At 35.2% G+C, this 72,089-nt stretch overlaps 3 protein-coding genes and 1 non-coding gene across 5 annotated transcripts; 2 read left to right on the top strand and 2 right to left on the bottom strand.

Moving 5' to 3' along the window:
- Positions 1-14,066: 14,066 nt before the first annotated feature.
- LOC140811553 (uncharacterized) lies at positions 14,067-17,037 on the top strand. 2 transcript variants are annotated; one of them, XM_073169503.1, is made up of 4 exons: positions 14,067-14,752; positions 14,844-15,069; positions 15,858-16,249; positions 16,324-17,037. In XM_073169503.1, exons 3-4 carry the CDS (start codon positions 15,992-15,994, stop codon positions 16,849-16,851), a joined length of 786 nt encoding a protein of 261 aa, XP_073025604.1. In that variant the 5' UTR covers positions 14,067-14,752; positions 14,844-15,069; positions 15,858-15,991; the 3' UTR covers positions 16,852-17,037. The 2 variants fall into 2 exon arrangements, 1 of the variants encoding a protein (XP_073025604.1); XR_012113490.1 differs by lacking the exons at positions 15,858-16,249; positions 16,324-17,037 and adding an exon at positions 15,190-15,551.
- A 16,923-nt stretch (positions 17,038-33,960) lies between these two features.
- TRNAE-CUC (transfer RNA glutamic acid (anticodon CUC)) lies at positions 33,961-34,033 on the bottom strand. The gene has a single exon. It is a non-coding gene; the product is annotated as a tRNA-Glu (tRNA).
- A 2,971-nt stretch (positions 34,034-37,004) lies between these two features.
- Positions 37,005-40,032, bottom strand: LOC140828106 (endoglucanase 24-like). The gene is made up of 4 exons (XM_073191091.1): positions 39,358-40,032; positions 38,281-38,580; positions 37,913-38,074; positions 37,005-37,833 (listed from the first exon to the last, which is right to left on the bottom strand). The coding sequence occupies exons 1-4, from the start codon at positions 39,778-39,780 to the stop codon at positions 37,225-37,227; spliced, it is 1,494 nt and encodes a 497-aa protein (XP_073047192.1). The 5' UTR covers positions 39,781-40,032; the 3' UTR covers positions 37,005-37,224.
- An 11,912-nt stretch (positions 40,033-51,944) lies between these two features.
- LOC140828099 (zinc finger CCCH domain-containing protein 19-like) lies at positions 51,945-63,808 on the top strand. Its single transcript, XM_073191082.1, has 10 exons — positions 51,945-53,651; positions 53,780-53,859; positions 55,402-55,586; positions 58,029-58,953; positions 59,158-59,285; positions 59,596-59,655; positions 59,731-59,781; positions 60,971-61,041; positions 61,547-61,701; positions 61,786-63,808. Exons 1-10 carry the CDS (start codon positions 52,117-52,119, stop codon positions 63,630-63,632), a joined length of 5,037 nt encoding a protein of 1,678 aa, XP_073047183.1. The 5' UTR covers positions 51,945-52,116; the 3' UTR covers positions 63,633-63,808.
- Positions 63,809-72,089: the final 8,281 nt, after the last annotated feature.

Here is a 72,089-nt window from a genome sequence, read left to right as displayed (position 1 = left end):
CTGTACAGAATGAAACAAGCTGATTTGGTTAGTCTGTCGATAACGACCCAAATCGCATCACAGCCTCGGGAAGATCGGGGTAACTTCGTCACAAAATCCATGGAAATGTGATCCCATTTCCATTCTGGAATAGCTAAACTCTGAAGGAGACCTCCGGGCTTCTTTCTTTCCGCTTTTACCTGTTGGCAATTCAAGCATTTTGACACAAATTCTGCGATATCTGACTTCATTTGCTTCCACCAGAACTGTGTCTTCAAGTCATTGTACATCTTGCGGCCACCAGGGTGAATGCTAAACCGACTACAATGTGCTTCAGACATAATCTGATGTCTCAAGTTTGATACATCTGGCACTACAAGGCGGTTATTCACATACAGCACATGATCACGTACCTGATATTCTGATAAATGTCCTGCTTTAACCATCTGAATCGATCTTTGCACATTCTGATCTGTTCTTTGTGCTTCTTTTATCCTCCTGATCAAGTCTGGCTCAACTTGAATAGTAGCAAGTCGTAGTGGCCTCTTATCTGTATCAAATTCTAATCCGGAGAAACAGCAATTTTCAACAAGTTTTGTAACACCCATGGTTGATAAGGATAATGAGCAAACCTTTCGACTTAAGGCATCTGCTGCTGCATTTGACTTCCCTGGATAATATTTGATTTCGCAATCGAAATCTTTCAACAGATCAAGCCATCTACGCTGTCGCATATTCAGTTCTGATTGAGAAAACAAGTATTTTAGGCTTTTATGGTCTGAATAGATCTCAAATTTCTCGCCATAAAGATAATGACGCCAGATTTTTAAGGCAAATACGATAGCCGCCAATTCAAGATCATGAATGGGGTATCGAGTCTCGTGAGTCTTCAACTGTCTTGAGGCATAAGCGATCACATGACCTCGCTGCATAAGAACACATCTCAAACCTCTATGAGAGGCATCACAATATACAACGAAATCACCCGTACCTGAAGGAATCATCAAGACAGGTGCACTGGTCAGCCTCTTCTTCAATTCTTGAAAGCTCGACTCACACTCTTCAGACCATAGGAATGGCGCATTCTTCTGTGTCAATTGTGTAATTGGCTTCGCAATACGGGAGAAATCTTGAATGAATCGTCTACAGTATCCTGCTAGACCCATGAAACTGCGTATCTCTGGCACAGAAGTCGGTCTCGGCCAACTGATCACAGCTTCCACTTTACTCGGATCTACCGAAATACCATCTCCAGATATGATATGTCCCAAAAAGACAACTCGATTCAACCAAAATTCACACTTTGACAATTTGGCATACAATCTTTCATTTCTCAGTGTCTGCAACACAATTCTGAGATGTTCTGCATGCTCATTCCTGTTCTTAGAATACACCAGAATGTCGTCGATAAAGACAATAACAAAATCATCCAAATACCTCTGAAAGATTTGATTCATCAAGCCCATAAATACCGCCGGAGCATTTGTTAAACCAAAAGGCATAACAATAAATTCGTAATGCCCATACCTGGTTCGAAATGTTGTTTTCGGTATGTCTACATCTCGAACTCGAAGCTGATGATACCCGGATCGCAAATCAATCTTAGAATACACAGAGGATCCCTGCAACTGATCAAATAAATTATCAATTCTGGGCAAAGGATATTTATTCTTTATCGTTGCCTTATTCAGTTGCCGGTAATCGATACACAGCCGCATCGATCCATCTTTCTTCCGCACAAATAGCACCGGAGCGCCCCAAGGAGATACACTAGGTCTGATATATCCCTTGGCTAGAAGATCTTCCAACTGTGCCTTTAGTTCTTTCAACTCTATCGGTGCCATCCTATACGGAGCTCTCGAAATAGGAGTGGTACCTGGAACCAAATCAATACTAAAATCTACCTCTCGCACCGGAGGTAACCCTGGAATCTCCTCTGGAAACACATCTGCAAATTCCCGTACTACTGGCAAATCTGCCAAGGTAGGGCTAGATTTCTGAACATCTACAGCATACACAAGGAACCCATCTGCTCCTTTCTGCAGCAACTTATTCATAGACAAAGCCGAAATCAAGGGAATCCGAGATCTGGAACCCTTTCCGTAGAATTTCCACTCCTCTGCCATTTCTGGTCTGAATCTGACAATCTTGTGGAAACAATCCACGGTGGCTCTGTACTTTGTTAACATGTCGATTCCAACAATACAATCAAAATCATCTAACCCGAGTACTATGCAATCTAGATCAATTTCATGACCCTCAAACCGTAAGATGCAAGGTCTAACCGTAGTCACCGCTATCAAACCACTTCCCAACGGAGAAGTAATAGACACAACATCTAACAAAGACTCAACAGGCAGAGAATGCAATAATGCAAATCGTTCTGATATGAATGTATGCGATGCACCCGTATCTATCAATATATAAGCAGGATAACCGCAAAGGGAACAGTTACCTGCAATGACATCATCTGGGGCATCCTGTGCTTGCTCCTCTGTCAATGCAAACACCTGAGCCTGTTGTCTCTGAGGCTGACTCCCTGGCTGGCCACCTCTGGCTCGAGGCTGGGTCTGTGCTGGTGGCGGCTGAAAGGAATGGACCGATGAAGCTTGCCTCTCAGGCTGAGTCACGGAGGCAAACGATCCTGCAGCCTGGAATCTCGATGCACCACTTCTCTGAGGACAGACCTTGGCATAATGCCCCGGTTGCTTGCATACGTTACACCTGCCCACTACACCTTGACACTGTTCTGTGGCATGCTTACTTCCACAAGTACTGCAATATCCACTTGCCACCTCTAGACTCTGGCCAAAATCTCTCTGTCTTGACCCGCTGGAGCTCGAAGAACTGCTCCCTGCCCTCTTAAACTGTTTGCCCTTTGCTTTCAACTGATCCTTGCGTCCTCTACTGCTACCACCACTTTCGAATCGAGGAGGAGGTTGTACTGGAGGTAGTGGCGGTCTTGGACTCGGAGCAACATACGGAACACTCCGTTGTCTCAGCAACCCTGCTTCAGCTCCTTTGGCACGATTCAATGCATCCGAGAAGTTGTTGGGTCTCCCCGTATTTACCAACGTAAAGATATCTGGATTCAGGCCATTTATAAAATGATCTGCCATGGCCTCATCATTACCTGAAACGTGAGGTGCAAAGCGAAGCAAAGAAGAAAATTTAGCAACGTACTCTTCAATGTTCAATTGCCCTTGCCTCAGGTTTGCAAATTCAGCGCCTTTATCTTTACGATAGGATACAGGAAAGAATCGCTGATAAAACTCTGTCTTGAAGGCTTTCCATGTAATCTCGGTGCCACGCTGTTCTAGTGCTCTCCTTATATTCAACCACCAGTACTTAGCCACGTCTTGCAGTTGATGGCCAATGAGTTTCACTCGCTTCTCGTCACTATATTCCAGAGACTCGAATAACATTTCGATATCCTCCAACCAGCTTTCACATTCGATTGCATTTTCTGTACCCTTGAGGGTCGGTGGTCGGAATGACTGGAATCGCTTTAATAGAGTCTCCATGGGCGTAGCAGTGACATCCATCGCCTCACCAGATGTGCTACCCTGTTCTGGTGCGGGTGGTCGTAAAGGAACGGCTGCTCTTCTAGGAGGCATGAATCTGCTATACAAACAGTTTAGTATACAAGCTATACCAACTGTCTCAGCCCTCCTCTGATCATTTACCTCTGATCCAGAATTGGTTCTGATTCAGTCTTAACCAATACATGCTGTAATACAAATCAGGTAACCATACAACATGCAACAATGAAAGCAATAAACCATGCTATCATATCAAAAGCAAGGAAGATGACTCGATCTACCCCGCTCATGCTATTCTATCTCAATCTACAGAACCTAAGGCTCTGATACCACCTGTTGTGGGGACCCGGGCACTAACTCTTTTCTTTGGGATTAAATGGATCGTTATTATAAAAAGTGTGTCAAATTTTTCGCTTTTCAACCTTAAATCTAATGTATATAAACAAGCATAAATTCTTTATTTAAATTATAAACATAAGGTACAACATGTCTTGTTCCAACCATTATTAACAACTAGTAAGTAAATACAGTACATGTCAAAAGTACAACTACTAGTTCTGCTGCTAAGCCCGAGATCACCACGCTATGTCCATCTCTCATCCTCTGCGTGACCCAGATCCTGCCCCACCTGTTGTTATGCACACATACAGACATAACAACAGCCGGAAACTCCGGTGAGAACAAATCCCAGTATAAACATGTATACATGCATATAATCAATCTAAACATGACACATGCTATCATGAATGACAATCATATAAACATGCAATGCGAATCAAACCATGTCTGGACTCGACTCGACTAGAACTCTAGGGATCCCGTGTGAATAAGACGTCAATGGCTGTCACCTACCCTCCCACTCGGGGTGACTGTACGTCTTATTCCTAGATTTCGGTCAGAACTGTATCAACGGCTGCAATAAGAGTAATGGCTACTCCTAAGCTGAGATACACCGAACATCTAGATAGTTGACAATGACTGTCAACGACTCTCCTATCATAAATGCAATGAATATCCATCTGTAAACAAAGCATGCTTATATTCATATCTGAATATCACAATGATCATATATATGTGAATACAATGCTAAAATCAAAGCATAATCATGTTACAAGATTTGAATATAATTCTATAAACAATTCATAACATGATACCATATATACAATAATTCTAGTATGTGGTTTTGGTTTGGGAACTCAAATAATATCTTATTTGAGTTATGGCTTCCCAAACAAACATAGCTTATACCTTTCTTGTTGAATAGTCGATGTCAAAGGCTCGAGATCAGTATGTCAACTCTGTCAAGTTTAGTCTGAAACGACAATGTGTAGATATATTCTATCAAAACACAACTCAAATCAACTCATATGCAAATAATATTCAATCTTGGTACCACATTGACGGCATAACGGCGTATATTTCGGTACCGATATCTCCACAACACTATACTAAATCCAAATCAACTCATGATCTTCAACAATAACAATTCAACACACCACACTTCTGCATAATTCTCATATCACATAAGCTGGAATTTCGAATATTGGCATGCGGTGTCCGAAAATCAATCCGATCACGAATATATCAAGCTCAACATACCAAGAACATATATTCTAAGTCACATCTGAAATTCCCCAACACATATATTTCAAAACATGTTGGAATTGCAAGAAACTTACATCCTTATGAAGCTTATGGCATGAGGAACACGAATCTATTCTTGGATATAACTTTGGATGGTTAGATTCTTCACAAACTAACATCTAAGCTTGGAGGAATTTTGAAGGATGTCTTGGAGAGTTCTCTCGGTTCTCTTGTTCTGGATGAATGCTGAATGGAGTGAAATGGAGACACATGTGATATATTTGCATGGCCAAGACAAGTGTTTTATTTTTCAAAATCCACGTCTCTCGCTCGGGCGGTCAAAAGTTGCCGCCCGGGCGAGTAATTCTCGGCCCTCGCCCATTCCAGCAGCCTCGCTCGGGCGGTCAAAAACATCCGCCCGGGCGAGTGACTCTCGGCCCTCTTCTCCTAGGCACTCTCGCTCGGGCGGTCAAAAACGTCCGCCCGGGCGAGTCACTTTCGCCCAACAGTTTACATATTTAAATTTTAAATCTCAAAATGATCTGGTTGCATTCATATCTACTCAACATCGATAATCTCAAACTAACGTGTTATAAAATCTTGGGCATTACACTTCGCTTCTAGTCCATCTCACCCTTCGCCCCTACAACTCTTTCCCCCTCGCCCACGCCCATTGTCTTCTTGCTTTCTCTCCCTCGCTTATAGCCCCTCTCTTTATCACGATCACCCTCATGCCCTTGCACCTTCACAACCTCTCCCTCTCATGATCGTCCTTCTCTCCTCGACCCTCACTCCCTCTTTTCCTCGCCCAGCCAAGCTCCTCACTCATCCCACCTACGAACCACCTAGATTTCTTCTCTCCGCCGATTTTACTTATGCACCACACAACCTTTTTCTCCTCATTCAGCAATGCTCCTCGCCCAGCCCACCTATGCACCGGCCAGATTTAACCCCCCTGCCTCGCTCTTACCCTCTAACTAAGTAATAAGTCGACTTAGTTGTTCCCTAGTAATGTTTTTAACATTCTCCTCCATGCGAGCTATTCATTCCTTGTCCCAGGCTTAATAATATTGTGTGGGTTCTTCTATTCTCCTCTACCCATTATCTCTACGTCTTAGCTCAATTTTCCGTAGACGAAGCCAAATGATACTCACTGAAATATGGTGATTCTTTTTCAAAGATCCGAACCGACCATGCCAATGCTTCCGACCCAAAGCAAACCTGAAATCACGAGCGAAGTGTTAGAAGGGGGGCAGAGAGGTTGTCTTGACATAGCATGTCTGACGCTCAAGTCAGACACCTAGGATATATGAGAAAGCATGAAATGCCCGAAAACCAGTATATGTAAGCCACATGCATAATTTAATAAGTTATTTAATTTAAATTATTAAAATGAATTAAATGATGCATTCAACATGTTTAATTTATTTTAAATATTTATATGTTTATTTTATGGGATTTAATTGTATTTCTTGAGTTTAGTTTTTTAGGCGAATATTCAATGCTTGGCTGGGGATAGGAGACTAGAGACGATTAAGGTGCTAACATTAAATGTTATATTTTTATTTTAAGACGAGAAATTAGTTAATATAAATGGTTTATGAATTTTATCATTTTAAAGTCAAATTTAAATTATTAGATGAATTAAAAGATTTTAAACATCTTATTAGAAAATTTCAAAAATTAGGAGATTTATTTCTTGAGCATGATGTTTAATATATTTATAATTATTTTATGCCTTAATTAATTTGTTTAGTTAATATTTAATTAATTTACGAAGTTTTTTTTTTAAAAAAGGGTTAAAACTCATGAACGCGTGCACACAACAACAACAACAACAACAATACACACACACACACACATAAAAGAATGCTAGGGTTCTTGGCTTCCAAGTAACCACCACCCTTTCTCCATGTCTACCTGCATATTTTGGTGAGTTTTTGCAAGTTTTTGACAAGGAAAATATTTAGCAATCATTCCACGTTCTTCCTCCGCGTTCCTTCGTGCCGGTATTCGTTTATTTGAGCATTTATACACAAAGGCATGTTCTAAACCCTTCTTGGTGCATCAATATTGTCATATACTATTATTTGATGATAAATATGCATGGAAAATGCTTTTATACATGAAGGATTTGAATCAAAACATTTATTTGTGTGCTATAATTTTTCTGCACATGATTCTTCAAGTTTTCATGAGTTCTTGATGCGTAGGCTTCGTGTGGATCGTCTGAGTTGTTTCTGCTGCATATGGGCATGTACTAGGATGTGTTTAGATGTTAAGTATCAGCCTTTGAAAGGTCATAAGTGGTCTGGTTCTGGATAGAACAGGTGGAGCGCAAGCTGCAGTATTCACGAGCATGGGAGCTGTTTTGGGTTCGGTCGGGTGCTTCAGGGTTTGGGTTAGGTCAAGGCTCGTGACTAGGATCTAGACCGTGTTTTTAGGTTGAGCCTAGTATTGGTATTTTATAGGCTGGTAGAGTAGGAAAGTCGCGGGAAACAAGAATGTGACAGCCATCCATGGAGCTCACGCATGGTGCTGTCACTGCCGGCTTGATCCATGACTTATGTGTGAGACCTGAATTGGAAAATACTAAATCAACAGCTTTGTTATGGTCTAAGGTCAAGGTCTATGGCTTTGTTAAGGCCTGGTTTGAGCCGTGGTATGTTTGAAGCAGTTTAGAATCCGGACGTGTCAAAATGAGACCGAATAGAGCCTATAATGGTCTATAGTGGCATATTTTGTTTTGGGATGATTCGGACATGTTCCAGAGGTGGTCCTAAGGGTCCGAACAATGAGTTAGGATGTTAGTTAAAGGTGAGTCGAGTCTCGACTCGTAGGGTCAGCCGTAAATCATTTTCTTTAATTCGGGAGTCGTACGGGTAAGATGCTAGTTCATAGGCTATTTTAAGTTGTGGCACGAGATCTAGGGGTCGATCCAACGAGTTACACGACGTTCGTAAGTAAATATAACGTGAAAAAATATTATGTTTGAGGTATGTAAGTTGTCTTATGGACAAATTATGCATGTACGAGTCTGAAAGTCAGAGAACGTGTCATAGGACCTTTCCAACTTATCTTATGGTTGGTAGTGGATATCCAGTCCAAGGGTTGTGGTGATCCTTGCCAGCCAACTGCTATGATGTTAGTTTGATCAAACTAGTTAAGTTATGGTGCCACATTTCAACGAGCAGAACTTTATGTAAAATGATCAAGTTTATGTTATGTAAAGCACGAAGCACGTTCTATGGAAATATTTATGCAGGTAAGTCACTTCGTATTTATTTATGCTTATGTTATTTTACGTATCAATTATGTCTAATTTGCACGATTTTATTTTATTATGTAGTATTTTCTACTCACGATTTATGCATGCTGAATATTTATACTCACTAAACTTGATTGATGCAGATGAAATTGTTGAGGAGGTTGGAGGTGATGACCGGTGAACAAGCACGGATGGCCTTGCAATTTATGAGTTTTAATGCACATTAAAACTTATTTGTTACTCTGATTTATTTTATTTTATTTTATTTATGGTTGGTATACAAATTATTATAAGGTTTATTTTGAAATATTTTACGGATGTTTGAGATGAATCGTTTTTATACTTTAAAATAGTCAGTGTTTGAATTTATTTATTTTTAAGCTTCGAATTTCTTAGATTTATTAATTGAAATTTTTGAAAAAAATAATTAGGTATTTATTAAGTTTAAAAGGTAAGAATTATTGATTTAAATAAAAAGAAAAAAAATTATTTTCCGCATATTTAAATAGTAAAGTTAGTGAAGGTCATTACAAAGCAGCTAGGGCGCCGCTTAAAATCAATATATTGTCTGCCAAATGAAACCCTCAAACCTCGTATTTATAAAAAAAAAAAAAAAAAACATAATGTGAGAACTACATGTATGAGGTGGTGAACCATATGCATATAGCTCATGCGTCCTCTAAACAAAGAGCTCGCCCTCTTGGGGGCAAGCTAATTATATAAGAGCTCACTCATGGGACGAGACTACAGTTAGGAGCTCATCAGTTAAGGGCGAGCCTCCACCTTGTTAGTTCCATTGGCCATATACTTTACACTTCTAACTCTTCAGCACATCCACAGCTCATCCACTCATCCCTAGCTCCTTAGCATATCATCAACTTCCCAACTACCCAGTTCATCCATAACTCCTTATCACAGCCTAAGCTCATTTTCTCATCCTTGGCTCCTTAGCTCACCCAACACTCCTTAGAACAACCCCACACACCTCAACTCATCACTAGCTGCTTAGCTCATCTTCACACTCCTTAGTTCACATCCCGACTCCCTTCGTCACTCTCCATACCTCGTAGCTGGCATCCACACCTGCCACACATAACAGCTCAATTCCACACATGCCATGACTCATAACTCATCTCCACCCTTGTAACATCCCTTGGCCACAATTGGCACAGCTCCAACTCCAACTCCAACTAATTCATCCAACCTCTATATCATAACTCTTTGGCACAATCTTAGCATCTTAGCCTCTAGCCCCTCTACCATGGCTCGCCTCAACTACCTATCCTCGTGGGCCGACCTTACAACTTAGAGATGTGCCCAAGCCTTGGTTCTTGCTTGTGGACTCATGTTAGGCTCAAGCATGTGATAGACCCACTTGTGGGATAGGGTATCACTCCAACTCGCTTAAAAATTAATTAATTTCTCGATTATATGATATGTTTCCCTCTCATTTTTTTACGAGCTTACAACTTAATGGTTTATTTTACAAAAAACTAAGTAAATAAATAAACTACTGATACAACTGGAAGGTGCTGATCAACAAGCCAATGTGTCTGTCTAATCGATCATAGGTTAATGATAATCTCAATTCTCAACTAATAGAAAACAACTTGGTTTGTATCCTAAGCATCACATTTAATGATGGAATGGATCTTTATATGATACATAATTAATTTTCACAAATTATCCAATTACATGTTGAACCAAATGAAAGTATGTTGAATTAAACTTGATTTGGATTAAGTGCTCTGAAGATCGTGGTATATTATTCTAATTTGAAACATGAGATATGGGTGTTTCTAAATGGATTTTATCTTAGTATGTGTAGGCTATGTTTGGTAGGAGTGTTTATAGGAGGACTAAGGAAGAAATAATGAATTATCCGTTGTTTGACTGGTTTTTTAGGTGACAAGTGATAACTTCCAGCCCGTGATATTTACACCGTATGGCCATGAAAAGAAGAGAAAGTAGTCCCAACTTTTTGATGGTATACCCAATCCTGACACGAACAGTATTACATATTTATGCTTCCCCTCCCCAATTTACCCTTTATCCCACCAACATAAAATACCAACCTCTTCTCATCTCTCTTCAATGGCTGGCTCTCGTATTTCTCGAGGCATCGATACTGTTGAAGTGTGAAGTAATTTTCTGTCGTCTGCAGACGTCTTGGAAGCTTCCGTTTCTGGAGGTAAATGTTGTAACGTACCGTACTTTTTACCATTCAAAATTTGCGGAAAAATTAAAAATTTTCTTAAACATAAAATTCATACAGTCGTTACTTATCATTCAACATAATAATATTTAAAATCAACATCCCATACTCAAATTTTCCAACAAAGTACTTATTCCAAATTATCTCACAACCAACATAAAAACATAATATTTTAAAGTTTTCATAAAACATAAACATAGTGGTCTTCGGGTTTAGCCTTCCGCTCAGTCCAAGCCTGCCCCTTGGTCGCCACCTCCTGTCTCCTCATCAATATACTCACCTACATCGATCAAGTCTAGTGAGTCTAAAGACTCAACACGTATAAACTGGGAATAACGAGTATTACATAATAAAATCGCATACAACTTCAAAATAGATCGTACATACTTCAAACTTGAACTTTGCATAATAAACTTAAACTTTCATAAACTTGCTCTTTGCATAAACTTTGAACATATTTGCATACATAATATGACGTGCCATCACATAAACTTTTCTTTAACATGCTTTCATACTTCAACATACTTAACTTCATCATTTTGTGTAGAGGATGTTTCAAAGCAAGTGACCCATAACATAATAAATATCTGATCAGACAAACCACAGTACTGGGCTGACAGGGACGTATCCACTGCCACATACATAAGATCCCCGTTCATAATTTAACGGGCTGGTTGGTCCCCGTTCATAATTTAACTCTTTTCAACCACGATCTAGCCCGTTCATAATTTAACGGGGTGGAGAGGTCCTCGGCCACGTTCACCGACTTCCAAACCCATTCACTTTTTAGTCACAAGACATTTAGCATACCTCAAAAACTTCAAATATTTTCTTTGCACGTCATACATACTTACTTGGCGCTGAGGGATTCGTTGGATGTCAATCGTGTCGTTGCTGCAACATACTAACATGAATTCATAAGCTTAACGTGTACAACTTAAACGTAAAAGTCATGCTTAATCTCAAGCTAAATAAATTCTTAGAACATTCTATAATTTCTCACCACTTGACCTTGTAAAACATCAATGTTAAATCATAGCATAAAACCTCAAACCAAACCTTAAGTGATAAAATATTTATCCCAAAAACTGAAGCTACACGGACCCCGTACCCAGGTCAGGCCCCAGGTCCGTGTAGGTACTGCCTCATATGTGTCATGTAAAAGAAGGGGCACGGACCCCGTCCCTAGGTCCGTGTAGGGGTCCGTGTCTGTTCGTTTAAATATGTGTCGAAGAAATGAGAAGGCACGAACCCCGTGCTAACCTCCGTCTCCGGGTCCGTGTCCGTCTGCCCAACGAATTATTTGATGAAAATTTTATGACATGTCTATTCTCCCAATTAACACATAATGCATCAAGATTCAACACTATGAGACCATTCTAGGACACCATAACAATGAACTAAACTTTTATAATCACCCTACAATTTATACGACCCAAAAATACTGTCATTTATATTAAAGTTTATTTCTTACGACTTCTTAATAATTCAAACTCTTAACGACATGAATCGAAACCTCAAAAATACTCTAAACATCATTACTAACTTTCTTATATGCAGCGACGATCACCCATCGATCCCCAACAAAGCCTGCAACATAAAAACTTCAAGAACACACTAAAATTCATAACTTTCTTGAAACACGATTTGAGCAGTCATACGAAAAACATCATAACTCACTCGTTTTTAATCTAAATAACTCGAATTTTATATCAAATCGAACGTATCGAAAATATCTACGTTTTTGTAGTTGAAAGTTTTCTCAAAATATATACCGAAAAATTGCAGTTTTCGAAAGAACATCAAAACATGAGTTTTCGGATTTAATTTGAGCAGTCATACTAAAAACACCATAACTCACTCGTTTTTAATCCAAATAACTCTAATTTTATATCAAATCGAACGTATCAAAAATATATACGTTTTTGTAGTTGAAAGTTTTCTTAAAATACGTACCAAAATATTGCAGTTTTCGAAAGAACATCAAAACAGGAATTTTCGGATCTAAAATTTGTTCAAAACATATTCAATACATTTCTTGCTCAAACTTCTACATCATATATACATTTTTATGCTTAAAAACAACTCAACACATAATATGACATGATCGATGCAGCAAGAACATATTATACGTGCTTTTTGATATTTAAAAATATCGTAACGACGATGCCGAAGCGGAGACGATACGGGAGACGATCCGGGACGAACTTGGCTCAGTTTTCTTCAAAGAAAACTTACTAAATATATGCTGGAAATTTCAGAAAATATCAGCTCGATGAAGGGGAAAGGGAAGAGGAGGAAAATGGAGAGAAGAATTGATATGTAGGAGTTTTAAAAACATTTCATTCCTATAGTCAAAAGAGACAATATATGAAATGTCTTTTGTGTGTATATGATGTACGTGTGTGAGTGTATATATATATAATTGAATATATGTGTGAGTGATATGGAGATTATTGACACAAGAGTTTAAAACAAAATTCTCTTCTCCTTTAGTGAAATAAAATAATAGAATTGTGTGGGTGTGTGTGTATATATGACATGCGTGTATATGTGTGTGTAAATGTGTGAGTGTGTGTGTGAGTCAAAGTGTGTGTTTTAGATATATATATATATATATATATATATATATATATATATATATATATATATATATATATAGACACACACACACACATATAAACAATTGTAACATGTGTATATTAGTGAATCAATTAAGGCTATTTAACATGAATAAAATATATTTAAAATATTTAACATACTAATTTAAAATAAAACTCATATTTACCTTACTATAAATTTTTAATTTAAATAAGATACACAAATACTACAAATTCTAAAATTTTAAAATCAATTAATCATTTAAATAATTTAATTAGACTCTTAAATTTCTAAAATTAATTAAATTATTTAAAATACTTCATTCTTATCTTAAATAATATACTGCATAAAAATTTACTAAAAATCGTCCCGGTCTCCTTCCCTCGATCTCGCCTCGAATAATCGCCTGAAACATAAAACTCAAGAAAACATTTTAACGTACATTAAATAAACATAAATAATTAAAATAATAAATTTCATAAATTAAATAAATGCATGGATTTTACGTATACTGATTTTTGGGCTTTACAAATGTTGTAGTTCTTGAAATGGGTTTTTTTGGTCGAAGAATTCATTTTCCCGCTTCTTATTCGTGACAATAATGATTTCTGCTGAATTTTCGTCTCATTTATTTCTAATTGCGAGCCTATGGAAGCTTGTGCTATGCTATGGAAGTGAGGTTGTGTTAGTTGTGAAGTTCCCCAAAAATTTTTGAAACAATGTTTTTTGCATTTTGTTTATGACAGTGGACAAAAAGTAATTTCCTTTCTTTTCTTTAGCAATATCTACGTAATTGATAGTGCGTAAGTCTTATTTTTTCTTACATACAATTTAATTTTGAAATATACATTTTGTAACAGAAAATGTGTGGATTTTTGAGAACTGAAAATTCAAATACAATTTTGCATTGTGCATTTTGGTTAACATCCATTCCCGTTAATCGCGTATCCATTAAATCACATGTGTTAGTTTTTAATGTTCCTGTCATTTGTTTGGTAATCACACATAAATTTTCAGTTTTCGGTTGAGTTTACTGACAACATGGAGCAACGTAGAAAAATTGTAATCCTTCTACTGGTCAACCATATGTTATGTCAATCTTTTTTTATGTTATGTCTCCTAATATGAGAGCATACACGAATGGTCTCAATTACCCGTTGTGTCCGTCGAAGAGAAACTGCTTCGTACAGAATGATCGAATGAGTAAATGATGAATTGAGCAATTTGCATAGGATTATTGAAGTCGGAGATATCCAATGTGTGACTAACTTAAGGATGAATCAAAGCGTGTTTGCACGAATCTATTATTTTTTAACAAACTTAGGAGGGTTAGGTGATTCAAGATACGTACGAGTCAAAGAGAAAGTGGCTATGTTCTTGTCTATATTGGCGCATCATAAAAATAATCGGGTAGCTAGGCATGATTACATACGTAGTGGACAGACAGTTAGTGCTCATTTTCATGATGTTTTTAAAGCGTTGCTAAAGTTACATCCACTACTCCTTGTCAAGCCGTATCTTGTCGATGAAGATTGTAGAAACGAAACATGGAGGTGTTGTAAGGTAATACCTCATTTGGGTCGTTTATTTCTGAAGTTCAGTTTCCTTAATCTGTGGTTCGACGATATATATGTTATTTAAACATTGCTTACAGGGTTGCCTCGGCACATTGGATGGAACCCATATCGATGTACATGTCCTTTGCCGAGATAAAGCAAGATATAGAAATCGAAAAGGTACTATTGCGGTGAATGTATTTGGGGTATGTGACGGCAATATGAATTTCATCTACGCTCTGACGGGCTAGGATGGATCCGCGGCAGATGCTCGAGTTTTAAGAGATGCGCTAAACAGGGATGATTCATTGAGAGTTCCACGAGGTTATATCTATATTTGTGAAGATTCGATTTCTTTTTTCGTTTTTGTAGCAAGAGTTTCAACTAATGATTTGGTTACAAAGATTTTTCAACTTCTTAATTATTGACGTTACCAAAACGCAGGTTGTTATTATCTATGTGATAATGGATATGAAAATTTTGAGGGTTTCTTGACGCTGTATCGTCGTGTTAGGTATCATCGCGATGCTTGGGTCAATCGTGCTTGCGGTCCACAAGATTACAAGGAGTTGTTCAATTGGAGACACTCTCAAGCTCGGAACGTAATTGAAAGAGCATTTGGTTTGTTGAAAAAAGATGGTCCATCCTTCGAAGTCCTTCGTTTTACCCACTAAAAATTCAGAACCATATAATTTTGGCTTGCATTCTATTACATAATTTCATACGAACTCAAATGGATGAAGATCCAATGGACAATGTTGAAGAGTATGTTGGTAGCCCCGTTAATGACACATAAAATGCCTACATTAACAGTTTGGAGTCTTCAATTGAGTGAGATGCTTGGAGAGACGAGTTTGCAATGATGTGGAACATGAACAATTAAATTGCTTGTATTTCATTTCAAGTATTTGCTATTGTAATTTCAATTTCTTTGTATTAGTTTTTTTATTGTCAATTTACCAAGGTCCTGACATTATTCACTTATGTTCTGCAATTTTGTTTTTAAAAAATTGTTCAATATAGCTTAGGCACTATAGTTTGCTTCATATTTCCGTAGGTCTTTACTTCGTGAAGCATTATGACACAGTTGAAGTATGTTGTGTTTTGTACAGAGGCAGAGAAACAACTCAATTAACTGTATATGGATAGTGGAGCATAGTCTGCGAGCATTGTCGGTAGGAGCAAAAAACAAGACAAGACACGACGTAGTTGGAATGCTCGAGAAGAAGGAGTTCTAATATAAGCAATGAAAGATGTCATAACAAAGGGATGGAAAAGTGAGAATGGATTTAAGGCTGGTTATTTAAATCTGCTGGAGAATGCAATGCAGGAATCTATCCCCGGGAATAGCTTACGTGGAAATCCACATATCAATTCCAAGATCCACATGTGGAAGAAAACATATAGTACTACAGTTACATTATTAAGCAAAAGTGGTGTGGGCTGGAATGATTCTAATAACACAATCGATGTCACGGACGAGACATGGGAGGCAATCGTCAAGGTATTGTTTTCAATGTTTAGTTAATATTTGTTACGTAGTTGAAATTTCTTGTTTAATTTTTTGATTTGTCGTAGACCGACCCAACGTTACATTCAATGAGACAAAAGCAGTGGACACATTACCATGACTGTTGTGAGATATTTGGAAATGATCGTGCTACAAGTGAGCGCGCAACCAATTTTGAGAATGCACTTCATGAGGTCCTAAACATAGATAATGAACTACGTACTGTTGTGTGGCTTGCCGAGACACCTGCATTTAGCACAGTTGATGCTGCTGAAGACTCTAAATCTGAGACTAATACGCCATCATCAAAACCTAAGGAATGTGTAACTTCGAAGATTAAGAAAAATAAGAAAGCCACTGATGACGAACAGACAATTGTTGAAGCCATCAAAAATCTCGCCGACATAACGAAAACCACAATGAAAGATTTGATCAAGAAGCTTGCTGCAGAGGACAAGCTTTTAGATGCACAAGATCGGGTGTTGAATGCATTGGACGAGATAACTCATCTTTCGGAGGACGAGCAAGTGCTTGCTGCTAAGTTTTTGTTTAACAACCACAACGAATTGGCTCTGTTTCAACGATTAGGTCATTGAGGAAAGATTTTTTTGGTGAATAGGCTTTTGGCCGGACAATAATGGGTGAAGAAGATATGTATTTTGTGAAGATAAATCATTTTGAATCGTACATGTATCACCTCTATGCTTCCGGTCTTTTTGAAGGTCATTGAACCAGTACTTGTTTTGGTTATGTGTTTTGTTCATTTTGAGTATGTTTCATGGATAAGCACCTTCTCCTTGTGTAAAAAGTAGTATATGTAGGTGTACGATTTCAAAAAAATTATGCATTTGTGGTAACTTTTGTTCATCACAGTGGTACTTAATGAAAATGTGATAGCTTTTTATTATCATCAACATGAATACATTCGTGTACACAACATAGAATGAAGGAAAATGCACATGTTGTGTGTTGACTGTGCAATTATGACGTTTAGCAGGAAAAAAAACAACAATTGCACAAAAAATAATATGATTTTTTAGCCTAATAACACTCCTTTCTCATTACTTTGCAACGTTCACATACAAAATGTTGGTACAAAGTCTGCTCCTCCCCATCGTTGGAGACAGTACTAACAACGTTCCTACTCTACTAACATGGTGTCAAAAGGGATAGTACTATACCATGGATTCAAAAGTGTGGGGGAAAGAACAAAACCTTTTCTACTCTTAAACCTGCTACCCACTGGACTCAGTGGTGAGGTCAATTACGAGTATGGCCGATTCGCAGTTAGGTCAACTACTAACTTCGGAGTTTGCTTTACACCACTTGTGATATACACCAGCTTTTCTTCCAATAAAGACAACATATGTTTTAGGCTGCATTCAAAGATGTTTCATTAGAGACCCGAGAAGAGTTAATAGTATATACAAGTACAACTAAGTCATTTCAACAAATCAACATAAATTAACTACACAAATCCGTAAACTGTCATACAGAACATTTTTTTACTAACATACTTAATATATTTTTACATCATGTTTAACCCAATAATATATCAAAATATTGGATTCACATTGAAGATATTTTTCACACAATAACAAACAAACATAAATAGACATAAAGAGAGACTAGTACATGTCACTTTACATTCAGGAAAAACATGAGCAATGTATTTTAATGGAATCTAACCTATCTGTTGGATTTGTAATATGGTCAGGTTAACATACCAAAGATAATACACAAAAATTGAAAAAAGAACCAAAAAAAGGTCTCAACTGCCAATTCGAAAATCTAAAATATTTATAAAAAAAAATTCAGTTGTCGTCGGTCCATATAATTGTGCGATCTCACGGTGATGAAATCAGAAATCGGAAAGAGAGTGTTCCACCAACAGATGACGTAAGGGTTAGAATTTAGGTTTAGGAAGAAAATCTCGCGGGTCAAATTTGTACCCCATATTTGAAGTTGGAAGGATATTGTAGTAAAATAAATACTTACCCACTACTATTCCAGGTCTGAAAAATTGTACCAAACAAGAAGCACAATTATCTCAATTACTATATGTCCTTTGGAGCATTTTGGTTATTACAATAAAATTTGCAAAATTAATCCATTATTTTAAAATCATATCAAACACGATTTTATTTATCCCACCATATTATTAACCGATATATCACATTTTTTAATCACTCGAATTACTAATCATTTACTTATCACATCACACATATCAAATGTAGCCGTAAGATCTAATTATTATCCTGCATTGATGGATTAAGAAATTAGAGTTGAAGGGGCTAGAACTTATTGTATAATAAGGTATATATTATTAGTAAAAATATAAAATAGATCACCCAAACTCTAATTTTAAATAAATCACAAAAATATAGTTCTTTCACTATTCATGAAAAACATATTCACGGAAAAATATTCAAAATCTCGATTTGGTAAAATATTAATGAAAAGTTAAATCGATATCGTATTTAAATATAAACTCTAAGTTTCCAAAGCTATCTGGATAAGACATAAATATCATAGTAATATTTGAATATGGTTCTAAATACTCAATAGACAATAAAATTCAGCAAAAAAAAAAAAAAAAGTCTCGACCATGCTAAATAAAAATTCTCTCGTCAATGTTCGTTAAAATTTAAATGATTGCGGAGTGCTTTAAGGTCTTCGGAAGTGTACTGTCTTTGATCCGGATTTGCTCAGTAGTCAACCCCTCCTATCTCAACATCATCATCACCTTCCCAAAATATTTATGAGGATTGGTTTATGTTATGAACAAAAAGTATTTGTAAGGTTTAAGATGATCTGCATACATTTTATTTAAAAGCTAAAAGTAATTTTAGTTGATGTAATTTTAAATGCATGTGATTGTGTGTGTGTGTGTCTAATTATTATCCTACATCGACGGATTAAGTAATTTTAAATGCATGTGATTATGTAATTTATGATCCAATCAAAGATAACTCCGAGAACTAGAAATCTTCCGTTGACAATATTTCCATGAAATGAATCTATAAATCACATTAATCAAAAGAACATAAGATGATGGGTTGACACGTAAAATTTTTGCACAGATTAAGCAGTCTACAAGAAAAATCATATCTCATTCGTTTCTCACTTAAGAATTCTGAATTTACTATCCAATCGAAGATAATATCGAGTGCTACAACTCATCAGTTGACAACATTTCAGGAAAATGAACCTATAAATCATAGAGTTTAAAAGACCAGGGAGTAATTTTTTAGACTTGCTGAGATTTTCAGATTTTTGGCTCTTTAAAATTCCTTGCCCAAAACGTGGATACAAATCGTTTTTCAATCAAGACATCAATAAAACACATAATATGATTTGATTGATGCAAAAAAATGGTTTAGAACGTATATTTGCATTTAAAATGCTCGAAATTTGAATATCAGCACCAAAGAGCACGATTGGGAGACGACTCTTCTTCCCTTTCCTAACTATAAATTCACGTTTTCTACTGGTTTTTGCATAGCTAGGTCTTGGCAACTTCAGCGGCTAGGAACAAAAGGTTTTCTCCTCTTTTTTTTTTTTTTTAATTGGGTCCTTTTAAGCTTAGTACAAATAAGCCTTAATTAATCATCTCCATTCTAATTATTTAAGTTCATTAAGCCTAATAAAACTCTGCATGTAATGTTAAATTATAAAAATTTTTGAATTTATACTTTATCGAATTCGATTTTTAGAGTAAAATAATTATCGGCTTGCAAATAAATACTAAATCTATACAATTTAGAAAGTTCCTCTTCTAAATAAAATATTTTTGAGCCTCCTAATAATAAAAAAAATATTTTAATAATATTTTATCGCAATCGTCCCGATCTCCTTCCCTCGGCCAAGCATCGATATTCGCCTGAGAATGCTCAATTTCAATAAAATATCAAATTTTTTAACATAAACTGTTAGGACCGAGCTTGCCGCTTTACCAAAAGCTATAGCTAGTGGTAATTGCCAAATCTTTTAAACCGCACATCAGCTCAAGCACCACAGTTCGATCGCTCTATCAAGCAGGGATAATTATTGTACTCAACATGAAACGTCTCCCCTTTTTAATGCTTAAAAAGTACTAGAAATTTTTTTTAAACACTCAATTTTTGGCCATGTACATTTACCACATGAAAATATTTTACCCCTTAAAATAAAACACCAACCAACTAGCATTTTAAAAATCAAGTGCAATAGTCAAAAAATGAAATCGACAACTGTTTTACAAAACCTAAAAAGCAATAAATTTGAAAAGTATAGCTCATACTAAATCTCCCAAAAATCTCTCAAAAGCATAAATAAATAGTCTTAAAATCTTTAACGTAAATCATGAATCAAAAATCGTAAATGCGGAAAAAGTAGAAGCGCTGGTCCTCGAGTTGTGTGCACCTTTAATCCATTCAAATCATCCATCAAGACCTCCCTCAATCTCACATGCATCCATCACACATAGTGAGTCTAAAGACTCAACACACCATAATCTTTATAACAAATAATATGTATAAAACCACATGCTTCAGTGAAAATACTTTTACGTAAAAAAAATAACTTTTTCATGACATGCAAACATAAAATTTAACTTTTTCTTTTGTGAGGCCCGGGGCCGAAAAGGGCGGGGGGTGATCGCCGGTGCCATGAGGTGGCACGGACAATGAGCGGCTCCTGGCAGGCTTCTAGGTGGAGAGAACATGAATGAACCGTTCTTACACCGGAAGGAGAGGGATTTCGAGACTGTTCAATGTAATGGACTGTACAGTTGAAGATGGCTTAAAAGATTTGATTTGTGCTACTCATATCACGAAGGTGCATCTTCTTTTCGGTAGCTCATCACATAAGAACTCCAAAGTTAAGCGTGCTTGACTTGGAGCAATTTTGGGATGGGTGACCTCCTGGGAAGTTTCCCAGGGTGCGTGTGAGTGAGGACATAAGCACGCTGGAAAGACTCGTCTTGATACAGTGAGGACAGTCGTCGAATCTGGGGCGTTAGAGTTGGTATTAGAGCCGACCTCTCCGAGTACGGTATGGTTCGGGGACGAACCAAGCGGAAGCTGATGGGCATGTGAGTCCCGGGGCCGAAGAAGGCGGACGGTGATCGCCGGTGCCATGAGGTGGCACGGACAATGAGCGGCTCCTGGCAGGCTTCTAGGTGGAGAGAACATGAATGAACCGTTCTTACACCGGAAGGAGAGGGATTCCGAGACTGTTCAATGTAATGGACTGTACAGTTGAAGATGGCTTAAAAAATTTGATTTGTGCTACTTATACCACGAAGGTGCATCTTCTTTTCGGTAGCTCATCACATAAGAACTCCAAAGTTAAGCGTGCTTGACTTGGAGCAATTTTGGGATGGGTGACCTCCTGGGAAGTTTCCCAGGGTGCGTGTGAGTGAGGACATAAGCACGCTGGAAAGACTCGTCTTGATACAGTGAGGACAGTCGTTGAATCTGGGGCGTTAGAGTTGGTATTAGAGCCGACCTCTCCGAGTACGGTATGGTTCGGGGACGAACCAAGCGGAAGCTGGTGGGCATGTGAGTCCCGGGGCCGAAGAGGGCGGACGGTGATCGCCGGTGCCATGAGGTGGCACGGACAATGAGCGGCTCCTGGCAGGCTTCTAGGTGGAGAGAACATGAATGAACCGTTCTTACACCGGAAGGAGAGGGATTCCGAGACTGTTCAATGTAATGGACTGTACAGTTGAAGATGGCTTAAAAGATTTGATTTGTGCTACTCATATCACGAAGGTGCATCTTCTTTTCGGTAGCTCATCACATAAGAACTCCAAAGTTAAGCGTGCTTGACTTGGAGCAATTTTGGGATGGGTGACCTCCTGGGAAGTTTCCCAGGGTGCGTGTGAGTGAGGACATAAGCACGCTGGAAAGACTCGTCTTGATACAGTGAGGACAGTCGTCGAATCTGGGGCGTTAGAGTTGGTATTAGAGCCGACCTCTCCGAGTACGGTATGGTTCGGGGACGAACCAAGCGGAAGCTGGTGGGCATGTGAGTCCCGGGGCCGAAGAGGGCGGACGGTGATCGCCGGTGCCATGAGGTGGCACGGACAATGAGCGGCTCCTGGCAGGCTTCTAGGTGGAGAGAACATGAATGAACCGTTCTTACACCGGAAGGAGAGGGATTCCGAGACTGTTCAATGTAACAGTTGAAGATGGCTTAAAAAATTTGATTTGTGCTACTCATACCACGAAGGTGCATCTTCTTTTCGGTAGCTCATCACATAAGAACTCCAAAGTTAAGCGTGCTTGACTTGGAGCAATTTTGGGATGGGTGACCTCCTGGGAAGTTTCCCAGGGTGCGTGTGAGTGAGGACATAAGCACGCTGGAAAGACTCGTCTTGATACAGTGAGGACAGTCGTCGAATCTGGGGCGTTACATCTTTTTTCCTCAACATGACATAAAACCTTTAACATGATCGTAAATATATTCCTTTTTCTTTTTCCTTTGTCTTTTCCTTTTCCTTTGTTGAATTCAGATCGTTAATTGTGACTTTCCTCAACATGACATAAACCTCAAAAATCGATGGATCCATCTACATGTAACCACAGTACTGGGTGGCGGGGACATCAGCGACACTCTCACCGTTCAACTGAGCATTGGCCTATCCTCTTTCGAATAGAAATACGATCGTCGGGGCTCCCTCTGGGGCCTTCTCCCATAAGTGGGCTCTCTCTGAGGCCTTCTCCTCTCACGATATTCTCATTCTTACCTCATATCCTCATATCCTCAATAGTAACAATAGAAGTACGATCGTCGGGTTCCCACTGGGACCATAACCCTCACGATATCTCCAATGTAACCACGTAATAGTCAGATTTACTTCACTTCCTTCAACGTTTCTTATTCTCATCACTTTATAAAAATCATGCATTACATATAATTTTGTTTTTGAAACCAAGCATGCAACATGTCTTTTAAATGTCTTCTTTAATTCATAAAAATCCTACAGACATTTAAAAATCATAATTTAATCATGAACATTTCATAAACATTTAAAAATAATCATAATATCATAAAAACAGCATTTAGGGCACTGACATGACGTTTACTAATATTTAGGTGTAAAAAGACTGTTTTACCACTGAACTTGACATTTTACGTTTTTGACTTTTTTCTTGATTTCTTAACTCTAACATGTCTCAAATAATTATTTAAGCTTACGTGAATTTTCTAATATTTTTATTTGGCTTAAATTGATCACTTTTAATTTAATCTTTAAATATGACGTATTAATGCGTTTTAATCACGAATTGAACCAACCCTTAATATAAAATTTCCAAATCGAAGAAATTAGACTTTTAATAATTATTTGAGCTCAAATATAATTTTTTCATAATTATATAAAGCATAAAACTAGGCGTTTCAATTAACTCGTTAATTAGCGTTTCGTGCGGCGATTAAATCCTGAATAAATCCAAAACTCGTTATTTTAATCCCAAATTTTAAACATAACATTTTTAAGATTTATTCTACCCTTCCAAGTCATGGACCACCCCTGTGGACCCATGGATTCAATTTTAGTCTAATTAAATTCGAAATTGACACCTTATCGAACACACCGAGCCATCTCCTAATTTACTCGAGCCACGCCCGAGCCACCTTGAGCCAAAACCTAGCCAACCCATCTAAGAACCCTCCTGACCAAGTCCAGCCCAAAGAACCAACCCTGGCCCGCTCAAAACTTGCTGGACAGTAGACCACCTGTATGAATGTGGGTGCGTGAGTATGCATCCTTGGTGTATTAGGTTTCCTTGTCAACTAGGACACCTCCCGGCCTTAACCACTCGACCCCTCACGACACTAACCCTCCCTGGACCACGCCCAGACCAAGCCAAGACCAACCCAGCCACGAGAAACCCAAGCCTGAAGCACCTAAACCAAAGAACACCAGCTTCGCGACTTGCTCTCCCTCACGGCTTCCATTGTTTCCTCGGCCAACAGTGACCCAGCCACTCCAGCCCCTGCCCATGACCCTTGGACCCTGATGGACCTACCCTGAGCCACCTAGCCCTAGGAGCGAGCCCCCTTGGTTGTTGTCATCACAGATCACGCGAGAGGAGTCTCTGCTGCATGGGACTCCTCCAAGGCTGCTCACCAGGGGTCCTAGCCATGCTAGAACCATTCCTGACCCTGACGCTCGTCCAGAACTAGCACCCCTCGAGACCTGGTCGAGCCCTCTTGCCCCATGCTTAGTGATCGAGCCACATGAACCACAACCAATCACACAAACTTACGGTTTTTGTTCTTTTGTGTTTCTTACGGTTCCAGCTTTTGTTCTTGTGTGTGTGCAGCATATTGTGCATGATTCTAGGCCCTTGAATTCGTTTAAAACATGCCCTATATCATCCTAATTCATGGCAGCCCCTTTTACAACATAAAAACATGATTTTGGCATCAATAACTCAAGTTTCCCCATATGTGCATGCAATATTCCGAAAATAATCATAGAACTTTATGCTTTTCATACACACGATATTTAAAACGATAATACGATGTGATAGATGAGAAAAAGAAGAGGTATGACGTACCTTTGCATTTTAAACGCACGATTTCTCGTTGACGATTACGAAAAACGGCGACGACAACCTTGGCTTGAAACTCCCTAGAGCTTTCTCGATATTTTTCTTCAAAATATGATATGTTGTGTGGTCGTGTGTTTGAGTGAGTTTTGGAAGAACAAAATTCTGAAAAGTGAGCGTGAATTGTGTCATGGTTTAGGGTAGGGTTTGAGTATTAAATAGTTAATTATTTACTAATTAGGCTTAAGCCCACCAAGTAGGTAAATTAGGCCCATTAGTATTTAATTAACTTAATAAAATAATTTTTTTAAAATGCGTTTGTGAATTTATTAGTCGGGTTGCCAAAAAGTTCACATTTTTTATGAAAAGTCCAACACCGATAAAATTACATCCCGGCGTATAAAATCACCTCAAAATCCCTTATTTTCAAAAATAATAAAAAACATCACCCTTATTTTAATTAATTAAAAACAATTAACCAATAAAAATATTTTCTATTTTTCAGCCCTCAGTCTCCGTTCCTCGATCGCAACTCGAATAACCTTTAAAAAATACATTTTTATGCAACGATGTAGAAAAATATATTTTAAACATATAAATATTCACAACATAATTAATTCATACTAATAAAACATTTAATTAAAATACAAGAGAATTTAATTGAAGGGAAATATAATTTCCATATTAAATTGATTTCCCTAATATTATCTTTTCCTTGTCTATTTGATTGAGTATAATATTTAATTATGGTTTTGCCTTTCTAGACAATTATGTTAAGATTTTATTGTGATTTTCTTCCTTAAATTTAATATTGATTAGATTATGTGGAATATTTTGTTTTACTTTTCTAGATATTATCTTTGTGATAAATATCTTCTAGATATAATATTTATGATAATGATTTATATGATATGGTATTATTGATTTGTTTCTAATAGAATTATTGTTTACCATATCTTATACATTTCTTTATGGAAGATAAATTCTAGGAGAGATGAAAGCTATAAATAAGAAGTGATCAACGTGAGGTGAGGAGTGTGAATAGAGAGAAGATTGTAGAGAGAGAGACTAAGAGAAATTCATAGAGTTTAAGTGGAGGAGTTTTTTTGTGGGAAAGTTTTCGTGTGAGGTTCTTGGAGTTTTCTTCGTGGGAAAGTTTTCGTGGTGGTCTCTCTTCCTCGATCAAATATTCACTCACATGTGAACGTTCAGAATTTCAGAGAAAACTTTATTCAAGAGACGTTGCTGTTTTGAAGAGTGTTGGTTTACGTGTTGCCCTGAATGTTGCCAACATCTACAGACAACATCCGTAACGATGTTGGCTGAAGATCGTGTTTAGCTGCTCGTGTTTTTAGGGATCTCGTTTTTGCTTTCTTATTCATGTTTTAATATTGTTGGTTGTTTTTAGAAAGCTTTATTTTCTCAAAGTGTTGAGGAAATTGATTTTTGTAAAAATCACTAGTGATAGGTTTTTGTGAACGGTTAAGTTTTCTAGTGATTAATTTTTGCCAAAAGGCACCGCACAAGTATTTATACTTGTCCATATTTAATCTTGTCCATCTATTTATTTAAAGTGAATTTGTGTTATTAATTTTCCGCTGCATGTAGATGTTGTCCGAGATGTTGTAAAATCTGGCACAACATTTAATTCTGATAAAACACAAATTTATTATTTTTAATCTTATTCTGATATTTTGATAATCTTTAGCATCTGTCAGACAAAATAAACCTAACAAGTGGTATCAGAGCCAACTCTTAATATACTACGTGCTTATTCTGGTTTTTATTTTGTTTTGACAGAAATATTTAATGGACACATCACTTGCAAACAGAGAACTTCGACCACCAGCTCCTAAATCTCCTGTCCAACAACAGTTTCGATCAAGGAATGAAGAAAAACGATGGCTACAAGTGAATCCTTTAGGTGTTGCCCTAGGTGTTGCCACACCTGGCCGCAACATCTGCAAAAATTCAGTGTGTTTGAAATCCACAACTTCTGGAAATTCAAGTGGAGATGATGAATCAGAAGCTGATGATGAAGAAATCACTCTTGAGAGTGTGCAAAAGCTTTATGAAGAGTTGTTTGAAGATTGGACCAAAAGAAACAAGTTGAACTCAAGTCTTATGAAGGAGAACATTGATCTAAAAGCCGTATTTGCCAAACTAGAGGTAATTTTGAGCAAAACGGATTTGGAACTTGGTAAAACCAAAGAAGAATTTCAAAAGACAACTGAAACTTTGTCCAAGTTTAATTCAAGCACATCCAAGCTTGATTCCATACTTTTAATGGGAAGAGATGACAAGAAAAGCTTAAGCTTCAAAGACAGTGTGTTTGAGATTGACGAATCTTCCAAGTCGACTATCTTTGTGAAGGGAAAAGATGATACATCCACACAACCACAATCCAAGTCGCCTATCAAAAGCTCTCCTCCAAAAAGACAAACTGCGGCACCCATTCCTAGGAAAAGAAAACGAAGGTACGTATGTCATTACTGCTTTAAGCCTTGTCATATCAGGCCCTACTGTTTTAAACTCAGGGATGACTGCATGAATCGAAAGTCGAGCAAGATGTTGCCCCGAATTTTGTCCAACACTTCCCGCAACATCTCCCACATGACAGGTAAAAACTCGCTGTAATGTTGTCTATACTTCATTGAAAACTAATACTGCAGGTCATTGGTACTTTGATAATGGAAGCTCACGCAACATGACAGGCTCAAGAGAACATCTCATCGATTATGTTGAACAAAATTGTGGTAGAGTGACCTATGGAGGGGGAGCTAAAGGAAAAATTGTTGGAAAGGGTACTTTGAAAGTTGAAGGACTACCAAAGCTCCACAATGTGCTTCATGTTGAAGGATTAAATTAAAATTTGATAAGCATAAGCCAATTGTGTGATGATAATTTGCTTGTTAAGTTTAATAAACATACTTGTGAAGTTTTTGATGAATCTAACAGGTGCATTATGACAGGTACAAGGTCTTCGGATAACTTCTACCAAATAGGTGAAGATCTTTCATGCAAACATGTGCAAATCACTGAACTTGACATTTGGCATCAAAAACTCGAACATGCAAGCTTCAAAACCTTAAAGAACTTGAGTAAGTACGATGCAATACGAGGTATGCCTAATCTTTCATTTGGTATACCATTTGTGTGCGGAGATTGTCAAAAAGGTAAGCAGACTCGCGCGTCACACACAGTGTTGCCATCATCTGGGACAATATGCTGTCTGGAGTTACTACATATGGATCTTATGGGTCCTATGGAAGTTGAAAGTTTCGGACGTAAGAAATATTCCTTTGTGTGTGTAGATGACTTTTCACAATTTTCTTGGGTAATTTTTATTAGGGAAAAGTCAGACACTTTCGATGTGTTTAAAAAATTGATCACAAGGATTACAAACTTTCATAATTTGAAAGTGAGAAGGATAAGGACTGACCATGGTAAGGAATTAGAAAACACTTCATTCTCATCTTTTTGTGACAAAAAAGGTATTTCACAATAATTTTCTGCTCCAAAGACACCACAACCAAATAGGATAGCCGAACGTAAGAATAGAACACTTCAAGAAATGGCAAGGGTGATATTGACTTCAAAGTGTATTTCAAAGCATTTTTGGGCAGAAGCCCTTAACACCGCTTGCCACATTTCAAATAGGGTGTATTTGAGAAGTGGTTCGACTATGACATCGTATGAGATAATTATGGGAAAGAAGCCTAACCTTAAATATTTTCAAGTTTTTGGTTGTGTGTGCTATGTTTTGAATGACAGGGATAAACTTGCAAAATTTGACTCAAAGAGTGATAAGTGTTTGTTTTTAGGATATGCCACTAATAGTCGTGCTTATCGGATGTTTAATCTTAGAACTAGGACTATTATGGAATCCATTAATGTTGTTTTTGATGACCTTGCAGATCTCAAAAAAAAAAAAACAGCTGAAGATGATGTGGATGAGTTTCTGGAAATTCCAATATCACTGAAAAATGCAGATGTTGCCCCAGATGTTGCAACATCTGACACAACACTTGACACTGAAGTCACTGAAGCTGAGGACGAAAAGAATAACGATGATGGACAGAATATTCCAAGTAAAATTCAGAAAAATCATCCATCATCTCAAATAATTGGAAGTATGCATGAAGGTGTCCAAACTCGAAAGAAAGAAAAAATGGATTACCGAAAGATGGCTGGACTTACTTGCATGAGGTCCTTATAGTCACAGATTAAGTGAATATCTACTAGAAATTGGCTTCAAACGAGGTGAGGTAGACAAAACTCTTTTTATTCAGAAATCTAAAGTTGAGATTCTTATTTGTCAAGTCTATGTTGATGATTTCTCACAATTTTCATGGGTTAGTTTCATTAGAGAGAAATTGTGTACTGTTATAATTCTAGTACAACTGATATTTCAAAAAAATCCAGTAAAACACTCTCGAACAACACATTGACATTAGACATCACTTTATTCGAGATTTAGTAGAAAAAAAGATGATTCGAATTGAATTTTTTGGTACAAATAACCAACTGACTGATATATTCACAAAAGCATTAGATTTTGAGAGATTCTCAAACCTTAGGAAACCTCTCAGCATGTGTTCTGTATAAACATACATAGATGTTATCTCAGATGTTACAACATCTCGGACAACCTAACATACATGTGCATTTCTAGAACTTAGACATACTGCATTTGCATTCATACTGTTATATGATGTGTTATCACAATGTTGCATAATCTTCTGGTGCACTTACAATTTCTTGTTTTATCTAAACTTAACACACTTGGATATGATTAATAATCTGAATAAATCACAAAGTAGTTGAAGGATGATCATGTACTCCATGACATTATCTCATACGAAAAGTGACTCAAAAAGATTGAGTAAAAAGAAAAATCAATTATGCATATGCTCTGTATCAGAAGAAAAGATGGGAAAAAGCTACCTAAAAGAGTCCAATGAAGACTGTGCTTTTATTGTGGGAGCTACCTCTTCTGAATTTAATACAAAGGGCAAAAATAGAAGAAAATGGAAAAAGCTACCTAGAGGAGTCCTAAAGAAGACCGTTCTTCTAGTGTGGGAGCTACCACTTCTATGATCAGAAAGTTGATAAGTCTTTTCAAGTGTGAAGAAAATCAAAATTGTTTTTATGGAATTGTGCGTGTTGTCAGAAGATGTTGCCAACATTTGTGAAAACACTTCATTTGTGAACATATCTCATATTTGTTTTCATGTTTCTATTTATGTTACATTTTGTTATTAGCCATAAATAGGTCATGCATAATCATAACATTGTGAATATTGTTGGTCAAGAGGGTATGCGTATTTCAACAGAGAAAATTCGATGAAAATCCGGATTTTGCTAGAAATCCAATATTTGTGATTTTTGATGGTTCAGTGGTGTTAATTCGATGTGGGTTTCAATTCTGGAATTTTTTTGAAATGATTCTTGACGCAATTATTCAGTAATTTTTTATAGTGATTACGAGCTAAAGCTGATCTTGTCTCCTATGAGAACTTAGTTTCTAACTATCATCTAGCTATGGAGGTAGATGTCCATTCTGGACAAAAAAGGGGGGAAGATGACTCAAACTCAAGGAACTGTGAATTGAAAAGATCACATGATACCATCTATCTGATACCTTTGCTTGATTTCTTTGTTGATGTTCTTTTCTGTTATAGGTGTTTGTTTCCCTGATGTGTTTCTGTTCTAATGAAATGAACTGTTAATGATTTTTGCAGGTGTTGTCTCAGGTGTTGCCAACAAAACGAACAACACCCGTACCAACTTGATTTTATTTAGGGGGAGTAAAATTCTGATATTAAGGGGGAGTTAACTGGAGGTCAACTGAGAAATTGAGTTTGATTTGATTTTGTCCAGAAAGGCAAAAAGGGGGAGACTGAAGAGAAATATAATTTTCATATTAAATTGATTTTCCTAATATTATTTTTTCCTTGTCTATTTGATTATGGTTTTGCCTTTCTAGACAATTATGTTAAGATTTTATTGTGATATATTTTCTTCCTTAAATTTAATATTGATAAGATTATGTGGAATATTTTGTTTTACTTTTCTAGATATTATCTTTGTGATAAATATCTTCTAGATATAATATTTATGATAATGATTTACATGATATGGTATTATTGATTTGTTTCTATTGTTGGTTGTTTTTAGAAAGCTTTATTTTCTCAAAGTGTTGAGAAAATTGATTTTTGTAAAAATCACTAGTGATAGGTTTTTGTGAACGGTTAAGTTTTCTAGTGATTAATTTTTTCCATAAGGCACCACACAAGTATTTATACTTGTGCATATTTAATCTTGTCCATCTATTTATTTAAAGTGAATTTGTGTTATTAATTTTCCGCTGCATGTAGATGTTGTCCGAGATGTTGTAACATCTGGCACAAAATTTAATTCTGATAAAACACAAATTTATTATTTTTAATCTTATTCTGATATTTTGATAATCTTTAGCATCTGTCAGACAAAATAAACCTAACATTAATAATTCAAATGCATGTGGTTCGCGTGGACCTCTAAATTTTCGAGGCGTTACACAACATAAACATACAATTATTTTCAAATAATATAAATTATTTATTTATATCATTTATTTAAATATTTTAGAACATTTAATATTTTTAATCATGTAGTTTACGTGGACGGGTTTCATATATCACACACACACAAATAAAAAAAGAAGTCATTACATTATATTGTTCAAAGAAGTTGTGCCCTATAATTAAAGAGATGTGTTGGGCTTTAAGTGTGGAAAGAGTGAGCTAATTAACAAGTGAACTTAACTCTGTTTTTTGAGAAATTGCTAAATAAATCTTGTGTGTACTCATTATGTTTTACTTTTTCGTCAATTATTATTGATTACGGTAATTAGAATAAAAACTCTAGTCCTGATAATTTATCGATACAAAATTTGAAAAAAAAAAAAGGGTTACATTTTGCAATTAATTCAACTTAAATAACATTTATAAATTTTAGATGTTTTGATACATTTAAGTTTTTGCTGCTTGACCAAAAAAATGTGCCTATCATATTATAGTGACTCTTAATTTCTTAGAGTCATTATTTTGGAGTAGGTGGCGTATCTATCTAATATTAGAGTAGGTTTTAAACAGAATTTAAATTACAAATATTTAAACAATTAAATTAAATGGGTACCAAATAAAGGCATTCAAGTCACCTACTACAACAACGTAGTTACCAGTTACCAAACGGCGCCCGAGGATATAGGATTGTGTGGTTTTCATACCAAGTCCAATGCTTGTATTTAGACACCAATCCAGACATTCCAGCTTAAATCTAATGTGATAAATTATATATAACAAAAGAATTCATTACATCGTAGCATTCGATGTAATGAATTAAAGAGGCGTGTTGAGTTTTGAGTGTGAAAATCTATATATATATATATATGTATATGTATATGTATGTATGTATGGTCGGATTAAAATTCATGGCAGCTCTAACATACATCTGTTTCTTCTTGTCTTTATTTAGAACATAATTCGAGATGGCTCCATCAGGCGACTACGATCGCGGTATAATTATTTTCGTTGAAATTGATATCTAAGTTGGATCCAAAATGAGTCTATATTATGAGCTCTATCGATTTGATTGAAGTCGTGGACTGGCTGGTGATGTTGAGTTTTCTTGTTTGAGTTGATTCAAACAAATGGAGAGGTGTTTTTAGTCACAAGTTGCGTCTCTTTAACCTTCCTTCTTATTTATTTAATAAATTCATTCTAGTTCCGAACGTTTCAAGGAGTTATACTTAAATCCGAATTTGGAGTGGAGCTACCAAAAATCGTAAACATCAATGATAGATAGATAACACGTTTTAAAGACAGTATTCAACTCTTTTTTAATTTTATACCCATTTTGACACAATATTAAAGATTCTTTTGGGAAAAACACGTGTACATATATGTTACTATGCAATTTGATTATGTTACATCTGGATATCTACTTTTAGAGTATGTCTCATGAAAGATCGTCACGAATCTCAATCTGTGAGACGGGTCAACCCTACCCATATTCACTATAAAAAGTAATACTCTTAGCATAAAAATCAATACTTTTTCATGGATTATCCCAAATAAAGATCCATCTCACAAAATATGATTACTTTTATTATATGCATAACTGTTAGATGGTGTGTGCCGGTGACCCCTTCTTTTTTGGTTGGGTTCATCCCAAAACATGGTCTCTTTTTTCATCCAACAGAGAGTATTACTACACGATAGTCTGAGACCCTTATAATTTTTGAATTTGGATAATTCTGAAGTTAAATGTGGATTTGTATTGTGTGATTTGGCATGATAAATAAGAGATTGAGATTGAACTTTGAAAGAGAAAAAAACAAATGTGGTCGTGAAATTGAGAAAATCTTAATTTTTTGGGAAGTATTTTCTTTAGATTCACATTTGAGTTTATGTTCCTGGTTATATATTCTTATTTTACTTGATTAACGTCATGTTTTAGAATCGAATTGAAGATTGAGTAATTAAGGAGAAAAAATTAATCAATTTGAAATGGGAATTTTATGGTTTGGTTTGTTTTCATTATGGTATATAATTTTCAATCTTTAAAAACAAAAGGAAAAAACTTGTGTGAGACGGTCTCACGGGTCGTATTTGTGAGACGGATCTCTTATTTGGGTCATCCATGAAAAACTATTACTTTTTATGCTAAGAGTATTACTTTTTATTGTGAATATGGGTAGGGTTGACCCGTCTCTGTGAGACGGTCTCACATGAGACTCACTCAAAACAAAAACACGATGATCTTTTGACTTTATTTTTATTAGAAAACTCGTTTTCATAACACATTATATAATTTTTATTCGAATTTATTAAGACTTTCAGAAAATTAACATAATATAGTTTAAAATTTTAATGCACATATTTCTAAATTATCGATGAAAAAAATTTGCAAGATCCGACGCTCAATTTTTTTTTTTTCTTCTAATTTTAAGCCATACATTTCACTCCCAAAAATGTTTTTTATAAAGAAAAAATTAACTTTGTTTCTGAAAGACAGCAACTAAATAAAAATAAAGATACCAACTAATTAGTTTATAAATTTCAAATTTTTTCCCCAAACATTGAGTTTAGTTTTACTTAGCATAAAAGTAATGATTTCCGTTGCCGGGACTTGAACCCGGGTCTCTCGGGTGAGAGCCGAGTATCCTAACCAACTAGACTACAACGGATTTGTCTGGTGCAGTGTACAGTATAATATTTATTTTATGTTTATTAATCATTTATAGTCATAGGAGAAATTTGTATGCGAAAAAAAATCGATTTATGTGGTGTGATTAAATGATATGAAGTTTGATATATTAGTTGAGTGTGGATTGAACAATGAATTATCATATTATTAACCGCACCAGACAATATCTAGTGTTTGTTACATATTTTTTTATGATAATTATTTTTTGTTTGTTTTTTGTATTTTGCAAATGATGATCTTGTATGATAATATCTTATAAAATAATAACAAGATCATATTTAAAATCGAAATTTTTGGGAGCCATGTACCAACGTTTTTCAATCATTTTACCCAATACTCCTGGCAATACTAGTAGTAATCAAGAATGTTGTTTGCCTAAGTCGAAAATTATACGAAAAACACGGTTTATTTCATCCTATCCATGTGGGCATTGTCCTCATAATAATATGGATGACCACGATTTGCTCATGCATATATAGGACCTACTCTTTTTTTTTTTGAAATTTTATGTGTGACAAGATCTTATTCGTTGAAATGAAGTGAGGGTAGTGCCCACATAGGTAGGATCTCATCTACCATGAAACACCTACAAATTATAAATCTTTAGATATAGATGGTTTACATTTGAAGTAATTTGGTACACAAACAAATGACCCCTTCGGGACTTGCTAGATCTCACGGCATGTTAATTGGATGGAAGAATTAATTGTGGGTAGGTGATGAACAAATATGTTGTTGGTTCGTATCAATTGGCTCACACAAATCTTGGTTGGTGCTACGTCAAATTCTGTTTCCACAACTAATATAATTTATTATTGAATAGGCTAGGATCCGACAGGGGAATTCGAATAATAAACAATCACGACAATCAATCATCTTAAATCTTACATACTATATTGACCAATTCTTTTCCCTACATTTTGCACTTGAAATATTTAGTTAGATGTTATGTACGTATGTCTAAACCTTATATGTATTTCTTTAATAATATAACATCTAGGTTTATCAAGACACTATTATCTATGTCATCCAAATTTCGATTAAGCTATGTTAAAACCATGAGTTAACAATTAATATTACTCGTTAAGATTGAGACTTTGACTTAACTTAACCCTAAAACATAACTCTTATGCTCTGTTTGGTACGTGTGATAGGATAAGTAAATGATTAATAATTAGAGTGATTAAAAAATGAGATATATGGATTAATAGTGTGGTGAGATAAATAACATGGTGTTTGGTATGATTTTAAAATGATGGATTAATTTTGTAAATTTTATTGTAATGACCAAAATACCCCAAATGCTAATTAAATATATATTCTTAAAATAATTGGATAGATAATTAAATATTTATAATTATAATTTACGTTTATTAAAATTGATTTAAATCATTAAAAAAATGAATTAGAATTGAAAAATATTTATTTTCATAAAAAAATTAATTAACAAGATTACAAATTTATAAAAATTTAATTTAAGATAGATTTGCATTACAATTTATTTTCTTTAAAATGATTAAAATAATTAAAATATATGAAATTAATTTATAAAAATATATATAAAAATTTAAATATTATATTAATTATTAAATTTTCATTAATTTTAATTTTCATATTATATTGAAGAAAACAATTCAAGGGTATAATGGTCAATATACAATCTTATCATGATCACTATTCAAAAATTATTAATTATCACACCCTTTGAGAAGTGATATTTAATCACAAATAACATTAATAGTGTGGGCTTTTAATAATAATCAAGGGCCTATAGTTTAATAAAAAAACGAACCAAACGCGAGATATCATGTCTATCAAACATAGCCTAATTTAGTTAGAATGACGTCTCAAGTCTAAGTCTCAGTATCAACATTACTATATGATTTAGACTTGAGGGGGGAAATTAAAACCTATTGACTTATCGTGTTTGTTGTTGTGAGGATGGAAGGTAGGCCCAAGAAACATTCATTATTAGTAGGTTAATTCAATTGTGTGGAAAATGTATCTTCTTTTCATCGTAAATGTAAACGGCTAATAAAATTTAATTCTTTTGCTCTATTAGATAATTTATTTTACGAAGAAGTTGAGGAATTTTTTATGGCTTCAAACTAGAAAATTTAAAGATCCCATCGATTTTACAAGTGATAGTAAACTGTATCTTCCATGTGCATCGATTTCACACCATTCGTTTAAAGAAATTGTCGACTTCGAGGAGATTGACGATCATCTTTGTTTGTTGCACTAAATACAAAAAATAAAGTTTGCAATGGTTTTTGTCAATTACCTTGACGACCATTATAAATAAACAATAAAAAACCATGAATTTTCTTAAAAGATCATTAATTTTAGATAGATTTTTCATCTCTTTTACAAAAAAAAAAACATAAAGATTGAAATGGTCTTTTCAAAAACTACTTCATGACTATTAAAAACACGAAAAAAACACGAATTCTCTTATTTTAAAATACAAAGAGTTTTGAAATATCGTTAATTTTATATAGATGGTCCATGTCTTTTACCATTTTAAAATATAGAGTGATACTCCTTGGATGTGCCTACTACTCCTGGCCCATTACTAGCTCAAATGAAAAGCAGGCTCATGACGGATCCATGTATTTCTCTATAAATACCAAGGCTTGAGTGTTTAACTCATTCATTCAATATAATATTTTTTAACAGTACCTTTAGTTGCTCCCCTTATATTTTTCAGTCACTGACTTGAACGTCGGAAGGTCTACGTCAGGACACCCTCCTGACCCCCTTTTAACGATCTTATTCGTGATTTCAGGCTCAGGACAATCTCGAGACCTGCGTCTGGACTAATTTTCCGTGAGAATCATAAAAAGTTTTAAAAGATCGTTAATTTTAGATAGATTTTTCATCTCTTTACCTTTTTCTCATGCATGGTACACTGTGTGGATGCTTATGTATAAATGTATGTATATCAACTTAACTATAAATGCATGTATATCAACTTAACGGCATAATTGTCCCATAAATGACATCAACAACTTCAGTGAATGGGTGAAATGAACTATTTTACCCATACTTCCCTACACAGTCTCTTCCTTCTTGGCTTCTTGCAAGATGAGAGACTCTCTTGTACTTTTCACTAATCCAGAGGGGAATTCAAAGTGAAATTTATGCACAAAATCTTGGGGGTGTTTTCTCCTAATTTAAGTTAGGATTTGCCACGAAATAAGCTAAAACACCCACAAATGGAGCATTGATATAAGTCGTGGGCTCGGACTTCCTGAAATCAACTCTATCATCGTTGTATGTATCATCTTCTTGCGGTCCACCCACAATAGCCCCAACCAACACGTTCGGATTAGGATCCGATGAGTTAAAATAAACCGAACCCTCCTTGCAACCGATGGATTGTGGATGATCTTTGATCGAAGGGATCGAAGAGCCACGGTGATGAATCCTTTGAGGGTAAATACTACTGTATCCAACCATATATGACATTCCCTTGGGATTTTCTCCAAGAATGTAATTGACTTGCCCCTGAGCTATTTTCCTCATCCTCAAAGGAGTAATGCTAACTTCACCACAGTTCACAATTTGCGACGATTTTTCCAAATAATTCGCGTACACGAGTAAGAGGAAGGAGATTGAAGTGGCATGTTGTAGATTGCTTCCACCAGGCCTGTAGATTAGGCCACCAGGAGTGAACTCTATATGGGAAGAGGAAGACTCTGGTATTAATGTACATATGAAGCTATCTGCTGATGCCTTGTATGATTCGAAAGCATAGTTACTGCTTTCGATTACTTCCTGCAAATGAAAATCATCACATATTTACATTGTACCAGTCCTTACATGCTCAAATCCTTGAAAAATTGAGGATATTAACCTTGGAAACAAGAACATTTAGACCAGCATGTTTGTTATCCCATCCGAACTCGTTGATGTTTTCATCTGCACCGAGCGTTTTACCGTTGTTTTGCAAGTAACTGAGGTAAGAATCACTCTGTGAAGCTTTTCTTAGCCATGCTGCTCCCCAGAGCAACTCATCCTGTCAAATTCAATTAAAAAAAAATCACAAGTTGCTCATACAAGGTTGAGAACTAGATCATCTGATACATTACTTTAATGAAAAACTTGTCTTTATTAAACCAGAGGAGAAATATCATCCTATAAAGCGACTCGAACCATGATCAGGAGCATAGTACTGCGAAATAATGACATGTAAAAGAAAGTGCTTAGGATTAGAATGCTGGCCTGATATCCATCAAAGTCACAGTAAAAAGGGCAGACCACATCTCTAATATTCGAATTATCACTGTAAGCACCGCGATAGCTATCTGCAAACTCGAAAACTCTGGTGGCAGTTCTCAGCAATGTCTCGGCATAACCGGGATCAGACGATCTGAAAGCCATAGAGGAAGCAGCAAGGGCTGCAGCCGTCTCGCCTGCGACATCAGAGGCCGGATTAGGTGCATCTACTGCGTACACTGTCCTAGCAGTGTCCATATCCTCGGGCCTTTCCCAACAATTATGATCATTAACGGGATCCCCGACCTGCCAAATTGATCGTTGGATGAAAAATGGAATGATTTAACAAAATCCCATTTCAAAATACAGAAATCCATTTATCATCAACCGATTTTTCACTAGTTTTTCACCCACCACATGAATTCCAGCAGTGTAGTATGTATACGCCAAATATCAAATACATAATAAAAATTAAAATCCAAAACGTAGACCTATTATCCAAATCTTGACACCAAACTGAGCTTCACGCATTCTTAGGCATTATTGGTTGTGTAAATATTTTTTTATTTTATTCTTTCACTTTACTTTTTCTGTAGGTCAGTGCAGAAGAACTGTGGGTCCCCAGAAGTGGTCCAAAACAAACAAACCCACTAATTGAATCTTCTTCTTCATAGGTGAGGAGCCAGTTTTCAGAAACTTATTGATATTACAGGTATAAAAAATTTGCTACTAAACCATTGATTAATCATCTATGTTCATAAATTTAACATTGGTCACATATTCATAAAACTTGAACAAGTACCCATAAAAATATTGACAAATTGCATTCCCGAGTCTTTCGATTAAAAAAAAACCCACACACGAAACTCCAATCTAAAATCTTTAGCATATTAAAATTTAAAACCCGTTTTAAATTATGTTTCACATTCCGAGAATTCATGCTAGTTTTCTTGTTCTTTAGATCTTTAAGGGACTAATGATGCATAATTAGGATGACCCCATATTTTATCTTTCTAAATATGATGCAAATTAACGACCAAGAAAATTGTTCATCTTCCCCTTTGATCTACGAGAATCACTAACCTGGACAAAAATGCGATTGGGTTGAGAAACGGTTTTCAACAAGTAATCTGTGGCCCATCGAATTGCCACAAGAGTATTCCTCAGCTCCGCCGGCGGCATGAGCTCTCCGAACTCCACCACACTCCAAGCCAGCATCGTGGTGGTGAAGGCCATCGGGAAACTGAACTTGATGTTATCTCCGGCATCGTAGTACCCACCGGTGAGGTCCAACGCCACCTGCCACCCGTCTCCCAGCCCGGAATGCCCCCGCCACGACATTCTCTGGTCCGCCGGCAAGTACCCCGCTCTCTGTCCCTCGAAAAACAAGATGGACTTCGACAATGCGTCGGCATAGTCGTGGTAACCCACGGCGGAGAATGGTAATTGCGGCAGAAAAAGCAAGAGAAAAACGTGTGCACAGTGAAAGAATCTGAACACTTTCATGGCTGATTTTTTTCCACTTTTAGGCAAGCTGGCTGGCCAAGATTTTCACAGATGGGAGGTGGAATTGAAGAAGAAGGGGCTCTGAGGTTCGGTAGCTTTTATTTTGGCGCCGCATTTGAGAGTTGTTGCTCCCAATCACGGGGTGAATTCGCCGACACGACTGTTATTGTCAGTTGGAAATCACATGCCGGGGAGGGGGAGCTTCAGTCTCTGCGCCATATATGGGACTGACCATTGGTCCAAACGTAATCTTCCTCCTATATTGTTACTTTTTACTCCATATAATTATTATTTTGTGAAAATATTCAGATTTGAACTTACCATAAGTATACATATCATACAATTACTCTTATTCTATCGTTCTTCCAATAATATAATTATTTTATTTCATTACATATATATATATATATATATCTTATTTTATGAAACAGATATCTTATTTGGGTCATCCATAAAAAAATATTATTTTTTATGCTAAAAATATTACTTTTTATTGTGAATATCGGTAGGGTTAACCCGTCTTTTAGATAAAAATTCGTGATACGGTCTATCAAAAGACCTTCTACTCTAATATGAAATATAAGAAAAAATAAAATAAAGATTTCATTCCTCATTATCCAATGAGAGCTATTAGGAGAGAAATTATTATAAAATTTATATTTCTGTTGCTCCTTTTTTCTTTGTTTGAGCTCCCTCTCGGTTCTAAGAATACCATTTATCCCTCAAAATATTTAAAACTCAAAAATACTCTTATGTATTATATTATTGAAATAAAAAAGAAAAGGAGAATATTTCTTCCCTCCATTTTGAACAAACACAACGGAGAAAATGAAGAAAATTGACCTATAAAAGCGGACAAAAGAGAAAAAGAATGTTAGAATAATATAACTCTTTATCAAAAGCTTATCGATAAGACTCAATTCGGAATCAGTGACGATAAAAGCGCTGAAAATTGTGTTTTTATTATTAAGGTTTTTACGAACAAGATTCAATCTCAACATGATATATCGTTTATTTGTAATTGCACTTGATTTCGTACTGTATTTGGTAACTCAACTTGATTTTTAACAAAATGGATAATAAAGAGTGGTTTTTCTACGATTTTGTTCATATGGGCAATTTATGGTTTTTTTGTTGCTCGATTTTTTATTAGTGTGTGCTAGTTCAAATTTTGTTTACACTTTTAGATTTGTGGACATATTCTTGAATTTTAATTTTTAAGTTTACACCACATCAGTGCTTGAAACTCATGAATTTTTACACATATTGATCGAAATCTAAATAATACTCCATTATACCAATGTGGTGTTCAATTTTTTGAAACTGATATTCTTCTTATTATGTTTGAAATAACTGATGTCGAATGACAACAAATGTCTTGATTGATTAGTAATTTGTATGAAAATTCGGTAATAAAGAGATATTCAATTGAGTTCCACTACACATGCTCAATGAATAAATTAAAGTTGTGTCTTTATTTTTCATGTTATCAAGCTTTTATGTGTTCTATGAACATTTTTTCTGCCTTCAAATAGGATTTCCAATAATTCCGCAATTACGATCCAAAATATGTGAAGTGTTCGATTTTAGAGACGTGATTCTCAAATTTAAGGTGTTGATTCTAATAAACTAGGAATTTTGTATAAGATATTTCATTGTCCAATGATTTATCCACAAAGGACTCAATTATTTCTTAGCTTTAATATCATTGTTTTATTTCTTATCAATATTTACCTTTTAAGACACCCGTTGGGGAGTGGTTGCAAAGATAACAACCTGTCTTGCCTCGTGCTATTATGAATGGGGTTATGAGGAGCGATTCTGAATATCTCTCTTGTTCTATATATCTGCTCGCACCTAGACATGTTTTGGAGTCTGAGAATGCAACAACTCACTTACTTTTAAATGTATTTGGGATGGATTGGGATTGTAACGGGTTTGAAAAGCTTTGGTTTTGACATCCATGGTGAAAGGAAAAATAATCTTGAATTTCAATATATAATTTATTCTTTGAAATAATCTTCTCTTTAAATTTAAATTTTCTTATTTATAAGATTGTGTGAAATATTGGTTTATAGGGATTTTCCCTTGAGATAAGTAATAATAATTAAATCCCTAAAAAGTTAATAGTAAAATTGTAGTCCAAACTATTTCTACCTATTGTGATAAATAAGCAAGAAACATGGTATGGAGAGGGTAAATAGACTGTTATTAAAAAATCTTCAGTACTTTATAAAAAGTTAGATCATATGTTGATTCTAAGCAGCTGTTAGTTTAGAATCTATTTAATAAAAAATAGGTGTCAAAATTTTACTTGAAAGTGTGCGAAATTATTTAGTTGGAAGTGTTCATGTGTACATTGCAGTCATATAAAGATATTGTAAATATGAGTAGAAAATAAATGGGCACAATTTCTTTATGGAAGTTTGAAACTCATCGTTTCCACATCTCCCTTTTTTCCTTAATCCAAGAAGGAATCATTATGACATATCCAAATCAGACAACGTGATGATTTACACTATAAATTTCATTGAGATGTACAGATTATATAACAGGATGATTTACACGGACTTAAAATAAATGTGACGTCCAGATCACTAAGCATGATGATTTACAATAATATCCAGCTACACGTCTAGATTACACAACATGTCGATTTACAAATGGGTGGATTATAACACAAGAAGTGAGGTTTACAAAGATTTTTTGTTTGTTTCCATGCATTCACTCTTGTGATATCTCTAAGAGGTTGAGTGAATGAATGAATCAACAACGTGAACTCTAAAGCATGGTCTAAGTGAATACAACTTTGAGCACTTGAACTAGCTTGATTCCTTTTCCTTTTCTACACTCTCATGTCTATTTTTTGACATCTTCAATGAGTGTATTTATATAATCAAATTTCAACTGTTGACTCTTCTCGATATAGCTGCAGTACTATACATTTTGTCTTGTATCATTTCATGCTCTTATACGATTTATCTTTGAAATTCAAATTCTTTGACATATCTTCATATGCTACCGTTGATAGTCCACATACTTTGCTAATCTTCTGGTAACTGATAGGATTACAAGCAGGGGCGGATTTAGTGTAGGGCGAACGGGGGGCCACGGCCCCCCCAAAAATTTTAAAAAAAGTTTTTAGTATATATTAATTTTTTTTAAACTAAATATATAAACCGATATATATATATATATATATATATATATTGGCCCCCCCAAAATGAATGATACGTCCATGTATCTCAGTGGCTAAAGCCAATTATAACGTTTGATCCGCCCGAGTTCGAAACCTGATGCCTCCTTTTTTTGGCTTAGCGACGGTTGTGACGAAAACCGTCGCAAAATTTGCGACGGTTTTTCAAAAACCGCTGCCATATAGCGACGGTAGTTGAAAAACCGTCGCAAAATAAACTAAGCGGCCCCCTAGTTTCGAAATCCTAGATCCGCCCCTGATTACAAGCCACCTATATCAGCACGACAAGCTATTATGTTAAATCTTATATGATATGTTCTTCTGAACTAATTTTCTTGATCTCGAACACTTGGAAACATTATAAGTGTTAAGTCCTTGAAGTGCTTAACAAATTCATTCTTCTTATTCTCTGATAGATGTCTCTGCTCTGAAGATCTTCAGTATTATTCCAAGTAATAAGATCTCTGTATACTTTGGTGATTGATCTTTGCTGCTCCGTTGAACTCTTGAGATTTTTATGATATGATCAACTGTACTCTGATCTAGTAACGTCGGTTTTTAGCTCTTCTTATGTTAGCTTGTCATACATGATCTAATCCAATTGACTCTTAAGGTTTTCTTAATTGGTCTTATATTTGATAGCTATTATATTGAGCTTGTCCATACTGTTATGGTGTTTGTTTGAACGATTCCCGCTGCTCTTAAACTACATTGTTTTTGGACTAGTTTTCTATTTGTGCTTGATTCCAGTTCCAAGAAATTTGGAATCAAGTATTTAAATATATGAAGATACAATACTAATCTTATTATATATTTTAAATTACATTAGATTTTGTAATACTGACCATGTTTTTTCTCGCAAACTTGAGCATAAACCTGAACCATATTTGAAAATCGAAATTTGATTCAGAATTGATAATTTATGAATCGGTTTAGGTTCTTAAAAATAAGAGATCATAACCAAAATCTTGTAAATCGTAATTGATGCGATCCGGGTGAAATGGGCGAGCCGGGTCGGATGCTCCACCGGATCTGCTATCGATAATTTATAATGTTGTTCAGGAAAATGAGCAAAGTAGATGAACTTGTGAGCTATAGCTTCCACTATGACCTGCAGACAAGGAGAGGAACTCGTGAATGGGCGCCGGAGGGGTGTCCGGCGTGACCACTCCGATGCTTAAGTCAGCAGAGTACTCAAGCAATAAAACCAATGTAGCCAAGTGATGGCTGTGATATTGGTGTGAATGAATCCAATGTAAATGTAAAGAGAGAACCTGGTATTTATAGTATGAGAAGTAATGATGACCTCGATCTCCGTGCTACCTACTAATTATAGTAGGGCGGCTGACTGTACCCTATATCCTGATACGTCAATTCATATACTAGTCACATCCCGTCTGTCTGATTTTGTCAACCCATCGGCCTGGTGTCAGAGATAGGGCAGTCACCCACACCCTATTCTGCTAGTATACTCGAGTGCGGTGCTTATATCGAGGTAGCCCGGGTAGAAAGTTCCTGGGAGATTACAAGAGCCCGGGCCTATGACTGCCCGGAGAGTAGAGCATGGGCCTTCACCTGCCCGGCTCCAGAAGAATCCATCTGCAGACTCACTCGGATTTGGGAATCCATTTGATATTCCGGGTCATCCATGACCTGGGCTCTTACAGGGGTATCAGTAATGATAATTGTAATTGTAAATTAAATTTAGATTTTAATTATGATCTTGCAACATATAAACAACCTACCCTAAAACTGTCGTTATTAATTATTAAAAATGGTTCAAACGTAACAAAATCGTATTCAAATAGCCTAACCATAGTTACACATTTTATTGAAACTAGGAATGTAGTCGAGTCGAACCGAGCCGAACTCTTGGATGTTTGAGCTTGGTTCGTTTATAATCGAGCCGAACTCGAGCTTTATTTAACGAATATATGTATGGCTCACGAGCTTATTCAAGTATTTATCGAGCCTAAACAAGCTTAATAAATATGAATTATACATTTAAATTTTCATTAAATTAAATAAAAAGTAAATTATATATTTAAAGAAAAATATATTATTCTTATTAAAATTTGTAAATTTATTATAATAAATAAATTTTATAGTTTTTTCTATATATTTCATAAATAATATGTGAAATCAATAAATCAAATATCAAAACTATTATTTTTTCATCTAAAATATTACTCATGAACTTACCAACGAACATGTTCACGAGCTAACGAGCCGAATAATATATAACTCAAGTTTGATTTGTTTATCTTAACGAGTCTCATTAAACGAGCTCAAACGAGCTTTTATCGAATCGAGTTTCGAATAGCTCACAAAAGATTTGGTTCGTTTACATCCCTAATTGAAACCAAAATCGTCGATTTCAAAACCATAAACTTCAACTTTAGAAGCGCAGTCAAACTCCAATCGTTGTAGTACGAGAGATTATTCGAACAATAGTGATGCTGCATGTACATCTATATTTGTGCATCAATTTGTACAACACAAAAAATTCAATTTGTCAAAATCTCACTGTATATTATATACAAAATTTCGGGATATCACAGTAAAATCTCGCGATATAATGATTGTAAATATCGATGTAATGGAATATTAATTATACTTTTAGCATTAATTTTTGGACAATTGATGAATTTGTTGAAAATAAATTATTTGAATATTGAAAAGTAATAGTTGAATATTTGAATGTTGAAAATAAGAGTTGTAAAATTAGAAATTTGTGTGTGATGATGTAGGTAATGATGTATTTTATTTTTTGGATTATGTGTAATGAAACTCTATAAATAGATCTCTCATTTGTGAAGAAAATCACAATTGAGTAGAGAGAAAAATATTATAAAGTGTGTAGTTTGGTAAATTTTGAGAGTTTGAGATTTTTACTTTTAACCATAAATTTTTACTTTTTCACAACACGTTATCAGCACGAAGCTCTAAAAGTCCTACATATTTTTCCAAGCTCCAAACAGAAGAAAGAGGTAACAAAAGTAATAATATTTATTTTACTGTTATTTATTTATTGTGTATTTATTTAATAAACAATATAATGTTATTATTAGAAATAATAAAAATAAATTTTTCATAAACTTGTTATAAATCCTGGGAGGATGTTAAGACGACATCTCACACTCCCGGTAAGGGATACGACAAGTATAAAAGCCTATAAGGTTTTTAAACAAAATAAATTATGACACTCATTATAATATTATGATATGATATACATAATTATTTAAACATGTCTATTATTATATATACCATATTATTACCATAAAATTATGCAAATACATACTTTTATTTTTTTGTACACCAACGGTCATAAATATTAAAAAAAAACGGCTAGTTTTTGCCCTATAAATATGATCTCACAAACACATTGAATCACTCCAAATTTCTCTTCTTCTCTAAAAATTATTCATCATCAAATTTTTCGAAGAAAAAAGAAGATGACTTTCTCAAGGATATTTTTAATTATTTTGGTTATCATACTCACGAGTCTTGTATTTATCGGAGAATATCCTACTCGTGCGTTTTCTTTATTTTTACAAATACTTGTACTTGTTGTTTATCCGTTACTTTGTATTGCAATATTTATTAACTAATAAAATGCATCGTAATTTTTTTAGTACCACCATGTCAAATTTAACAAAGCTCGAATTTGTTGCGCTCGACATCACGGGAAAGAATTATATGCCATGGACTCTAGATGTAGAAATGCATCTTGAGTCATTGGGTCTAAGCGAGACCATTAAAGAAAATGGCATATGCACGTCACAAGAAAAGGCAAGAGCCATGATATTTTTGCGTCGACATCTCGACGATGGATTGAAATGTGAATATCTGACTGAAAAAAATCTCATGGCTTTGTGGAAGGGATTAAAAGAAAGATTCGAACATATAAGAGAAATTATACTTCCGACCGCCTGGGATGAATGGAATACATTGAGATTCCAAGACTTTAAAAAAGTCAGTGATTACAATTCGTCGATGTATAGAATAATCTCGCAATTAAAATTTTGTGGACATGAGGTCACATAATCTGAGATGCTTGAAAAAACATTTTCCATGTTTCATGCATCATTTTCCATGTTTCATGCATCAAATATTACTCTACAACAACAATATAGAGTACGTGGATTCGCGAGATATTCTGAACTCATCGCCTATCTTCTTGTGGCGGAAAAAAACAACGAGCTATTAATGAGAAATCATCAGTCCCGACCCACTGGATCAACAGCATTTCCAGAAGTAAATGCTGTAAGTAAAAATGAATTTAAACCTGGAAACCAAAATCAATTTCAAAGACAAAGTTTTGGTCGAGGTCGTGGACGTGGACGTGGAATTGGTCGTGGTCGTGGACGCGGCCGTGGTTTTGAAAATAATAGAGATAGTTATTTTTATAACTCATCTCAAAAGAGCGTCCCAAACCATCCACTGAAAAGGCATCATGAGAATACAAGTGTTAATGAGAATCACTCAAAAAGATATGAAAGTTCTTGTTACAGATGTGGTACTCCAGGACATTGGTCCAAAGTTTGTCGAGCCCCTGAGCACCTTTGTAAACTTTATAAAGAATCATTAAAGGGGAAAGAAAAGGAGACCAACTTCACTGAACGCAGTGACCGTTTGAGTGATTTAACTCATTTTGATGCTGGTGATTTTATGAATGATTTCTCTTGAAATGATCAATATGTTGGTGGGATAGAAATGAACAATATTGATGCTGCAGATTTTCTCAACGATTTCTCTGAAAATGAACAATATAATGGTAGAATATAAATGTACAATAATTTATTTTTCATGTATTCATAGAATAATGTTTTATTGTATAATTATGATATGTGTTATATTTAAATATATATTGCCAGTAATTTATTTCATTGCATATTTTTTTGAAGTTCAAATATGCAAAATGCTATGAGCAAAGCTGAAGTTTGCATACCCGATAGTAGTAAACGCACACTATCCTCCGAGATAAAAGATATTTCTTGGAACTAAAACAAACAAAAACAACGGTGAATACAATATCAGGTCCTGTAGACTTGATTAAAGGATGTGGTAAATCACAATTTTTGTTAACTAATGGTACAAAATTTTTGATCAATGATGCTTTATATTCACCACAATCGAAAAGAAATTTGTTGAGTTTTAATGATATATATTCCCATGGGTATGATACTCAAACAATGAATGAAGGGAATGAGAAATATATGTGTCTTATCACATATAAATCAGGAAAGAAATATGTGATTCAAAAACTACCAATGCTCCCTACTGGATTGCATTATACACATATAAGTCCCATTGAATCAAACATGGTAGTTGATAATTCTTCGATATTAACCAATTGGCAGGATCGATTGTGACATCCTGGTTCAACAATGATGCGAAGAATTATAGAAAATACACATGGTCATCCACTGAAAGACCAGAAGATCTTTCAGAATAATAAGTTTCAATGTAAAGCATGTTCTCTTGGAAAACTTATTATAAGACCATCACCAGTCAAAATCCAAACTGAATCACCAATGTTTCTTGAACGTATTCAGGGTGATATTTGTGAACCAATCCATCCACCATGTGGACCATTCAGATACTTTATGGTATTGATTGATGCCTCCAGCAGATGGTCACATGTATGTTTATTGTCAACTCGAAATGTTGCATTTGCAAGATTACTTGCTCAAATAATAAAATTGAAGAATTAGTTTCCCGATTATACAATCAAGAAAATTAGACATGATAATACTGGTGAATTTACTTCCCAGACTTTCAATGATTATTGTATGTCTATGGGAATCATTGTTGAGCATCTTGTTGCTCATGTACATACATAGAAAGGATTGGCTGATTAAACGTCTGCAAATGATTGCTAGACCAATGATTATGAAAACAAAGCTCCCTATTTCTATATGGGGACATGCAATTTTACATGATGCTTCATTAATTCGCATCAGACCAAGTGGATATCATAAATACTCCCCATTACAGCTTGCATTTGGTAAAGAACTAGACATTTCTCATCTGAGAATTTTTGGATGTATGGTGTATGTGCCTATTGCACCACCACAACGAAAGAAAATGGGACCTCAAAGAAAGGTTGGAATTTATATCGGTTTGATAGTCCATCAATCATTCGATATCTTGAATCTCAGACAGGCGACGTGTTCACAGCTCGTTTTGCTGATTGTCATTTTAATGAGGAAATCTTCCCAATGTTAGGGGGAGAGCAGAAACATACCGAAAAAGAAATTACATGGTATGTATCATCATTGTTACATCTGGATCCAAGAACAAAACAATGTGAAAAAGATGTACAACAAATTGTACACTTGCAAAGAATAACAAATCAAATACCAGATGCATTTACAGACACAAAAGGGGTAACTAAATCATATATACATGTTGCAAATGCCCCTGCTCGAATTGAAATTCCAAAGAAACAAATGGAAGATACTCATGATGTCATTAAACGCCTGAAGCGTGGAAGGCCAGTCGGTTCCAAAGATAAAAATCCTCGAAAATGAAAATTCATAGAGAAACACGATGATCACAAAATAAAGAATGACGTTTCTGAAGAAACACATGATGATCACAAAATTCTGTCAGAACCACAAACTGACGAGAATCATGAAATCTCTATCAATTACATTAATACTGGAAAAATATGGAACCGAAAAGATATAGATGAAATTGATTATATATTTTCTTATAATGTGGCAATCGACATCATAAATGATAACGAAGATCATGAACCAAAATCTTTTGGTGAATGTAAAAATCGACAGGATTGGATAAAATAGAAAGATGCCATCCAGGTTGAATTAGATTCGCTAAATAAACATAATATTTTTGGACCTATAGTCCTTACACCTGAAGGTGTAAAACCTGTTGGATACAAATGGGTTTTTATTCGAAAGCGAAATGAGAAAAATGAAATAGTAAGATATAAAGCTCGACTTGTTGCACAAAGTTTTTCTCAAAGGACTGGAATTGATTATGAAGAAACGTATTCTCCTGTGATGGATGCAATTACGTTTCGGTATTTGATTAGCTTGACGGTATCTGAAAATTTAGAAATGCGTCTTATGGATGTTGTTACAGCTTACTTATATGGATCACTTGATAGTAATATATATATGAAAATCCCTGAAGGATTTAAGATGCCTGAAGCACAAAGTTCAAAACCCAGGGAATGTTATTCTGTGAAATTACAAAGATCATTATATGGGTTAAAGCAATCAGGTCGAATGTGGTATAATCGACTAAGTGATCACTTGATGAAAAAGGATATGTAAATAATTCAATATGCCCTTGTGTTTTCATTAAGAAAACAACATCTGGATGCGTAATTATTGCTGTATATGTTGATGATTTAAACATCATTGGAACGAATAAGGAAATTCAAGAAGTTGTGTCATACTTGAAGGAAGAATTTGAAATGAAGGATCTTGGAAAAACCAAGTATTGTCTGGGTTTACAAATTGAACAAAAAGAATGGAGAATGTTTGTTCACCAGACAAATTATACAGAAAAGATCCTTAAACGTTTTAATATGGATAAAGCAAATCCTTTAAGTACTCCAATGGTTGTTAGATCATTAAACATAGAAAAGGATCCATTCCGTCCATGTGAAGATGATGAAGATATTCTTGGTCCAGAAGTGCCATATCTAAGTGCCATCGGTGCCCTTATGTACCTTACAAATTGTACAAGGCCTGATATATCTTTTGCCGTGAATCTGTTGGCAAGATTTAGCACATATCCAACAAAGAGACACTGGAGCGGAATTAAACATATATTCCGTTATCTACGAGGAACGACAGACTTGGGACTTTTGTATTCACAAGATGCTAATCCAAGTATAATTGGTTATGCTGATGCTGGATACTTATCTGATCCACACAAGGCACGTTCCCAAATTGGATATGTATTTACTCGTGGATGCACTGCAATATCTTGGCGTTCACATAAACAAACACTCGTAACAACTTCATCAAATCATGCCGAGATTATTGCACTACATGAAGCAAGTCGTGAATGTGTGTGGTTAAAATAAATGACCCAACATATCCAAATTTCATGCGGATTATCATTCGATGAGAAGCCTGTGATACTATATGAAGATAATGCTGCATGTGTTGCTCAAATGAAAGAAGGATACATAAAAAGCGATAGAACTAAACATATTCCTCCTAAGTTCTTCACATTCACCAAGGAGCTTGAGAAGAATAAATGTATTGATGTTCGTCACATTCAATCAAGTGAAAACTCATCAGATCTCTTCGCAAAAGCACTTCCTATGTCAATATTCAGAAAGCACATATATAATATTGGGATGCGCAATCTACGAAATTTGTGAAGAATTGTTCATGTCAACATCAGGGGGAGTTTACGTGACTGCACTCTTTTTCCCTTACTATGGTTTTTATCCCAATAGGTTTTTCCAAGTAATGTTTTTAACGAGGCAGTACAAAACACGTAATGAAGACATCATCGTATCATGATCGTCATCACAAGGAGGAGTGTTGAAAATAAATGATTTGAATATTGAAAAGTAATAGTTGAATATTTGAATGTTGAAAATAAGAGTTGTAAAATTAGAAATTTGTGTGTGATGATATAGGTAATGATGTATTTTATTTTTTGGATTATGTGTAATGAAACTCTATAAATAGATTTCTCATTTGTGAAGAAAATCACAATTGAGTAGAGAGAAAAATATTATAAAGTGTGTAGTTTGGTAAATTTTGAGAGTTTGAGATTTTTACTTTTTACCATAAATTTTTACTTTTTCACAATAAAATTGTTATTTTAACAAAAAATAAAAAATAAAAAAAGTAAACCCGTTTCACAAAGAAGCCCAATGGGCTTTACATTCTCTTTATCCAAGGACCAATTCAATTGTAATAGGCCAAAGTTTCGAACAACTTCGAATTTCCTTTAACCAGAAAGACAACCCTAGTTTTTATCGAATCCATCTATTTCTCTTCTTTTATATTAAACTAAACATACATGGCTAGCTAGGCCATTCGGAACCAGGGTTAGGTTTTTGTAAAGGAAGTGGAAATCACACTCGCGCTGAGTATGAAGAGACTGAATTGAACGTGATTAAACCCCGCGAATCGGAAATGGAAGAGGAAAATCTGGGAATTGAAGAAACTGAGATTGGAGGAAGAAAAGATTTTTTTCCTGTATTGGGTGGATTGAATGTGAATGTTGGCGGAGAAACCACTGAAATGAAGTTTTTAGAGGAGGTGGCAGAAGGACAGATTGTTTCGGAGAATCATGTGACGGCAGAGTCGGAAATCATGGAGGTGGCCGTAACGGTAGCGGAGGGGGACGGACCACATGTGGTTGGGGAACACGTGCTAGAAATAAAAGCAGACCAAGTATGTGAGCGAGTGGATGCTGTTAACGTGGGAAAGGATGTAACTGGTGCAGGGGATGCGCTACTGTTTTCTGAGTGGCAGGTGGAGGCGGGAGGGGATGAAATTTCGGTGGACCAACGAGTTGGAGAGGAAGAAGTTATGTTCCTAATGCCCTCTGTTGATTCCAAGGTGGAACCCGTTGTTGTTTACGTAACTGAAACTGTTTCGTGTCCCGAGTCCCAGACATTTGGGAGCGGCAATGATTTTCTAGAAGACAGGGAGGGGATGGAACCATGGAATGATAAATCAGGAAAGGAGTTGCAGGGGAAGATGAGTGAAGAGAAGTTTAAAGAACCGGTACTAGCAGAGGTGGATAGTCTGACATTAGAAAACGATTCAGATTTAATGATGGCAGATGATGCAAATCATGTGGAGAAGATTGAATTAGCTGCTAATTATTTGGCAGTTGAGACAGTGGAAAAATCTTCTGATGTTGAAGTGGAAAAGGTTAGGTCTTTGATCACTGAGGAGACGCCCATCACAGATTTTAAAAATGGTATGGAGCTAATAACTGGGGTGAACCCCGATATACTTAATGCCGGAGAAAATGTGCAGGTCCATGAACTAGGTGATATGGAATATGCTGGTGTTGATGCTAGAGATGAGCTTGCCAAGAGTAAAGAGTTAACTGCTGAGGAGGATATGATGCACGATACGAAGATGGTGGAATTTGAGAACACGAGTGTGGAAGTTGAAAATGATTTCAAGTTAGATGAGCATGCCACTGTGGTGGAAAATAGGGATGACGCAATAGTACATGAGGATCTTGTTGCAGGAAACTGTAGAATTGAAACAGTGGAGAAATTGGATTCAGGCATGACTAGGAGTGATGTAGCTGAGGTTCGTATGGAAGATGCTGAAGTAAAAACAGGGACAGCAGTGGATGTAGTGGCTGACGAAATTCCATGCGAAGACACAAAGTTTGAGACAAAGATAACTAGTAGCTCCACGGGTGATCCTTGTGAGGGGATGAATGATTCGTCAGCTGGAATACTAGATGAAAACAATGATACACCTACGGCCGAGGAGATAAGAACTCAAGACACTGAAATGGAGACAGAAACAGATGTGGTTGAATCCGGGAAAGAATTCGGAGGCAAGCGGAAGAGAGGAAAGGTTTCTAAAAGTCCTTCGAATGCTAAATACACAGGAAAGGCCTCATCTAGGAGGATAACTGAAGAAGACGTTTGCTTCATTTGCTTTGATGGTGGGGAGCTCGTGTTGTGTGATCGCAGGTAAGTTTTAGAGGTGTGGGATTGAATTTCTCAATTTTGTCCAAGAAAGAGTTCCTTTATTTTTGTTTAGTTTTTGACGACTGTTTCTAATTTTTCTCATCCATTACATTTCTTCCATTGTTTCTCAGAGGTTGCCCAAAGGCATATCATCCAACCTGTGTTAATCGAGATGAAGCTTTTTTCAGGGCGAAGGGTCGATGGAACTGTGGTATGTTTTTCTTTACCTCACCTCAAATTTCATGCACAAATTGATGATAGTCGATCCTTTTATTGATGCTTTAAGGATTATAATTACTTTTTATCTACGAAACTAACCCTTAATAGTCGTGTTAGCTTCAGATTCCATGCTAGTGGGGTTGCATGTCGAATGTGTTAAGACTATCATAAGTATTATAGAGGTTCAATTTTGGTCCCACTTTCATGCTATTGACATGCAGAGGGAATTTAATTTTAGTGTCATTTTCACTTTATCTGACAGACAATCTACCCCTTTTTCTCCATATCTGCCCAGACAGAATAAATCCTTTAATTCAGTCTATTTTTTCCCATTTTTAAGTCGCTCAGATCCTTGTCTGAACTCTTTGGAGTATATCTCATGAATACTGATATATATATACACACACACAGCAGCCCCATTGGTTATGTAGCAAGTTGACTTGGTTTTATCTAGATTAGAGCTTAAATAAAAATTCTGTTATATTTACATTGTTGACTGATGCTTAAGTGGGTTACTTTCGCAGCTACTATCAACTGGTAGATATGGTGATAAGACAGACCATGGGAATGGGGAGATTTGGGGATGTCTATGTGAGAATTGTGATATGTTGCACTGACGAGAACTGTTCGTTATATATTGCCTTGCAAGTGTTTGGATCGTTCCTGAATACACTTCAACAAGTATGAGATCGATGCGCTAAGGATTTAATTTTAAGCTTTGCACCGTCGTCAAAGCTTTCTAATCCAGCAGCACGGAATTGATATCGACTATAGCGGAATTTATGCACAAAAGTACCACAACTGAATGTGCTAATATAATTCACCAGCAAGTAAATTTAAAAACTTAACTAAGATAAATATATCTTGGGTTTAAAATTCACCTTTGCTACTTCTAACATCAAGGATGCCCAATATCGTTTGCATCCCACGTTTTTATCACGTAATAATATGGTGATAAAGAAAAGAATGCTTTCACCATATGGAAATGAAATATACATGTTAAATTCACCTCTTAAATCTGTCTACGTGCAGTAAGTTTTCGAACATAATTTAAACGTTGAACTGATAATAAAATTAATATACAACTTAAGTAACTTCTGCAATGGAGTGATCTCTATGAAATTGGTATTTTCAAAAATAATAATCCTGTGTCTACAGTTAAAGGTCTTAATCCACAAAAGGTTGACTTAGGGCGAACCATGCAACAAACCAGCTGTCCCACCGGTCGCTGTTTGTTCCTGTAAGACTATAAAGTGTGAGATAGGAGGGAGCATGTTTCTTGGTTTATGTGCCCTTTGCTATATGCAGTTTAGGTGGACCGAACTTAAAATATGATTCTAAATATTTCTCCGTGTATGCTCTTTATATTCAATTTGAGTCCAAGAGATTCCTTAGTTTGTCTTTTTTATGCCTCTTCTGACGGTCTCAATGGTTGTGTTGTGCGTTGTATTCTGTAACTTATGTTTATTTTAATCTGAATCTATATGGTGTTTCCACTCTCATACAACACTTTTGTGCTTTTCTTTTTTTTCAGGCTGGCATATGTGTAGCATTTGCGAGAAGAATGCCCTCTTTATGTGCTATACATGTACATTCTCCTTGTGCAAGAAATGTAGTAAAGATGCGGTTATCCTGTGTGTCAGAGGAAATAAAGGTTTCTGTGAGACCTGCATGAAAACTGTCATGCTAATTGAGAACAATGAACAAGGAAGCAATGATGTACGTCCTTTCTCTCCCTCTCTGCTAATGCTTTGGTTTGTATGATATGTTAGTTTCAAGTCTGACAGGTTACTAGTGGCATTTGTTTTCCAAAGTTGAATATTGATCTTATGTTGTTTAAATAGTTGTGCACGGGTAACCTTTGTTTTTCATGACATTAACATACAGCTGGACTGCCTTTTATTAGACGTCTTAGTTTTATATCATCCGTAGTTTCAGTTGGTTGTTCCCGCTCATCGTTGGTATGTGCTTGGGGCCTATTGACACTGATAAACTTTCTGTGAAATATTATATGAGTTATCTCTTTGTTGTCTCAGTGTATTCATCTTTGAACTGGAAGATGATTCACAAGCTGGTCTGTAAATCTGAAGATTCTATTTTTTTGAATTTATGGTTGATTTTACCTTATTTTTCTGCAGCTATAACTTTTTTGCTTGCAGTTTTATATTTCTCCTGCCTGATTGATTAGAATTTTTGTTTCCATTTGCCAGATATCCAAATTTGGGTATAATTAAACTTAAGGGAGACAGACATGTTTGCTTTTTATTTTTTTTGGGGCAGCCAAATATGAGCATATGATTGTTGTACACAATCCCCAAGGATCTGGAAGATTGTTTTATTTTGAACTAGACTAACTAGTCATTTCACTGGGGTATGTTAAATGGGTGTTTTATATTTAAGCTGGAGTTCTGGACCATATTATTATCATTATTTATGTATAGCTTAATTTAAACATGTCATAGTTTTTTAAACGAGGCGATACATCACTTACAATTGATCCTGAACCATTGTAATCTATGTTTGGACATTAGTCCTGGTTGTTTTATTATGGTCCTTCTTGACTGATACTAATGGCATTTGTTTTCCAAAGTTGAATATTGATCTTATGTTGTCTAAATAGTTGTGCACGGGTAACGTTTTCTTTTCATGACATAAACATACATCTGGACTGCCTTTTATTAGGCATTTCTCAGTTTTATATCATCTGCAGTTTCAGTTGGTTGTTTCCTCTCATCCATGGTATGTTCTTGGGACCTGTTAACACCTATGTAGCACGGATACCCTAAATTTTTTTTTTTGAAGTATTGGATACGGATACGACACGGATACGGATACGACACGCGGATACGCGTGTCGGATACCTCAAAATCCGTATCGTTGACTTTGTTTAGGGTTGACCAGGCGGATATGTTTTGGACATGGCGAGGACACGCCATGGATACGTTTTTCGGATACTTTTGGGCAAAATTGCAAATATTTAAAAATTTTAGGGGTTAATTAAAAAAAAACTAAAATTTCTAGGGACTAAAAGAAAAATAATTTTAAATGGGCTGGGCTTTTAAATCCCTAAATACATTTGTTCATCTCTTTCATTCCATTTCTGCTCAAGCGTCTCTCAATTCTACCGATATGGATGTTTGATTTCTTTTTACTTGCTTAAGATGGATTTTACATTTAATATTTTGTACTTAAGATACTATGATTAATGAAATATTACATCTATCTCTATAATTTTTATTTTTCAATACTAAATTTATATAAATATAAATATATATAATATTTATATATATTTTAATGATTGTCGTATCCTAGCCGTATCGTGTCTTATATTTTCAAAATTTGATGTGTCGCCATATCCGTATCGTATTCGATACGATACTCATACCCGTATCCATGCAACATAGGTTAACACTGATAAAAGTTCTGTGAAATATTTTATGAGTTCTCTTTGTTGTCCCACTGTATTCATCTTTGAACTGGAAGATGATTCACACAAGCTGGTCTGTAAATCTCAAGATTCTATTATTTTGACGTCATGGTTTTGATTTTACCTTATTTTTTTGCAGCTTTAGTTTTTTTCCTTGCAGTTATATTTTTCACCTGCCTGATTGATTGGAATTTTTGTTTCCATTTGCCATACATCCAAATTTGGGCATAATTAAACTTCAGGGAGAAAGACATGTTTGCTTTTTTTTTTTTGGGTCAGACAAATATGAGCATATGATTGTTGTACACAATCCCGAAGGATCTGGAGGATTGTCTTATTTTGGATTAGACTAATTAGTCATTTAACTGGGGTATGTTAAATGGGTGTTTTATATTTGAGCTGGAGTGCTGGACCATGTTATTATCATTATTTATGTGTAGCTTAATTTAAACATGTCAATAGTTTTTTAACCGAGGCGGTACATCAAATTACAGTTGATCCTAAACGATGAGAACTCGGTTATGTTGGATTTATTTATGGTTTGCGATTGAGCATTGGCTTATCACTTCCTTTTGGTTTGATGTCAGATTTTAGTCCTTATGTAGCATTTTTGTTCGGTTTCTAGATAAAATGTACCTTAAATAATAAGGTCCATTTCCTATCCCTGAACCATTGTAATCTTTGTTTGGGCATTAGTCTGACTCTTCTATTGTGGTCCTTCTTAACTGATACAGGCTCTAACAAGTTTCGATGATAAAGGTAGCTGGGAGTATCTCTTCAAGGATTACTATACCGAATTGAAATCTAAGCTGTCACTTTCGTCTGTTGAGGTTGCAGAGGCTAAAAACCCGTGGAAGGGAAAGGATACGTTTTCTGGTCCCAGTAAACAAGAATCATTAGATACCCAGGCTGATGACATTGATGAAGGATCTGGTTCAGAAGAGTCTGTTGAGACTTTGAAAACTATCAATTCTAAAAGAAAAAAGAAAGGCAAAAAATCGAAATCCTTAGCCAAAGAAAAGGATTTGGTGAGTTCAGGTGTTGCAACTGGTGGCAAAGGGCTGGCATCATCAGCCAACTCTGAGTGGGCATCAAAAGAGCTACTTGAACTTGTTTCACACATGAAAAATGGTGACACATCTGTGCTCTCCCAGTTTGATGTACAAGGTCTTTTGCTCGAGTATATAAAAAGAAACAAACTACGTGATCCTCGCCGGAAAAGTCAAATTATATGTGATGCAAGACTTGAAGTTTTATTTGGGAAACCTCGAGTTGGGCATTTTGAAATGTTAAAACTTCTGGAATCTCATTTTCTTATTAGAGACGAGCAGAATGATGATGTTGAAGGAAGTATTGTTGACACCGAAATTAACCAGTTAGATATTGCGGGCAATACTGACCATCTGACCAAGGGTGTGAAAGATAGGAAACACAAAACACGCAAAAAAGGTGGTCTTCGGGAGCCACAGTCTAATCTTGATGATTATGCAGCTATTGACATGCACAACATTAGCTTAATTTACCTGCGAAGAAAATTGATGGAGGACTTGCTTGAGGATGTGGAGAAGTTTCATGATAAAGTCATTGGGATGTTTGTTCGGATAAGGATTTCTGGTAGTAGTCAAAAACAAGACCTGTATAGATTAGTGCAAGTTGTAGGTAAGAACTTTCTATCTGTATGTTATCACTGTATGTAAGAACTTTCTCTTTATTATGTAACCACTGTATAGCTAGTATCGTTTCTAAGTTCTGTTGGAACTCTGGCTATTTTCACCACAGTAGCTATCAGCTCCTTAATTACATATGCACCTACTCCTCGAATAAAAACAGTAAAATTGAATTATATTTGTGTTTCATCTTCAGGCACAAGCAAGGCAGCGGAACCATACAAAATTGGTAAAAAGTCCACCAACATTGTGTTGGAGATACTAAATCTAGACAAGACTGAAGTCACATCAATCGATACAATCTCAAATCAGGATTTCACTGAGGTGATTGCTTTTAATGTAGTGCCTTCAATACCTCTTTTACGAGGAATTTCCGAACATTTTATATATACCACCCCCAAGTTTGTCCCCCACTCCCCCAATGTCTGATGTGATTTATCAAGGTACTTCAACGTGCAATATAGTAAGACTTATTTTTGAAATTATTGGATGTATTTGACATGCACTGGTCGGTCACTCGGTCCTATTGAAATTAAGCTATTATGATGTTATAGGCTATGTTCAGCTTTTCGAAATCTCAAGCTAACTCGGTTTTTGGAAGTCAATCACATCCTTGATTTTTTAACTTTTACAGGAGGAATGCAAGCGTCTGCGCCAGAGTATCAAGTGTGGACTGATTAGTAGGCTGACTGTGGTAATTGTTTACATACCTCTAGAGTATTGCCCCCTTTTTTTCTCACAGTTGGATAACGACATTTCTGGTTTGCAGGGTGAAATTCTTGACAAGACCATGGAAATTCAGGAGGCCAGAGTTAATGATGTGTGTTTGTTTCCTGTTCTTTTGAAATTGTTCTTTTTATTGAAACTCTAATGGATGTTAAAAAAAATGTATCTTTAAACCTTTATTTTTTCCTAAAATAATTGGGAGTGATGAAAGTTTTGAACTAATGTAATGATGGAAATGCTGAGCGACTAGTTCTGGTCTTAATATTCTAACTGTATATTTACATGTTAGAGTAAAATCTAACATCTACTGAAAATATGAGTTGCTTTTCTCCTTCTTGAAGGTAAGAAAAAATGTGTTTCTGAGTACCTCTTTCAAAATACTTTCCATATTGTGTAAAAACAGAAGCTGTTTTGATATAATATGAAAAATAAACTTATTAATTTGTTAAGAAGAAGCAGAAGCCAGAAGCCACATTTTTGGCAAAAATACTGTTTCAAGAATTATTTAAATCAACTTATGCATCCAAGCATTATAAATAGTTTTGGAAAAAGTGTTTATAGTCTATTCTTCCAAACACTGTTATTCTGGAATATGTCCTGGTTTTGGTTCTTACTTTTTATTAGAGGAGGTTTTACGTATTTATTCTAGATTTGCTACATATAACCCTCTGCTTGTACACCTAGAAAACTCTCTCTGGATTTTTTTTATTTGCTAAATTCTAGTTTAGGAAATTTGACCTGTTTGATTATTAATAAACCGCCCCATCCTGTTTAGCTTCAAGACTATATTCAGTTCTGGTCTTCTGGGCAAAATCTAGGGGTTTGTTTCGTTAACAATTTACGAAAGAAGGGGTTCGATATTTGTAAGTCACTTGAGGGACGGAAAGAGGGGTACTACTTGAAGGAAAATACAGATAACTTGTTTGCGCTGGGTATGACTTGCATCATATTTTTCCTGTTAACGAGAATGGACTCTATAGGGAGAGCGGCATTGACATGGAAAAATATGTCTTAATGAGAAGGGTAGAGTAGATACTGGCTCGAGGACTGCATACTTTAAGTGTCTTTGGGTGATTCTTCTTAAATTTGTTTATTAAACTACCAATTTAATTGTCAATTGACGTGGTACCCTTTCACTAATTTCCTTGTACATTTATAATTACATGAATTCCTGAACTGGATATCTCTTGATTTGTTTATTTACTTTTCCCCTTGTGGATGAAGAGTTCCATATGTAGGTCATTTTTATCTAGTAAAGCGTATTTCTTTGTGGTGACTTGCAGTGGCTGGAGTCAGAAACTTTGCGGCTCAGTCATCTTCGTGATCGAGCAAGTGATTTAGGACGTCGGAAAGAATATCCTTTTTTTGTTTTCCCTTCTTTTGATCAATTAAATAATTTAGCTTTCACTTGTCGCCTGTCATGTTGAGTATTAGGCCTGTAGAAGTATGAAAAAGTTTCTTGTGGTCATGGGATGCATGTGGCTATAAGATTACTGTGCTTGTGAGTTATTTAAACAAGTATATTCACAAACATGTGCAATTCCTGTATATGAACAAATGCCCGGATGCCGAGCTAGACAATAGATAGATACACTCTGTTTGGGGTTTGTTTTTCATAGCATGGAGAAGGCAGAAATCATGTCTTTCTAAGAGATCATCTATCAATCCAAACTCTAGAACTTGTCATTTGCTCCAACAATTAATTAGAGTGCTGTTGGGCAGATATTATTTACCTCCTAAGGTTGTTATTATGATCTGGATTTTTGTTTATGCTGTTTATTCTCTCTTTATTCTAAGCATGTGGATTTCATATGCTATATATGACTGAAAGCGACAAGTTAGCCTTGACTTGTTTCCACGCTCAGAGAGTGTGTGGAAAAGTTACAAGTTTTGAAGAGCCCTGAAGAGCGTCGTCGCAAACTGAAGGAAATTGCTGAAATACATGCCGACCCGAAGATGGATCCAAGTTATGAATCTGATGAAAATGACCATGAAGCTGAAGACAGTAGACGAGGTTTTCTTCCTTTCCGTATCTGTGGTGTGAATACTGTAACCTGTGTAGTCCTAACTGTTTCCGAAAATGATTTGTTGTATACAGATAATTTCCTGAGATCTAGAGGTTCCAGTTTTAGCAGGAGAGAAAGGGGCCTAATCTCACCTGGAAGTGACTCTTCTGCAAGGGGTGGTGCAGGAAAAATTTCAACCAAGAACAGAGAATTGAGTAGAAACTTGTCCGGTAATAATTTTTCTGGTAATGCTACTCATAGTGGTGAGATGGTAAATGAAATTTCTCGGAATTTGGAAGGCCGAAAAGATGCACAAGATTTCAAATATTTGGAGAACCTGAATTATAATTCTGATTCTGCCGACAGAGGTAAGCGCAATGTGCCCCGAAGTGAATCACTGACTGGTGTTTCATCAGTAACCTCAGATGCATCTCTCCAAGTCAGGATTGCAGAAACTTCAACTATGATAAATGAAACAGAAAAGATGTGGCATTATCAAGATCCTTCTGGAAAAGTTCAAGGGCCCTTTTCTATGGTGCAATTACGTAAATGGAGCAACACAGGTTACTTTCCTACTGATCTGAAGATCTGGAAAACTGCGGACAAGCAAGATGACTCCATACTTATGGCTGATGCGCTGGAAGGTAAGTTCAAGAAAGAGAAACCAATTGTTGACAATATTTTTCCATCAGCTAATACCCTCCATAGTCTACCCATCTCGGCCAGCCATTTTGATCAGGCCTCTGGAACATCCTTACTCCATCTTAAGAATAGAACTAGTGTTGATCAAAGTTCAGTGTCAAGCACGAAATTGTCTTCTGAAAAATGGATTGGAAATGATATAACCAACTTACCATCTCCTACTCCTAAGCAAAGTAATGCGGGGTGGACCGGAGGAGAAGGTGGTGGTCTCGTCAATTATAATCCATCGCCTAGTGTTGAGAGAACTAATATTGGGACTCTTTCTGTTGCTGACGCATCGGTTTTGAATGCTATTATCCAGTCTAGCCCCGCTTTTAGTCTGACACCTAATTCACAACAAGGATTTCAGGTGGGTCCGGCAAATTCTTTGGGTTTTCAGTCAACCACAAGTGAACCACATGCAATACAGATGCATGGCCATCAGTCGACCATGGTCCACCAAGTTGTCAGTCAAAGTCCTTTAACTGATGCTCAGGTTATGGGTGGCTCTGCTCAGCCTCAGCCTAAGCCTCAGCCTCAGCCTCAACCACAGCCTCCTAATTATGGTTGGGTTGCTCCGAACGTGCAGAATTATGCAGCAAATTTCTCAAATTTAAATACCAATGCTGCAGCTCAACCTGAATATCAGAGACCAGCTCAAAGTATTCAACCAAACATATATCCTCCTGCCGTGTCCGATGCTACTAACACTGGCTGGGGTACTCCACATGCGAACGCTAGCATGGGATGCGGGAATCCAGCACCGGCAAACTCAAATATGTACATGGGACCACCTATCCAACCCACAGTCAACACAAATTCTGGCTGGCTTGCTCCCACTGGAAATGCAGGGGCTAATGTTCCAGGACAGGTGCAGGCTCTGGGCCCCGGTTGGGTTGCTCCGGCAGCTCAAGGTTCAATACCTGGGAATGGGTGGGGCCCGCCAAGTGCTAATACGGGTGCTCCCGCTCCTGTTCAAGGGTTAACGCAAGGAAATCCAAACCTAGGATGGGGCGCTGCACCACAAGGGAACCAGGGTTTGTGGGTGGGCCAACAGAACTACGGCGGTAATCAGTTCTCGGGACATCATAATGATCAGGGTCGAGATCCTGGTTTTGGTGGAGGAAGACCTTGGAACAGGCAGTCTTCGTTCGGCGGTGGAGGCTCAAGAGGTTCTAATAGGCGAGACACGATGTGTCCATACTACACAAATGGCCATTGTAGGAAGGGAGCACATTGTGATTTTCGGCATAACTAACTTAAAAACATTCATAGACTTCGGTAGTTTATGATTTTGTATAGTCATTTCATGTTAAATTAAAGTTATAGACTAACTTTTAGCACAGACCGACCCAATCGGGCTTGTTAGAGACTGGAACCCTTGTGCAGTGTGGAATACTATTTTGCTATGCAACTTTGCTTCTTTTTTTTTTTGGGGGGGGAGGGGGGGGTTCCAAAAGAGAGCATTTTTTGTCCCATTTTGTGAAACCGTAGGTTAAAGTTCACTCCGCTAATCGAAGTAGTGGATTTCTTATTTGTTTGGTACCATTTTGGGAAACCACATCATTAGTTTTTTTTTAAAAGAAAAAAATCAGAGTTCGCCGATAAGATTGGCGGATTTTCTGACTTTTTTTTTTTGTTTTTTTTTTGGCTTTGTTGGAGGAGTAGGTCTCTTGTTATATGGTTTCACAAATCTTTGTCTGTGAGACATGTCAACTTTACTGATATTCACAATAATAAGTACTACTCTTAGCTTAAAAAGTAATAATTTTTTATGAATGACTCAAATAAAATATTTGTCTTACAAAATACGATCCGTAAAATCGTCTCACATAAGTTTTTGTCTTGATTTACGTCTCACATAAGTTTTTGTCTTGTTGGAGTATACATCTTTGATTTAGAATTTTTATTAATTTGTTAGTATATTTTTTGTGAATCTTTACTTTTTATTTTTTAAGATTGTACTTGGATTGAAGTACTTGGATTTGAGAGATGAATTCAAATCAATCATTAAATCTCTTGTTTGGATGAAAAGAATTTCAAAGTTGATTTTAAATCTATTAAGCAAAAATTTTAAAAATTTCAAATAACAGAATAATCTACTATATAATTTTTCATATATTTTTAAATTAAAACAAGTATCATGATTACAAAATAACCATATCCAATATACAATTTTACATTTTATATATTTTAATTGAATATATATAAATAAATGTTAAACAAATATTAATATTTTTTCTTTTAAAAAATACATCTTATTTTAATTTCATTAGATAAAATATCGTTTCCATCAAATATCAAATATTCAACAAATATATTTTGAAATTAAAATAAATATTATGATAGAAAGTAGTCATATCCAAAAAAAAAAAAAAACCATATCCAAAAGCAAACATATAAAACTCATCCTCATAAGCTAAAAATATCAACCAAATTGTAGAATAGTCACGAGTTAAACCAAAACATCAACAAAGAAATATTCGATATTTGACTTTTTAGTTTATAAACAACATTCTGGAATATTAACGAGTTAATGAGAAAATACACTAATTTTCTTTTCTCCTCATCTGGAAGCACTTCTAATAATTTAAAATTTTCAATATCGTCGTTCATCAATTTTTGGATTGAAATGTCTGTAATCCAATTATGCTAGAGTCTTTCTTCATTCTTGTTGTTTGCCACTAACTCTTGAAAAGATGCGACAATCATGCCAACAACCTCAACGAAATCATTTCCTTTTTGCTTTATTCCTTTTAGACATTGAAACAAGTCTGAATGTCGCTATCGTTCATGGGTGGAGTTTACCTCAGTTTCTTCGTTATCATCTTCATGGCCGTCGTCTTTACATCTCATTATCGGACTTTTTTTAAAAATATTATTATTTTAAAAACAATTCATTAAAATAGTGTGAAAGGGAAATGTTTATAAAAATATTGCAATCCGTGGCTTATTTGTCCGGATTCTAACTTTTTTTAATATTTTTTTTAAAAAAAAATAGAAAAAAGAAGTGGGGGCACGAATTCGAAAAATCCGTGACACTAAGTATCCATGTCTTCCTCTTTAAATAGAAATGCTCTTCTCTTGAAATAGCGTGTATTCCTTCCATTTTATCTGCCGAAAATATTTGTTCCTCATATTCATTCACGCAACTTATTTTCTTCATCCGATTCATATGCACAAAATCCATCTTTTCTACTTCGACCTTGTATTATTAATATTATTTGTTAATTTTATCATCTATTTCATTTGAAGAAATATCAAGAGGTAATGTTTAATCTCGTTGATAATATTATAATTATATATTGAGAAGTAATATTTTCTTTGGTGTAATTTTTTTGATAATACTTGTCATTTATTTCAGAAATTAGCATCGTCCGTTGATATTATTACAAGTTCCGTATAATTACACCTTAGAAGGTAATTTAAGTAATTTTTTTAATATTTTGTTTGTATTATTTATATGATATTAATGTATTTATAATTTTGTTCACTAACATTATATGATTAAGTATAATTTAGTTAAATAGTATATTTTTAATATTAATCGCGATATTAAAAAATAGTAATATTAAAATAATAATAAATACGATTTTGTGTTTTTTGAAAATATTTCAAGCTTAGTATTTTTAATATAATTAATTTAATTTAATATAAGAATGAGTTAATACTATTGTACTTAAAACTAATGAAATTATAAAGTATTTTGTTAATTTTTTTAAAAAAATTTATAAAAATTTATATATGAATAGTGTTTAGTTACTCTATAACTTTGGTCACTATAATATAATTTATATAATATTATAAATATGTTTATGTTTATGTAAAATAATATAAGAAATTAATAATTCTAATTAAAATATTTTTATCCAACTATATATTTTGAAATAACTTACTTAAACGTTTAATATAAGTAAATTATATTAATTTTTAGTGTCAAATTAATTTGTGTGGTTATATACAACAATTTTGAAAAAATATGTAATAAAATTGCACCGAGTATTTGGCGAATTCATCGGTCCTTCTCAAGTTTTCGGCATTCTTCTTGCGTAGCTCTTTTTTTTCTTCACTCAGTGGTATTTTTTGTTAGTTATAAAGAATCCGTGATTCTCCTCCCTTTATAAATTGAGTCGATCGTGTGATTATCGGAATTCCTAATTTGATTTGATAGTTTTCTGTCGAATATCAGAATTTTAGAGAATTGCGCCGAGTCTCAGTAATTCAGAATTTGATTTGGGAGAATTGTGCTGAGTATCAGAATTTGGGAGAATTGATTTAGTAATATCAAGTGTGTTGACTTATTTGACTTGATTTAGTAATTATACTTATGTTTTTTTATTGCCATAACTTTATCCGTAAATTTATTAATAAAAGACTAATACACTACATTCCACATTTTAAAAAAAATCAATAATAAATTGTATACACTATTCCGATACAAATGTTGCAGCAACAACTTCAAATTAAAATAAAAAATAGAAAAAATACAACAATACGACATAAGTAATTGTGCATCTCGAAATAAATATTTAATAATGATGGTAATGATGCCCCCTAGTGCCACACAGTGGTCTTCTAATTACTCTACGTCCACGACCTAACATCTCTTCAGCATCTCCATGCGTACGTGTTTGGGCTGTAGATGTACTGTATAGGCAATGTTCCCACCAACTTTATACTCTTATGTCTCAGAATATTGTTGAAATGGTATGGACGACGTGTTAAATGTAAGGCGACTCTCATTCATATCCGGTCAAAAGTCACTTTGTAAGGTAAAATGTGTGTGTCTCCCGATGCCATCTCTCAACTATAGCTGTAAGCAAATGATTATCATAGTTTTTAATAGGACCACACTGAATGACACCATTGAAACTCATGTGTGCTAGACATAGGCGGACACGGGGTGAATCCCAGCATTATGCAATCTCCAAAGACATTTGCCAGACCGTCGACAAGGAATTAATGCATCCAGGTTTCCAGCATTGATATTATGTGATATGTGTTTACCCCGCAAATACAACACATTATCCGTATTTTCAGGTCATATTGCAAACAAAAATCATTTTATAACAAATATTATAAATTTTATCAACAAAATGTAACTAATTAAATTTACTAAATTAAAATTTAAAGTAATTTTATTTGCATATATTTTTAAAATTTAAAATAATTTTATTTTAGTATAATAAAATTTTTTAAGCAATTTTATCTTAGTATATTTTTAAAAATTTTAAAGTAATTTTATTTAAGATTTCATTTTTCATATCAACTTACTTTAGTAACATAAATGTAAAATAATGGGTGAGATTGGACACAGATTCTTAGAATCCGTGCCCCACTTCCTTGTTCTTTTCTTTTAAAAAAAAATTAAAAAAAGTTAGAATCCGGACAAATAAGTCACGGATTGCAATATTCTTATAAATCTTTTCCTTTCACACTATTTTAATGAATTTTTTTTAAAATAATAATATTTTTTAAAAAAGCCCTCTCATTATTAGGGAAGTGCTGTCATTACCTTCAAAAAACTTTCACGGTTAGAATATTCCTTACCAAGATACGAAAAGTTCAATATTCTGGATGACAATAGTTAGCTTATTCTCCTTAGTCTTGTCATTGCCCTCACAGAGATGAGTCAGCTTCTTCCAATTTTCTTTAGCTGTGGAATAAGTTTTGATTTTGCTAAACATATTTTTATCTAAAGTTTCTTAAAGGAAATATTTGGCCATGTTGTCAAGGTTGACCTTCTTCTTGTCCTCGATCGTCTACTCAGATCGATGCTTCTCCACCATCTATGGATCACGACCAGATACTGCAACTGCTGGATTTGCTTTTAAAATCTTCATTGGAGCGTCTGCGATGAAATACCACAAGTCATCATCTTGGGCTATTAAATGTTTATGCATTCGAATTTTTCAATTATCACAATATTCCTTTGAAAACATGAGAGTTTTGATGATGAATAAACTCTTTAAAAATTCTTTGAATTTTAACTGAACTGTTAAATTTTTTAAAAAATTCTTTGAACTTTAACTGTTCTTAACAGTTTTTAAGCTGTTAACAACTACTCTTGAACGACTAGCTTTACTGAACTATTACAAAATAGAATAAGTGTGGAAATGGTCCGGTTTGCTAGTGATAAATAAACGGTTAACAGTTTAACAAGAGACAATCGAAAAACTAGAATGTGAAGAAGTGTAAAGTGCGTAACTAAATGATACAAGATTTTTACAGATATTCAAAGATAAACCTCGTATGTAATTCATTCTTCTACTTAGGAAGATTTTTACTAAAAGACTTTTGTTTTACAATGTTTTATAATATCAGACTTCTATTATGACTTATCACACTGTCTAAACTGAAACTTTTAGTGATCAATTAACAAGGCCTGATGTTTAAAATCATCGGCTCACCAGACAACATAGTAAACAACAACAATCCAATTGTCAACTTTGTAACGGCTTGACTTGGTTGAGGTAGCATAGGATGATCCTTGAAGATCTGAATTAATATTGTAAACGTGTGTTTTGGTTAAGTAGTCTGAAATATATAATGTTAATTATGCCCAAACAATATTAAAATATACAGACTATAGGATTTTTTAATTCAAAAATTGGAAAACTTGATTGTTCAGAGTTGTGATGTGCTTCATTTTGAATGTTCTACATATTTATATTTGAAAATCTCCAACAGTTGGATTTTTTTTCAAAAATCATCTGTATCGTTTCTTGACAACATGGACAAGTCATTTTCAATCGTCACACATATCATGAAATTTTCTTTAATGTTCTTCCTTTTGCGACTTTAAGTATTTGAAAAACTGACAGACCATAGACCAAATAAGTCATTTTTTGTCACTTCCGGAGTTGGTAAAATATTTTGTAATCTTTCCATTTGTAGCATTCGTCTGAATAGCTTGACTTGCAATATCCTCCTTGAAATGCTCAAAATTATTTGTTTGTAATGCGGTTGGAATGTGACATTTGAATATTTGCACTACATTGAATTTTCGGACCGATCCGTTTTGTTAGGTGATCTCTTGCACCTGGAGTTCAATAAATACGTCAGTTTGAATTCTTTACATAATGGGTCGAAGTCATGAACGGTTTGAAATGTTTGAATTGATCCAGTGGTTTGCAAAACCTGTTTTAATAAAAGAGAAATACCTGATCCTGAAATAGCTCGATGCTGTTTATTTTGTCAATCACCAAAATTTTAGGGTAATATAAATATTCCAACAATCAGCTATAATTTTTGGTAAAACGGAAAACATTCGGTCCTATAATTTTTATCAGAGCCAATGTTATGGATCCAATTATAATTGATTGCATGAAGTGTAATTATTAAGAGGGAGGTTATTGAGATCCAATAATTATCCATGTTGGGTAAATCGATCTAACCATGACACTTAGGTGGCTGTGTGATTTAGTTTGAGTTACACCATTACCATCAACTATAATTTTTAGTAAAACGGCAAGCATTTGCTTTTAAAGACAACGACAAAGTAAAAAACACATCTTTCACCTTTATCATTGTTAATTAATTTATATTAATAATTAATAACATTTTAAGTTCTTGTTACATATATTATATACTATTCACTAATTTTGTTAATCTTAAATTAAATTATTCATATTGATTTTAAGATATTTTCTAGATTAACTTTTACCTTAATATTGTTAATTAATTAATTTAATTAATATTAATAATTAATGAAATTTTAATTTGTGTTATTTGAAGCACACGAAATACTACTAATAATCATTAATAATAAATTTTAAGTTTTAATAGTTTAAGCATACAAAAATAAAGGACATACATTAATATTAATATTAGATATTAGCAATTAATCCACCAAAAATAAATAAATGAATACAAATTAATTATATATAGAGATATGCTATAAATTAACATGGAAAACCTCGGAAAAAAACCTTGAAAATGCTAACAAAGCCCTGATCACAAATAAAATCTTAATATAAAAGAGAAACATTTGTAAAAATTCACAACTCAAAGTGAAACTTTTGTAATAAATTTTAATTTGTATTGTTTAAGCACACGAAATACTATTAATAATAATTTGTGGTGCACATTCAGTGATGACCATAGCAGTGTTGGCTTTAATTTTGATTGGTCCATCATTAATAATGTACATATCATCATGTTGTGATGCAGAATGTGATTTTATTATGATTTTCCACTAATCAAACTCTTTCTTGGGGAATATATAGATTTTTGTTGAATGAGATCATTTTAGTATCAAGGTTCAGAGGTCGAGTAAAACCATCTCTGATACCATTTGTTAGGATTGATTAGGTGTTTAGAGGGTGGAGGGTTAATAAACATCTTACAAAATTTTCAGTTTGATTGTCTTGGGTTGGCAACACACAATCTGTTTATCTCAACTTCGGCACAGATACAAGTCAACAAGGTAAAGTTAATGCATGGAAACAAACTTGGGATCAAAGTGAACCAAATATATACTAAAAACAAGAATTGACAGAGTATGAAAACTGATAAGAAAATAACTCGGAAGATTATTTATGGAAGTTCGAAGGTGATGTAATCTTTCTATAATTCCCCTTCTTCTGTTTTTTCAGAATGATGTTCATTAGAATACTTTGGTGATTACAAGCAATTTGCAACTGGACTTTTGCCAAATGAAACTCCTAGTCTATCACACTTAAATAATTTGTGCAGAAGGACTCCTTCTTACAATTACAAAATGATTCAGAAAGAATTCTAACACACACACACGAATGTTGCTTTGATCAGATATAACAAATGAGCAGTTTGTTTGATAGAATTTTCAACTCGAACTTTTCGGCTTGGATAACTTTAAAATCAGTTGAGTAAGCTTGAAAACTTGAAAATGATTTTTTCAGAGAGCTCTTTCTTCTGTTCAAATGTTATAGAAGATTTTCAAACTTTCGGATTTAAATGGTTTTAATCTTAAATTATGATCGTTTCCAAAAATGACATCTTGCTCCACATGTCATTGACAATTTTTTAGAAATAGTGTATCCGATTGTTGGTCCCACGTGCGGAATTTGAGATAATAAAACCCGAAAATAAAGAATAAAATGGACACCGAGATTTACGTGGAAAACCCCTAAAAATTATTAGGGTAAAAACCACGGGCAAGATGAAAAGAATTCCACTATAATATTTTGTGGTGTACAACTCACTCACTGTGTTTCTAAAGAGAACACACACTCTCTTAATACAGAAGAACAAACACCTCACAAATATTATAGAACTAAGCACTCAAATGCTTATAAGATGAGAGAAAACTCGAAGAAGGGATGATTTTAGAATGAAGGGGGGAGCTCTATTTATAGAGCCCCCTGACCGTGTGAACACGCGTTAAAAACGCGTATTCCATCAATTCTGCGAAACTTCCTACAAAATAGGCAACACACATTTATTACATGTTTTCCTTTCCTGTGCTGCCTTTCTTGACTTTTCCAACATTTCTCCCACTTGGAGATTTGATTGAGAATCAAACACATCTCCACACATCCTTTCAATCTTGCCATTACCTGCTGCTTACGTCTCTGCTAGGCCACTTGAGAATCTACACCACTCAAACTTATCAGTGTTCACCGGCTTGGTCAGAAAATCAGCTATGTTTTCCTTCGTATGGATCTTCTGCATATCCACGTTTCCTTCTTCTACTACTTCCCGCACAAAGTGAAATTGGACTCCAATGTGTTTC

The sequence above is a fragment of the Primulina eburnea genome, chromosome 1 (genome assembly GCF_022965805.1).
Source record: "Primulina eburnea isolate SZY01 chromosome 1, ASM2296580v1, whole genome shotgun sequence".
Classification (NCBI taxonomy): domain Eukaryota; kingdom Viridiplantae; phylum Streptophyta; class Magnoliopsida; order Lamiales; family Gesneriaceae; genus Primulina; species Primulina eburnea.
This window is presented reverse-complemented; position numbering and strand designations above follow the sequence as displayed.

Bases quoted from the DNA above. Each gene is read 5' to 3' on its own strand.
- LOC140811553 (XM_073169503.1), top strand. From the start codon at position 15,992: ATGAAAGATGTCATAACAAAGGGATGGAAAAGTGAGAATGGATTTAAG. The intron at 16,250-16,323 runs GTATTGTTTTCA...GATTTGTCGTAG, and splicing joins CATGGGAGGCAATCGTCAAG to ACCGACCCAACGTTACATTC.
- LOC140828106 (XM_073191091.1), bottom strand. From the start codon at position 39,780: ATGAAAGTGTTCAGATTCTTTCACTGTGCACACGTTTTTCTCTTGCTT. The intron at 38,581-39,357 runs GTTAGTGATTCT...TCAATTTGGCAG, and splicing joins CCAATCGCATTTTTGTCCAG to GTCGGGGATCCCGTTAATGA. The intron at 38,075-38,280 runs GCCAGCATTCTA...TGAATTTGACAG, and splicing joins GTGACTTTGATGGATATCAG to GATGAGTTGCTCTGGGGAGC.
- LOC140828099 (XM_073191082.1), top strand. From the start codon at position 52,117: ATGGAAGAGGAAAATCTGGGAATTGAAGAAACTGAGATTGGAGGAAGA. The intron at 53,652-53,779 runs GTAAGTTTTAGA...ATTGTTTCTCAG, and splicing joins CTCGTGTTGTGTGATCGCAG to AGGTTGCCCAAAGGCATATC. The intron at 59,782-60,970 runs GTGTGTTTGTTT...GGTGACTTGCAG, and splicing joins AGGAGGCCAGAGTTAATGAT to TGGCTGGAGTCAGAAACTTT.